Source organism: Quercus lobata, chromosome 9 (genome assembly GCF_001633185.2).
Source record: "Quercus lobata isolate SW786 chromosome 9, ValleyOak3.0 Primary Assembly, whole genome shotgun sequence".
Lineage (NCBI taxonomy): Eukaryota > Viridiplantae > Streptophyta > Magnoliopsida > Fagales > Fagaceae > Quercus > Quercus lobata.
The window spans coordinates 5,531,867-5,586,182 of NC_044912.1; the positions used below are offsets into that span (position 1 = coordinate 5,531,867).

The following is a 54,316-nucleotide window of genomic DNA, read 5'->3' on the forward strand; positions in this document are numbered from 1 at the left end:
GATCAAAAAACAGATTCGATCGGTCGAAAATGTTTCGATTGATCCAACACCAATCGAGCACCGATCGAAACAGACAGAGACTCACAAACATCTTTAATCGTAATTTCGATCGGTCAAAATTTTGGAAAAAACAGTTTTTTTTTTTTTTTGAAAAACAAAGCAAAAGAATGCAGAAACACCTCAAAGCATTAAATTTTAAGAATCACATGCATGAGTATAAGATGAAATGCTTTTCAAAAACACATGGTTTGAACCCAGTTTTCCCAAAATTAAGATTTTCAATCCATTCTCTTAAAATCTCAAACATCAAATATGTTTTGCATAAAACTCAAGGAATTTTCAAACTTGGTTGGTCAAAGAAAAACACACACAATAACATGTACAAAGTTTAGCAAAAAGTAACTTGTATAGTGTGTGCAACTAAAAAAAGCTTAAAATACATGTGAGGTGATATGTGAATAGAAATCAAACACAAAGTCTACAAAATTCATCACATAGAGTTTGAAAGAGACTATCACCTAAAGAGTTACATCATATAACTCTTACATCTCCTAGATCATAAGCTTGCAATCATGTAAATTTCTTAATTTGCCTTATATTATACACACAAATTTTAATTTAGCTTAAACTTATTAAAATAGCCGGGATAATGTACACACCAATTTTAAGCAATTTAACTGAGGCGACACCTTATGTTCTTTTTGTGCATGTGCTACTCTCGAGCACAAAATCAAATTGGGGCATCACAATCTCCCCCACTTAAATCCCTAACGTCCTCGTTAGGGCCCACTTTGTAAGGTAGTGTCTCTGAGCCCACATGGGGTTACTGGGCCGACTCTAATACCATATGTAACAACCCAAGGTAAAACGCTAGCCATATCTGCGCTATACCTCAAAAGGACTAGTCACAATTGAGGCTCTTTGTAGTTGTTAACAAAGCCTAGTTCAACCCAATAAATACCAAATGTAGGACTCATCACACACCAACACATATCACACAATCAATCAAATTGGGCCATCACAGTTCAAGTCCGATAGTTAAAGACATGTGACTTTAAGATTAAGACAAAGTGATCAAAAACTATAAACATCTTTCCCATACAACATGCACTACAAAGCTCCAACTAGTAAAGTGCATTAAAAAAACTCATCCAAGCTAAACAAGGTACAAAGACATGTTATGTGAAAATAATTGACCAACCTTGTTTTCAATGCCAAGAAAAATAAATGCAAAACATGATTTACTTCCTTTTTATTTATTTATTTTTATTTGAAAAGAATTATAAAATAAAAAAAATAATAAAATAAAAACCTTGAATGAAATGCATGAATATAATGCAATGCAAATCCTAGAAACAAAGAAAACAAAAACCAAAGAACAATGGTCACAAAGAGTAGAGCAAAGAAGCACAAGGACCATGAAAGCCAAGGATGATCAGGGGCACAGAATTACACCAATTACTTGACGAAGTGTCTCAAACTTACTTCTATCAAGAGGTTTGGTAAAGATGTCAGCATTCTAACGTTCAGTAGGGATATACTCAAGACACATAATTTTTCTTTCAACAAGATCTCTAATGAAGTGATATATAATCTCTATGTGCTTAGTTTTAGAATGTTGAACAGGGTTCTTATAGATATCAATAGTACTAGAATTATCACAATAAACAACCATAGTATCTTGTGATATCCCATAATCATTCAAAAGTTTTTCATCTATAGAAGCTGTGAGCAACAACTTCCAACAACAATGTATTCGGCCTCTACAGTAGACAAAGATACTGAATTTTTCTTTTTATTCATCCAAGCAACAAGATTGGCTCCTACATAAAAACACCCACCAATGGTGCTTTTTCTATCATCAACATTACCAACCCAATCAGTATCAGAAAAACCCGCAAGAGATAGATTAGACTCTTTGCTATAAAATAATCCATAATCACAAGTTCCACCAACATATTTTAGGATTCTTTTTACAGCATTCAAATGTGAAACTTTAGGATTAGATTGAAATCTAGAATAGACACCAATATTAAAGGCAATATCAGGTCGACTAGCACTTAAATACAAAAGACATCCAATCATGCTTCTATATAATGTAACATCAACAAACTCACGTGATAGATCATTTGTTAATTTTGCATTTAAAGCCATTGGTGTTCTAACATGAGCAGCCTTGTCCAGTCCAAATCTCTTGACTAGATTTCTTGCATACTTTGCTTGGTTGATGTAGATTCTCGAGTCTATTTGCTTCACCTGCGATCCCAAGAAATAAATTAGTTCACCAACCACACTCATTTCAAACATTGTCTCCATTTCATCTGTAAAAGAATGAGCAAGAGAATCATTAGTAGCACCAAAAATAATATCATCAACATAAATTTGAGCTACAACAAAACTATTCTTATCCTTTCTTATGAAGAGAGTAGTATCTGCAGATCCCTTTTTTGAATCCATGCTCAGTGAGATATGCAGTCAGTCTATCATACCAAACCTAGGAGTTTGTTTCAAACCATAAAGGGCTCTCTTCATCTTGTAGACATCATCCGGTCTATGAGGATTAACAAAACCCTTTGGTTGTTCAACATATACCTCTTCTTGCAACATCCCATTCAAGAAAGCACTCTTGACATCCATTTGATATAACTTGAAATTCAGATGACTTGCTATGGCCAAAAGTATCCTAATGGATTCTAATCTTGCTACCGGTGCAAAGGTCTCATCAAAATCAATCCCTTCCACTTGTGTGTACCCTTGAGCAACAAGTCTTTACTTATTTCTAATAATTGTACCATGTTCATCTGACTTGTTCTTAAAAATCCACTTAGTTCCAATCAAATCCACTACCTTAGGTCTAGGAATTAATTCCCACACATCATTCCGAACAAATTGATGAAGTTCTTCATGCATGAAATTAACCCAATTAGCATCTTGAAGTGCTTCATCCACTTTTTTCGATTCAAATTGGGATAGATAGCATGAGTGAGTAATCAAATTCAAGGCTTTTGACCTCAATTGCATGTTATCATTTAGACTACCCAATATATTTGAAAGTTCAAATAGTGTATAAAACACCCTTAAACGTTTAGACCCCCAATTACAAAATAATCAATTCAAACTTTATGTCAAACAACTAGTGTGCGGAAAATGCATAAAAGCTATAAACAGAATTGGTAAACAATCTAAGTCAATTAAAATCACAACTCATAGCAGATAATAAAAGGCAAAGATAAAAAGGGAAGGAAGATGCAAACACAAGGACAACACACGATGTGTTATCGAAGAGGAAACTGAAACCCTCGGCGTAAAACCTCTCTGCCGCCCTCCAAGCGGTAAGTAATCCACTAGAAAATGTAGTTGGGATACATGAATAGCAATAGACCCCCCAAGCCTAATCTACCCAGTGTACTTGAGCCTTCCAAGCTTCTTGCTCCAACGAGGTTGCGCCAAACCTATTTCTTTTCTAGCTTCCCGGATTCTGCTACTTGACCATAGCATCAACCAATGTAAATTGGCTCCTTCCTAACTGCTTCCTAGAACACCAAACAGCCTTCTCACAGTAATGGATATGGTGAGAAAAGGTTTTGGTAAAAAAGCCTCTCAAGGGTTTAACAATGGAGAGGAAGAGAGTTGAGGAATCTGAGGAGACTCTTATGTAAAGATTGTAGATGAATCAATCTTGTTTTACTCTAGGGTTTCTCTCTCAAAATTATCTCTAGAAGCTCTCTTTCTTTTGTGGGTATAAGGGGTATTTATACTGGGGTGAAAATAGAATGTGAAGAGTCAGGTTTTTTAAAACAGGGGTGGCTCACGGCTTGGCCTCGCGGCTTGACTGAGTCACGAGTTCCAACCGCAAGGTAACTAAATGGCTAGTTGTACTATTTTGTCCTGTAATGCTACAGCTAGCATGACGCTTCAACTTCTGGCATGCTTGGCACGTGTGTTGCTTCTGAGGCTTGAAGCCGCGAGTCACTCGCGAGATCAAGTCGCGAGTCTCTGTTTTCTTGCACACTCTTGAGCATTTCAACACTCTATCTCACTCATTACCCTTACAACAGTCCCACCTAAATACAGGGTTACTAAATGCTGAAATACAAGCAAATTTAGCATGGAATAAAGCCAACAAGATGGTTGATTAAATTCAACCTTACAATATTTATGGCAGGGTGATTCAACTTAATTCTAGAAGATAGACCTTTAACCAGAGATGTGGAGATACCTTTTTGTTCTGATGAAGGACTAAACTCATGTTGTGCTTGTTGAGTCTCATGAGCCGGTTTGGATGGTTCTAGAATTGATGGCACAGAAACTGCATCATTTAGCACCATCAACTCTTCATCACTATACTTCCCCACATAATCAACAGGAAGTGAGTCAACAACCTCCATAGACTTATCTTGAACCGAAGCAGTGTTTTCTGAATGTGCTTCTGAACATACTGCATCATTGATCACAACATTTAAAGATTCCATGACTGTTTTGGTTCTCAGATTATACACTCTATATGCTCTACTAGTAGAGGAGTATCCTAAAAAATATCCCTTGTCACTCTTTGCATCAAACTTTTCTAGGTTCTCTCTATCACTTAGAATGTAACAATCACTACCAAATATCCTAAAATATTTGACAACGGGCTTCTTTGCTCTCCAGAGTTCATAGGGAGTTTTCTTGGAATCAGGTCTGAAATACACCTAGTTAAGTGTAAGGCAAGCAAGGTTAACTGCTTCTCCCTAAAAGGATTTGGGCAACTTTTTATTGTATAGCATGACACGTGCCATCTCCTGAACATACCAAGTCTGATTGATGCTGAGTAAGTTGGCCTTCAATCCATCAACATATCAAACATCTTCAAAGACTAGTAACCCTAGAATGTCCACAGTTCCAATGCCTCTGATCACAGATTTGCTTCCATCTCCAAAAGTGATTGTCCCAATCTTTCCTTCAAAGAGTGTCTTGAATAAACCTTTGTTTCCTGTCATATGCCTGGAACAACCACTATCCAAATACCAAAGACAAGAATCACGTGCCTTTAAGGCGGTTAAAGCAGTATAACACAAATAATTATCATCACATGTGATTAGACCAAGATGCTCAAGGAAAGATTTAGCAAAAGCAATAAGAGACAAAAACAACAAGTAGGCAAGTTGACATATAAGCAAAAAGATTTTCCAAAAATCCATGACAACAGGGGTCAAGGATCAGCTCAGAGATCAAAAGATCTACAACAAGAAAGCAACCTGCTCTAATACCACTTGTACGTTTTTAGACCCCTTAAAAAACACAATTAGATTAACCTAGTTAATCAACCAAGTGATTACTTAGTCCAAATTTCAGATCTAGGTTAACATAATCATATATCATATCAATATAAAGTGCGGAAAATAAAGAACACAAAGATATGATGACCTAGGAAACCAAACAGGTAAAAACCTGGGGAGGATTTAACCTAACTATCCTCAAGGTAAACTGAATCCACTATGAAAAGAATTAAAGTTTTACAATAGTGACTTAGACCACTAACATCTTATTGCTACCTCATGTAGAAAACTTACTGACATGACCACGTGCAAGCTTTGAGACCACGAACTCCTTCTTTCTTGGATTCTCCAACAAGTACAAGCACTCCCACTTGTGTATCTTTAAGCTCTTTAGTGCAGCAACTAAATGATGATCAAGCTCTCAATGAAATCTCCTTCTTGATAATCCTAAGCATGTGTGAAGGCAACCACCTTTCAGATCTCATAAGAGATTCACACACATAGCAAATTAGAGCAACCTCAAACACGTGGCTAGGGTTTCCCTTTTATACTTAGGGAAAAACATAAAACCCTACACGTCATATGGACTTATGGCTGAGTTAGAAATTCTGTAGAAAAAACATTTTGCCTGACTTTCAATTGGTTGAGTGTAATTCTCGATTGATCGAGCTAGACCGAATATCACAATGAATTCTGCAGCAACTCGATTCCAACTTTACATAAAACACATACTTTGAGCAAGTCTAAAACAAGACTAAAAACTTGTTTTGATCATGGTTTGCAAACGATACAAATTAGAATTCTAATACATTAGTTCCTAAGTACTTAGAACCTAACAGAAGCAAGTATACTGATAGAGGTTAATGTCCATGTATCCTCTTTCCCATATAGATACTGATAGCCTGAGTCTTTTTCTCTTTCTTCCCCTTAGATTCTTTCCAATTTCGGGAACTCTCAGTGGATTTACACTTGGGTTGCTCACCAAATCTAGGGGTTTCTTCTTGCTTTCAACCTTCCTAAATTTGACAAAATTTCTGAATTTTATAATAGCAATGTCATATCCTCAACATCCAAAGATTACTCATCAATTTGGTGGAAGGAGTACTATTTTTGTAATAACAATTTGTCAAGTTATATTTTAGTACTTCTACTTTATAGTAATTAAATAAACTTTTAGTAAGTATTATTACTTATAAACTTATCTTGAATTTTATTTATTTATATAATTACAATTATGAATGAAATTCTTCATGAGCTCAATCATTCGGACTTTGGCCACTGATCCAACCCTAATTGAAACAGAAAATCGGCCATTTTCCAATTCTTTTTTATGATGATTGATCGTCAGTTGATTATGATCGTCCAGATGGAAGTCGTTCCTTACCCAATCAATCCTCTGCAACCCGTGGACGAACGAAAGTGAGTGATTCGCCGGCGTTGTGCTTGCAAAAAGGTCTCCGATGCCAAAGTCAGGAAGATTGACAAAGGAGAGCAATGAGAGTATTATGCTAGAATGTTTTCTTACCCCACCCCTTTTGGGGTTCAGTCTTTATATATGTGTGCTTGCAGTTCCTTTCTTCTAGCCGTTGGTGGAGTATTGATGGAGGCTTTAATTTAGCCTGGTAACGTTCTCGTTGAGTGTTAATGATGAGCAGCCATCCCCAACGGTCCGAAGGTTGATTAATGTCCTGTAACCGTTCCGCGAAGGGTGGGAACGAGTGTTCGGATCTTTGAGAGACGACGTTTTCCTCACTGGACGATTTTGGTAAGATCGTCTTTATCTCGTATTGCATGGACGATTACCTTTTTTGTCGGGCTTATCACTTTTTATGACCTGAATTTTAAAAACAGGGATGAAGCCACAAAAATCTTATAATGTGCATTAAGTCAATACTTGTTGATTCTTAAAACAAATTATCCTGACTTAAAGGTGCCTTTATTTTACTTGAGTCAATATGCCATGTTTAAAATCCAAAAACTTCGAACATGACCTCCAAAATGACTCGGGAGTTGGAACCTATCACTTTTCAAGTTTTGTCAAAGCAGAAATGTGAGACTAATTATTTATAAATCAATTTCCAATCAATATGGCCTTAAAGTCAATTAGGGTTTATACTGAAAACCATAATAATTTGGTGACTGAATGTTTTTAAACATTAGCCATCGTGGCATTTAATCTCGTATAGACTTTGATATTTCCTTAGTTGTGATCAAGCATATACTCAATTGATGGACTAAACAAATACACAATAAAAAACTATCATAACTTTTGAGTAGAGTTTATGGTATAATGTTGTGTTAGAATCTCATTCATCTACCTTGTGTGTGCCTATTTCTTTAAAAAAAAAAAAAAAAAAAAAAGTTTGTGGGCTAAAGAATAAGGGCCTTGTAATTAACTCAATGACAGCCTAATTATTTTCAATTGATTTTGCCCTCCCTCACTTAAAAATGTGTATTAAAATAAAATAAAATAAAATAAAATAAAAAACTGGACCAAGAATCTATCTTTAATGGACTAAGTCAAAACTATTATTATTATTGTTTTACATGTGCACTATATATATATATATATATGATAAATAGTAGTATAAAAAATCATAAACATAGTTCAAGACATGAAAATATCTTTTTATGTGCTATATGGGAGCCTCAAATTGGAAAACAAATCCCAAACTTTGAATCTATACTTGAAAACTTAAGTGGGAAAGCAATTGATTTGAGTAAAGAAAGGTCATATGAAAAATAAAATCAAAATCTGTCAGAGATCGGTTGATGGAAAGTGGGTCACAGTCGGTCTATGGAAATTGAGAGGGCATGATTGAATGCAGAGAAATCACCCCCTTTTTTTTTTTTTGTGGGAGAATCTTTTGTAGTATGGAATTATTTGAGGCAGTCAAGATGAGTATGCAACATTTCAAAAAGTTCGGCCAGGAGGGCCATGCTCCCTTGGTGTAAATCCGTCCTTGTCTAGGGCATTGACATTAAAAGTTTTCTATAATTTTGTTGAGTGCATCAATACAACAATTATTATTGGCGTATAACAGGTGTTGTCGTACTTTCGTTACAGAGAAATTTATTGGGTCCAATTCTATCAACGAAAACATATAAATAAATAATTTGTTTACTAATTAATGTGTGATTACACCTAAAAAGCTGATTTATTACAATAAAAAAGATTCAACATTAACAACTGTATGGCTATTTATTTTGTTTGTTCATCAAAAAAAAAGTATGACTATTTATTTTTTCACATACTAAATTCAATGAGATGTGACACGTACATAGCTAATAGTTTTTTTTTGATAAACCGTGTGTGGCTAATAGATGAAACTATAAAGTCTAAACTTTGCTCTTTCTCAATAATACTTTCCTGATTTGCTGAAATTTGTTTTTTCTTTTGGAGGTAGACTCGTCAGGGAATTTCTATGCATGAAGCAGCTATGATAGCAAATTCTAAATGCATTGAATTCGAAATTCTAAATGCATGAAAGTCTTTTTTTTTTTTTTTTTTTTTTTGAGAAATAATTACAATATACTGTTAACTCCGCAACTCGAACCCTTTCTCCCCTAAACCTCTAAGCACTTTGTGCATGAGGATATGTCAATTCAGTTACAAGACCTTTGGCTAAATGCATGAAAGTCAATTAAACCATTCAAAGCTCCTAGTCTTGATGGCATACATGCGAGGTTTTTTTTCAAAGTTTTTGAATGATTGTGGGAGAATTTGTAAAAGTGGTGGTAAAAAATATCTATGCTAATAAATGCATCTCTAGTATCTAAATAAGTAATTCTTAAGTACTCCTGGAGCATGGTCAATAGTACTCCCTTTACTCAATCATGGTGGGGTTCGCTCATTAAATTTATAATAGGGTCCATCATGAATGTGAGAGGAGAGAGCACCATTTCACTATACTCCAGGACTTCCTAAGTATTTAATTTCCAAACCTTAAGGGCCGTTTGGTACATAATTTCAAACAACAATTTTCAGTTTTTAAACAACCTTATACGTATTTCCACATATTTTTTTACTTACACGTATTTTCACACATGTTTTCAAACAACAAAACACATGTTTTTAAGTGCGTGTACCAAACACCCCCTTAATATGTCTAATCCCAAAAGTAAATAGCCCGGAAGCCATTACCAATTCCGCCCCCATAAGCCTTTGTACACGATATATAAAATTGTGTCCAAGATTTTGGTTTTAAAATTAAGGGAAAAGTTAATGGAGCTCCTATAGGCATTAGTTTATGAAATATGTTTAGAAACTTTTTATTGAAAAAAAAGAATGATAAATTGCAAATTACACCTCTAAAGTTCGAGAGTGTTTGGATTTTGCACCCTAAAGTTTCAAAGTTTCAAATTTATCCCCTGCAGTTTGGGGGTGTTTGAATTTTACACCAGGGGGAAACAAATAGTAATCAAATTTTACCCTCTAAATTTTTGGAGTGTTTGGATTTTACACTCTGAAGTTTCAAAATTTTGAATTTACCCCCAAAAGTTTAGTGGTGTTTAAATTTTACACCCTGACATTTCAAAATTTGGTTTTTACCTCCTAAAGTTTGGGAGTGTTTGGATTTTATATCTGCAAATTCTGAAACTTTAAGATGTGAAATCCAAATACTTCCAAAATTTATTGAGAGGTAAAATTCAAATTTTGAAACATTAGGGTGTAAAATCCAAACACTCCCAAACTTTAATAGGTAAAATTCAAATTCTGAAACTTCAAGATGTAAAATCTAAATACTCTCAAACTTTAGAAGTGTAATTTGCAATTTACCTAAAAAAAAAAAAAACTAATTTTTTTTGACAACTTTTTATATTTCATGAAATAGTATCAAAACTTTCCAAATTCATAATAATATAATAATAATAATAATAAATAAATAATAATAATAATAAATTCTTAAGATGGTTTACTAAAAAATATTCTTAAAGAGAAGAAAAAAAAAAAAAAAACAAGAACTCTTTCCCGTTATTCATGTCTTAAGATGGTTTACTAAAAAATATTCTTAAAGAGAAGAAAAAAAAAAAAAAAAAACAAGAACTCTTTCCCGTTATTCATGCCCTAACAAAACATCATTGATAACTTTTAAGTTTGCCTCCGCAAACACTGGAAAAGAAAAGTCCAAGAAATGGAACTAATGGCTGACTAATACCAAAATTTTATTTTCCATTTATATTATAGTTCAACTCATAATTAACCCTATCCTTGTGGAGACTTACACCGCGGCCCCTTTGCCCACAAGTGTGTAGGGAATTTAACCAAAAATTCCTAACCTGTGAGAAACAAAACAAATAGAGAAAACACACATCAAAGAAAAATAATCACACGCACAAGACAATATTTACGTGGTTCGGCAATTTGCCTACGTCCACGGAGTTGCAGGGATTTCACTATTATCAGGGAAAAATACAATAGTGCACAAGAACACTCTCAAGAGACCCAAATCCCAATTACACCCTAGCACTCTCTCACAGAAAAATAAGAATAGAAACTGACTGCCTCTCTATTCTCTATTTTTCTCTCATGTGACTGCTAACTAGGTTAATTGGAATTACACATTTTTTTCTTTTCTCTGCAATGTAGCCGCCTATCTCATAAAGCAATATATATATGTTACTTTATGTAAGTCGGTCAAGTGGGATTCTTTTTCAACTTGTATTAGGTCACCTTTTTGGCCGGATTGGGCTTGGTTGGCCCTTATGGGCTTGTGGCATAATTCAAGCCACACTAACAAAGTGTTCTTGTGGGTCTAGTGTATAGCTACGGTTCTATGGGTTCCTCTTGCAGGACCGGTTTTAGTAACTGAGAGTATTATTATAATCACACCCAAATAGAGAAGTCACTCTCATCACCTCCTCCTTACTCCTTTTTTATTCATAATTAATTTCAAAAAAAAAAAAAAACTCTATCTTTATGGTGGACTGAAAAGTCTATTATTGTCAAGTAAGAGATATAAAATTCAAACATTGTCTATATTAAAAACAAATTGATGTCTTGACCTAGCAAAATATTTAATTACTATTTTTTTCCCCCTAGTTTTGTTGGTGGGAGGAAAATAAAGAGTAGCTGCCTAGAAATTTTCCTTTTCTTTTGTTTAGGATTTTGCTTTGTTTGACCAGAAACTTCTTTTCTTAGGGAATGCTTTGTTTGACCAGAAGCTTGGTTCTTTTTTAAGGCAGTCTTACAATGATACAAGTCAGGCTGTCCTTTCTTGCGTCCCTAACACTGTCAAGAAATCATTTTGGAGAAAGTGGTAAACTTTACCGTTAAAATTTATGTCACTCTCGTAAACTTCATAGCTGATGAAAAACGTAGGAACAAAATATGCTTTTGGTTTTGATAACTGACATCTCGAAATTACCTTGCGCAATGTCATATAAGGCAATCTCTCTAGTCTTTGGAAAAATAGTTTATGCGCCAAGCGCATGAGATACTACCTCTTAATCTTTACTATTTAGGCTTAAGCTTAGAATTTTTTTTAAATATATTTTTTAAAATTTTTAAAGGAGGCTTAAGCTTAGAATTGATGCAAGATGATGGTGCGCAATGTTAATGACCTTCTGGTATTATTTCAAGTTAATAAGACTCTACACTAAGCACTAGCATCAAATGTGCTAAATGCTAAATTTTTAGCATTTAGCATACCAAACACAAAAAATTACTTCATGAGATGTGTCAAATGCTAAATAAATTTGAAAATTTGACATTTGCCACAGTAATGTTCTAACAATAGAATTATACTGGCAAATGTGTTATTTGTTATTTTTGGTATTTTTTATTCAAACCTTCTCCTTCTTCCATAAGAAATATCTTCCTCTTCCCTTTCAGCCACTCATCTCTCTTGACCTTTCCTCTTTCCCTTCTCTCTGTCTCTCTTAACCGAATTTCTTTATTCAAACTTTCTCTCTCTTTACAAATAATAAAAGAAAAAAAAATAAAAGAGTAATTAAAAAGAATAAAGAAAGAGTATTTTAAATAAAGTGGTAAAAAAAAAAAAAAACAGAATAATTAGTCTCACATTTTTGCTCTAACAAAACTTGAAAAAAAAAAAAAAAAAAAAAAAAAAAAAAAAAAAAAAAAAAAACTTGAAAAGTGATAGCTTCCAAGTCCCGGGTCATTTTGGAGGTCATGTTTGAAGTTTTTGAACTTTCAAGTTTCAACAAGGCATATTGGCTCTAGTAAAAAAAATAGACACCTTTAAGTTAGGATAATTTGTTTTATGAATTGACAAGTATTGACTTAATGCACATTATAAGATTTTTGTGGCTTCATCCCTGTTTTTAAAAATTAGGTCGGAAAAAGAATTGGAAAAGGCCCGATTTTCAGTTCCAATTATGGTTGGATCAATGGCCGAACCACTGATTTCAAAAATGTTAGGTTCTAAGACTTTAGGAACTAAATGTATTAGAACTTTATTTTGTATATTTTGGCAAACCATGATCAAAACATTTAGTCTAGATTTAGACTTGCTCAAAGTTTGTTTTAATGTAAGTTTGGAATCGAGTAATTGCAAGAAATTATTGTTCAAATTTTGCAAGACTCGATCAATCGAGAATCGTAGATTAGAAATTTTTTGCAGTATTTTCAAACGCATCCTAAGCCCATATGACATGTAGGGTTAAGTGTTTCTCTCCTAATATAAAAGGAAAAACCCTAGCTACATTTTACAAGTCTTTGTTGAGTTGTGTGTTGAGTCTTTTGTGAGATTTGAGAGGTTTGTACCTTCAAACACACACATAGAGCTATCAAGATCAAGATTCACATCAAGAACTTGATGGTTGTTTCAGTTGCTGCATAAAGAATATTCAAGAAGATCCAAAACCTTTGAGAGGTGTCTTAAAGTCACAAATAGCAGAACTTGTGCTGATGCAGGTTCAAGGAAAGAGTAGTCTGTGAACTCTGAGCTGTCACGTAGTCATGGTAATAAGTTTTCTACACAAGGTAGTATTAGGATGTTAGTGGTCTAAGTCCTATTATACAAACTTCAATTCTTTCCTACTGGATCTGTTTTTACCTTGAGAATAGTTAGGTTAAATCCACCCCAGGTTTTTTACTGGTTTGGTTTTCCTGAGTCATCAGATCTTTGTGTTCTTTACTTTCCACATTATATCTGTTTTGCTCACAATAGTTTAACCTAGACTTGAATAACAAACTTGTTAATCAACTTGGCTTAATATTAGGTTAAACATATTGTGTTAAGGGTTCTAAAACCTAACAATAAATAATTTAATTCATAATTCTAATTATATAAATAAAAAATGAAATTTATGATAAAATGTAACTACAAGAAAATTAACATTAAATTTATAATGACCTTTTAATTACAAAATATATATTATTCTAAAAAAAATATTACAAAATATATATTATTTAATAAGTTGCAAATTTCAAGTTTCATATTGAATCATTGAAGTTCACAAGCAAATGAGAAGAGAAATATGAAGGATGAACGGGTGTCGTTTAGTGAGGTTTTAATTGAAAATGGCTGTAGCTTTAGGTGTTTTATTTCTGGCATGTGGTAACTGCCAGTTATTGAATAAAAGAAAATATTTATTGCATTATTGATTTTTTCAAAAACTTAATTTTTTTTTTTCCTTTTAGTAATAGTTAAAAAGAATAATTTAATCTAGGTTTCTCTATAATACTTGGCTAAAGTGGGATTTTGATGCATAAAATGAATTTATTCATCCAAAATATTCCCCCACAATACATGAAAATTAATATGACATGCTTAAAGGACGCATGGTCTGCGTTCAATATAAGCATCTTACACACATCTGTATTAGTCTTACAAACTTACATACCCAGAAAAAACATACACAAAATGCCCACACATAGGGTAAGAGAAGATTACTTCAATTATTAGAAGCCAATATCTCCAGCTGCTGACACACACTTCGCATGGTTGGGCGAGATTGTGGATTGGTACGTAAACATGAAACTACTAATTTCACTATTAGATTTAACTCATAAGCAGTCTTTTGACCCGGGGAGGTGAAAGACGATCATCTAACACATCTTTGAGGTGGGCATTTGTACCAACTAAAGAATGTAGATCTATAATGAGTTCGCCTAGATGCTTTCCCATAAGAACTTCTAGTGCCAAAACACTAAAGCTATAAACGTCACATTTTTTAGTCACTACCATTGTGTAAGCAAGCTCTGCAAAAATTCAATGCAATAACATGGTTTGAGTTAAAAACATGTACTATAATATCACAAGAAATTATTAGTTATATATATAATAAATTGAGATAAATAATTTTATAACAATATTACTATTATACATTTTCTTTTATTGAAAAAGTAAGCAATATCGTTATTTGCTATATTATTATTATTATAAAAACTAAAAAGTAAAAAGACAAGAAAAAAAATAGATCTTGATGATGACTTAAATGTATAGCCTATTTGGTGCAAGATAACAAGATTCAATTTCAAAAATAAAAATGTAAAATAAGACTAAAAATACTCTTGGCCTTTAAATTTAAGTTTGTTTTAATTTTGACCCTTTACATTTTAAAATTTTCATTTTGACCATTCATGTTTGATTTTGTTTTCAATTTAGTTGTGTTTCATTTCCATTAGTAGTTAAGTGACATTTGGCATTATATGAGTGAGGTGCCTTAATGGACACCACTTATCTAGCATTTAGTAGTCAAATTATATAAATATCCAAAATGAAAATAATCCCAAACTTTATGGACCAAACTTATACTTTAGACTAGAAAAAAATAATGAGCTATCATCAGGTAATAGTGAGGCAAATATTAGGAAATGAGTAATATATATATAGGAATTTTGATCAAATTTTCATTAAATGTCACTGTGGGGCCAGAGAATTTGTGATCCCGGCCCACTTTCCATTAGGGCCCAAGGCCCGCGCCGAGGAGAGTCGTTGCCGAGGATATGCAACGAAAGTCCAAATGGCCTAGAGATGTAGCCGAGGACGACCCTGTCCTCGGCATCCCAAGGCCTAGAAGGGAAGAACAACACGTCATCAAAGGTCATCCCCAAAGCGCTCCCAGAAGAAAAGGCGAATAGAATAGGACTCGCACGGGGGTACAGTGTAGGGGCGGTTCAAGGAAAAGACGTCACCCCGGCATTGAATGCGTCAACAAACGTCCTAGCCACATTGATGGGAAGGCGGCTGATGGGACAGGCACTCGAGTAGTTACCTGCCCAATCAACAAATGGAAGGTTAGGAACAATTGAGAGGGGCTATATAATGTAAGAATTCATGCGCCAAAAAAAGGAGGACCGACTCTAGAACCATTGTAACCAGAGCACAAAGGGATAATAAGAACATGAAGATCCTCGGACGAGGTCCAACGACCAGAGCCGCTCAGGCTGTGCCAGAGAGAAAGTCTTCTTGGATTAACTCAGTTCACCTCTATGTGACCGCCATGAATATCATGACTAACCACTGTCCAGTGACCAAGGCCTAACCTTTTAGCCCACTCTCTACAAATTTTATTGTTTGAGCCTTTAACGTTCGAACCTAATATACCAATTTGGGATCGTTACAAATTGAGTCCTTACAATTGGCGCCGTCTGTGGGAAAGGCTTGTGTGTTGGCACAGGTGGCAGTTAGTCATGATGGGATCAAGCCCCTGTCAACAAGGGTCCCTCAAAAGAAATAGTTTTGGTGGTGGGGCAAGCTATGCAAAAGCCTCTTCATCATTTCCAGTAGTATGCAATTGTTGCCCTAACTCAACTCCCACTCAGGGCTACCCATCGAAGTGCCAGTGGCACAGGCAGTTCTAGGGGCTTCCAACATCAAGTCAATGCCACGTACCTTTGTCAAGGGGCTAACCCTTGAGTCATAAAGAAAATATAAGTTTTGGACAAAACCAAGGTCTTGCATAGTCCTTGGACTCAAACTTGTGGGGAAACTAACTACTTTAAGAAAATATAAGTTTTGGACAGAACCAAGGTCTTGCATGGTCCTCGGACTCAAACCTATGGGGAAACCAACTACTTTAAGAAAATATAAGTTTTGGACAGAACCAAGGTCTTGCATGGTCCTCAGACTCAAACCTATGGGGAAATAAACTACTTTAAGAAAATATAAGTTTTGGACAGAACCAAGGTCTTGCATGGTCCTCGGACTCAAACCTATGGGGAAACCAATTACTTTAAGAAAATCTAAGTTTTGGACAGAACCAAGGTCTTGCATGGTCCTCGGACTCAAACCTATGGGGAAACCAACTACTTTAAGAAAATCTAAGTTTTGGACAGAACCAAGGTCTTGCATGGTCCTCGGGCTCAAACCTATGGGGAAACCAACTACTTTAAGAAAATCTAAGCTTTGGACAGAACCAAGGTCTTGCATGGTCCTCGGACTCAAACCTATGGGGAAACCAACTACTTTAAGAAAATCTAAGTTTTGGACAAAACCAAGGTCTTACATGGTCCTCGGACTCAAACCTATGGGGAAACCAACTACTTTAAGAAAATATAAGTTTTGGACAAAACCAAGGTCTTACATAGTCCTCGGACTCAAACCTATGGGGAAACCAACTACTTTAAGAAAATCTAAATTTTGGACAGAACCAAGGTCTTGCATAGTCCTCGGACTCAAACCTATGGGGAAACCAACTACTACAAAAAGAAAGTGCTAGACAGAACCAAGGTCTTGCATAGTCCTCGGACTTAAACCTATGGGGAAACCAACTACTACAAAAAGAAAGTGCTAGACAGAACCAAGGTCTTGCGTGGTCCTCGAACTCAAACCTATGGGGAAACTAGATACTCCAAGAAAATCTAAGTACCAAACACGGCCTAACAACACGCTTAACACCTTAGATGATGCCTTTAGTTCCCAGAAGTATGTTTAGATACAAATTCAACGCCCCATGGGTGCGGGTAAGTTAGAATTCTGGGATGTGATCCCAAATATATCATATGCATAACCATTCATACAGGTTAAGATAACTAGTTCAAAAACCATGAGATTCGCAACAATAGTAAATATCGACAAGGGCAACGAACATGCAATTTAAAGGAAAAAGGAAGAAAATAATTTCATACATGTGGTCAAAGAGTTTAATTACAAGCAAACTCTAAGGTCCTCAAAACAAAAGGGAAACTAATTAACAGTTGAACTAGAAACAAATACAAAAGTTGGCCAGAGCTTCTACTTCTTCAATTTCATTTTGGCCACTTCTTGGGAAGGCTGAGCAGGATTAGCCTCGGGACCCTGAGAGACATCAGCAAGGGGAATGGCCTGAAGAGGCTGAACCAAGAGGGTCGACTCCTCGGCATCAAAGATCCGAGCACTGACTATGAACTTGGCAGCCTCCTGGGACACCTTAAGATTTGGACCTCCAGGTGTTTCTGGCGCTCCATGAAGCTCTTCTCCCTTAGTCGACTCGTCAGAAGTGAGAACAAGCTGAGCAACTTTCGGCTGAGCAGCTTCAGTCTCTTAAGGAGCGCTCACAGTCTCTGAGCTGGCGGAGGCAGTCTCACAGATGGCCGAAGGATAAAACACGCTCTCTGCCTTCCATAAGTCGGACGAAGCCTTCACCCCAACTCGTTTGAGGGCCTCATTCCAAACCTGGGAGTAGTATAGCCTGCATACACTAGGGATTTGAGCTTTAAGGATGGCCTGCGTTTCAGCCACCCCAGCATCATAAGCCTCCTCCTCGGCCTTGTCCTTGGAAGTTTCGGCCTCAGTCTTGTCAAACTCAGCCTCTGTCTTGGCCTTCACAGCTTCGTCCCTGGCCCATTCTGCCACGCCCTTAGCATTCTCTGCCTCGATCAGTTTCTTCTTTAAATCACTGATCTGCTCCTTGGCGATCTCCAATTGCTCCTCGGAAGTAAGTAGGCGCCTCATCTGTTCCTCGGCCTGTTTTTGGGCACCGGTCAAACCTGCCTCAGCACTGTCCCTGGCCCTAGTCGCCTCCTTTAAGTCCTCCCTGGCCTTCACAAGGTCAGCCTCGGAATTTTTGAGGGTCCGCACAGCCTCTATACGTTTGTTACGCTTAAGTTCTGCAGACTTACTCTGCCCCTTAGCCTCTTGCTCCAGCCTATAGGTGGCCTAAACAGCCTGCTAATTGAGACAAACACATTATGAATGAGAATTTAAGAGCAAGAGTCGACGGAGTCATAGATTTTAAGGGCCTTACCATACCCAGGTACCTCTTCATGCTGAGGAAAACCTCCTGCATCCTCATATTCTTCAACTCTCTCATATCAGTGGGAAGCAGCAAGGTCATCTCTAACGCATCGGCCACATAAGCGCCTTCGCCATCTCCAAGGTTCCTCATGGATGTATCGTCCATCAATGGCTCCCCGTGGAGCATCGAGGCAGGTAGCCAAGCACTCAGCGCAGATGGGGCATCGATCCCTTTCCCCTAGCCTTGATGCCCAATCTTTAACTGTTTTTGAGCTCGCGGGGCTTCGTTCTCCTCTCGAGAGGATTGGTATTTCCCCCCATCCATTGGTTCCTTACCCTTGGGACTCCTTTTTCTCTTTGGGTTGGAGGGCTCAGGCCGAGGAGGCAGAGTTGATTGGGGAGGAGCAGGAAGTTTGGGGCGGGGAGATTGTGGTCGCGACCGGGAAGGAGAAAACTTTATCTGAACAGGCTGAGGCTGTGGTATGGGAGTTGGAACCCCGGACTGCAATTTCCCCTATGCACCCTTCCCTGGCTGGCCCTCAATGAGGTCAAGCAAGCTGGTGGGAGGTTTTCTCTTAAGACCCATCTTCGTCCGAGAAGATGTACTACCTAACAAAAGTTCCGCCTCGGACAAGTCAGGGTCACCCAGATCACCGGAAGGGTCCTCGGATGGGTCAGCTTGGTCAAATGTACCGAACTCTTCCTCGTATAAACCCCAATTACCCTCTTCTTCCTCTATTTGGTGGGATGGAGAAGAATTCGCCAACGGGATGCCCTCCGGGACAGGAGATCCTTCAGAGATCAAAAACCTGTGCGCGACTACTGTGATTTTCCGAAACCAAGGATCGTTAGCCCTAATCACGTGCTTTGGGGCTGCAAATGACTTCTGGATGGGATCATACCCTAAGATTTTGTGAGCAGCTCTGACTTGATCATCCTCGTCGTTTATAAAAACCGCCGCCTGGAGAACGGTCTCCAAATCCACCCGGTTAACCAGATGAAAGTGTCGGTGAAAGACGTGCGGATCTGCAAAAAAAAAGGGGCTTGTTCATAGTTAATAACCGAACCACACAAAATTAAGACAGCGCAAAAGATTGGCCCCCTCCTACTCTCTACACCCCACCTGGTTCTCCCTCCACAATTGGGCAAGGAAAGCCATCGTACCACTCCCCGGATACTATAAGAAAGTTCTTTTCAATCCTTTGTTGGACTCGGGGAGGCACTGGATTAGCCGAACTCTATCGTCTCTCGTCTTCATGTAGTAAGATTTGCCCCTCAAATGTTGGAGGTTGTAGTACCAGTTTACGTCATGATGGGTTAGTCGTAGCCCCATTTTTTCTTTTAAGGCGTCCACACAACCCAGAATCCTAAACACATTAGCAGCGCATTGGGTGGGAGCTAACCGAAAATGCCTAAGGTAACTCCTCATTACCGGCCCCATGAGGATTCTCATACCCCCCTCTATGAAGGCGAGAAGGGGAATTACCACCTCGCCCGTCCTTTTCTTAAGATGCCACTCCCCCTCCTTGCAGTATCTCAAACTTACATTGGGGGGTATCCTATAGTCGGCGATGAACTTTTCCATCGCCTCTTCGGTCTCAACCAACTTTTTCAATTTAACCATCTCTAGGAACTACTAAACAGACTTAGGGGATGACAGGAGAAGGAGAGGAACAAGAGAAAAATAAACTCAGAAGAGAAAAAGCACGAGTTAATGAGAGCAGAAAACTTACAGAAAGGAGGAAAAGTTCCTCGGACAGGCTTTTTATGCTATAAAGAGACTTGAATTTGGATGGAAGTTTGACTGAACCCAGGATATGTGCGCTAGAACTCTCAAGTGTGAAAGTGAAGAGACAAATCAATTCTAAAAATTATTTATACCTCCCATCGAAAATAACTGCGAGAATTTTCCTACCCATAAAGGTAAGGAAATCTCCACCATTAGATTACCATCGCACCATTGAACGTGGGAAGCACAGAGCCGCCCGCATTTAATGAAGACATGTTTCACCTATCAATGCTCCAAGAACGTGTCTCGGGCAGACGAAGAGTCTCTGGAACTGATAGATGATACGGATTGACAAGCTATGACATAGGCTTGATGTCATCAAAACCCTCCTCTTCGTCCGAGGAGCCGGACAGCAGGATTTTGAGAGGCTATTGTGAGGCCAGAGAATTTGTGATCTCGGCCCACTTTCTATTAGGGCCCAAGGCCCGCACCGAGGAGAGTCGTTGCCGAGGACATGCAGCGAAAGTCCAAATGGCCTAGAGATGTAGCCGAGGACGACCCTGTCCTCGGCATCCCAAGGCCTAGAAGGGAAGAATGACACGTCATCAAATGTCGTCCCCAAAGCGCTCCCAAAAGAAAAGGCGAGTAGAATAGGACTCGCACGGGGGTACAGTGTGGGAGCGGTTTAAGAAAAAGACGTCACCCCCGCATTGAATGCACCAACAAACGTCCTAGCCACATTGATGGGAAAAGACCCCTGAACAGTGTGGCTTCGGTTATTGCAACTAACAGAAAATGGGGGAAGGCGGCTAATGGGACAGGCACTCGAGTAGTTACCTGCCTGATCAACAGATGGAAGGTCAGGATCAACTGAGAGGGGCTATATAATGTAAGAATTCATGTGCCAAAAAAAGTAGGACCGACTCTGGAACCATTGTAACCAGAGCACAAAGGGATAATAAGAACATGAAGATCCTCGGACGAGGTCCAATGACCGGAGCCGCTCAGGCTGTGCCAAAGAGAAAGTCTTCTTGGACTAACTCAGTTCACCTCTATGTGACCGCCATGAATATCATGACTAACCACTGTCCAGTGACCAAGGCCTAACCTTTTAGCCTACTCTCTACAAATTTTATTATTTGGGCCTTTAACGTTCGAACCCAATATACCAATTTGGGATCGTTACAAATTGAGTCCTTACAGTCACTAATCATTTCCCTCTCATGCCTTGTATTTTTTGGAGGATGAAAATTTGAATTTGTGAAGGAAAATGTACAAATGAATTTGCTCCTAACCATTTTGTTTCCTATTATTTAAACTACCAAACAAAGAGGAAATGAAATGAATATTTTCAGAAAAAAAAAAAAAAAAAAAAAAAAATCATTTCATTCCTTTCCATTATTTAATAATATATAACATCCCATGTACCTATATCCGAAGATAGAAAAACAATTATATTTATAAAAAAAACAAAACAAAAATACAAAGTTCTAAAACAAACATGTTTAAGTTTAGGAAAAAAAAAATCAAAAATCAAAAGAGAGAAGCTTTGAAGCTTACCTGGTGCAAGATAGCCATACGTGCCTGCGATTGTTGTCCAGTTAGATGAATCTGGCTTCAAGAACTTCGTAGTGCCAAAATCAGAGACACGGGCTTCAAGGTCAGAGGTCAACAAAATATTCATGCTTGAGATGTCTCGGTGAATTATAGATGGAACACAATCATGATGCATATAAGATAGAGCATAGGCCACACCTTTAACAATTCGTACCCTAGTTTCCCAATTTAGCTCCTTTGCTTCTTTGCTGCTTAACATATCTGCTAAGTTTCCTCTTTCCATGAATTCATATATAAAAAACATGTGCTCTTCATTGAAACAAAAGCCAAGGAGCTTTACAATATTCCTATGTCTTATTTCTGTCAGAGCTGCTAACTCGTTGGTAAAATTTTTTATTTTCTCAGCCCCTACGCCTTCAGCATGAGAACTCAGCTTCTTCACTGCTAATACTTGACTGCCTGGAATTCCCACTTTGTAAACTTTTGCAGATGATCCCACCCCAACACAATACATTTCATCAAAGTATTTTGAAGCTTCAAGTATGTCTTTATACACGACCTTCCCATTAAAGTACCATAGTGAGAATGGACTTCCAGTCCTTGATGTGTTTTCAGCTTTCAACATATTTCTTGAGGACTTCTTTTGGAGAAATATAAAAATCCCAACAAATGCAAATGAAACTAACAACGCACCAACTAAAGAAGCAACAATGACTATTACAATTTTTTTTTCTCTTTTCCACCACCCTTCTTTATTACTGAGGCATTACATGGACGCAAACCTTGGATTTCACCACATAGGTCTCTGTTGTTACTGAAAGCTTCCAATGTAGATGACTGAAAGATTTTGCTCTCAGGAAGAGGACCCTCTAAGTTGTTGTTTGACAGGTTGATGCTTGTCAAGCTCATCATGTTACTTAGTGAAGTGGGGATTGAGCCATTGAGGTTGTTGTGTGAGAGGTTGAAGTTTGCTAAATCTTTAAGGCTCCCAAGCTGGGGTGGTATCTCTCCAGACAATGAATTGAAACTCAAATCTAGTACATCTTGTAATGCCACAAGACTACCAATTTGATAGGGAATCGTGCCATTCAAGTAATTATTGCTCAAAGATAAACTTTGTAGCTTGCAGCAGTCCCCTATTTGAAATGGAATTGGCCCACTTAGCATGTTCATTGAAAGGTCTAAAGATACGAAGTTGGAAAGTCCTCCAATTCCCACTGGTACCTTACCTGAAAGCTTGTTGCCATTCATGAATAGGGAGTACAATTGGGATAACTTTCCAATTTCTGCTGGTATGTCACCTGACAATTGATTGGAAGAAAGGTCAATGTATCCCATTTTGCTCAATTGAACAATCTCATTAGGGATTTTACCACTAATAATATTCCCCGCAAGTCTCAAAACAGTCAAGTTTTGGCATTCGCCCCAGTTTGGTGAGAGTTTGCCTCTCAACCTGTTGTAACTCAAATCAATATAAGTAAGATTTGGGTGCACCCCAAAATCCTGGTCTATATATCCTGTTAGTTGGTTATGTTCAAGCCGAACCCTATACAAGGTTCGGCAGTTTTTAAGACTAACTGGGATAGGACCGGGTGAAATTGTTAAAGGCAGCAGTGAACCTAGTAAGCTTTCCACCTTTACACACTTGTTGGGGTAAGTGGCCAGTGAAGTTGTTCTCAAGCAGGTGTAGAGCAAGTAAGGAAGAAATGTTTCCTATTTCTTCTGGTACAGAACCAGATAATTTGTTAAACAAGAGGAACACTTCTGTTAGCTTTAAAGTCCCAATGTTAACGGGGATTTGCCCTGAAAGCTGATTATCAGCAAGAGGAAGAATGGTTAAGTCACTCAAATTACCCAAGGATGAAGGGATAGGACCAAAAAAATAATTCCCATCAAGAGCCAGTAGAGCCAGGTGTTTCAAATTTCCTATTTCTTCAGGAATTCTGCCAACAAGCTCATTAGTTTGGAGGAGAAAATTTTTTAGACTAATGAGTCCGGTTTTAGACTTACCAGTTCCATCAGGGAACAAACGGCTATCTAGTTTTCCTGTTATATTGTTTTGGGAAACATCAAGCTCATAAACTTGAGTGAGATTAGCAAGGGAAAGAGGGAGTGACCCATTGAAAGAATTAATGGAAAGATCAAGATATTGGACTTTAGAAAGCATGCCAATGTTCATTGGTATGGTGCCTTTGAGTTTGTTAGATCTAAGATCAAGGCGAAGAAGGTTTGGAAAAGAGAGAAAATCAAAGTTTTCGAGGGTACCTTTCAATCCCGAGTAAGCAAGGTTTATTTCAGAAACACTCCCTTCATCATTACAAGCTATTCCATGCCATATGCATGGACTTGAAGCAGTTAAATTGATTTGTTCTACCCATGAGTTCAGAATTGGTTGGTCAGCTGGGAGGCTTTTTTTCCATTTGAGTAGAGCCTCTGTTTCTGCCTTTAGATTAGCCTTGCAGGAGGATAGCAAAACAAACCAGCAAGCAACTAAGACTCTAAGAGTGCAAGTGTAACATGTTTTGATTGCTTTCCTTGGCAGGCCATAGCTCTGAAGTCAGAACCCTTTTACTGTTTGTTTCGATTGCTAAGGGTATATACATTATATGGCCTTCTGCAAATCAACTTTACTTATTTATCTCACATGCACTTGGATCAGGCATCTTTAGTGTGTACACATTTGTCTCCAGATTTTGAAATCCCAAATGAAAAAATTTGGTTTCAAATTGGTTTGAAGTTATCTTTTTCAACATATTATATACGTAGCGATTTATAGAACTATCAATGTGTATAATTTAAATAAGTCACTTGAACTCATTAAAAGAGTTATATAACTAAAATTATATATAAATAGTCTATTCAATCACCACATGATGAATTGGAGCAAGATAACTCAAAATCAGTTTGAAACCAAACTTTTTCCAATCCCAAGTTGTTCAAGAAAATCAAATAAATCATTGCGTCTCTTGACCTTAACTAAAGAAAAATCAATTACGTTTTCTGGATTCTAGAACTTAGCTCGTTTACTTATTCCCGGTACACCTTGATTGATTTTTGAGTTAAAAGGTTCATATTGCTACTTTGATTTATCACGAGGAACTTACTGATAGAAAGTGATAGCTCTGGCTACGGTTCCTTGAGGTTAGGAATTTCTTGTCTCTTGCAAGAAGTCGTATTCCTTATCCTTGTTTAGGTAAAGACTTGAGGGGATTCCAAATTATATGTCCCATATATATACTTGCCCACCAGGCCATGCTGATTGGGATGGATGTGCCACTTGACCAAACATAAGCCAATAGCGCAGATTCACTCTAGCCAAGGGAGAACCTAAAGTCATGTAAATTTATTTCATGAATCAATAAGTATTGAAAAAGCACACATATTTCAACAATCATTTAACTGCTAAATAATAGTTCATGTTAACGGTACACTTAGAATAATTGTTAATAAAAAATAATATGAAAGTATTTAATCTTAAATTTAGAATTCAAGAAGAGAAATACACTAAGATTTAATCTTATATATATATATAGAAGCTTGTGACATGGTGTATACTATATATATAACTGAAGAGCAGTTGCATGCCTCTCATCTTCTTATATCATTCAAGTCTTCTTTGAACGAGTTTAGTAGAATTTTTTAAAGTCTTTCTTGTTCAAGACAAAAATAATTGGACTCCACTCTCTCCAGTTAAATTCATCTCTCTTTGCCATGTCTAGATATTAAGGGTTATTTTAAAAATAACATACATAACAGGTTTGACGTGCATGCCTTCTGTTATACCAATAAAGTTTATTGCATAGTAGTACCAATTTTTTTTTTTTTTTTTTTTTGGCATACTTGATTATTTATTTGAGATATAGACCAAATTGACTGGAGGCAATTAGTTGGAGATTGTTTCTAAGTGATTTGGTACTTCAAATTAATACGCTTAGAATTATGTAGTTAAATGATTAAATTTACAATTTCTAAACCGTTAAAACTTTTGAAAGAATTAGTAATTTAATATGGTATCATCAGGAGATCCTAAATTATATGATACTAATTAAAAATAAAGTAACACACACACATACACACACATATATATATACACACACACACCAAATCAATAGATGAATAGCAAAAAGGATGCTCATTAGCATCCTCTGTTAGGTTCTAAATGTTTAGAACAATTGGCCAATCGTGAACACAAACTTGTCTAGATATAGATCTTAGAGTCTATAGGTATTATTAGACAATGCTCAAGGTGATTCAAGTCAAGATTCAAGAACATACAAGCTGTAGCAAGAAGATTTCATAATCTGTTTGGTTCGATCGATCGAAAGTCATATCTGCAGAATTTTAATTAAACCCAAACAGCAGTTCAAGCCCATTAAGGATTAGGGTTTCTAATCTACTTCTCCCAGTATATAAAGGAAACCCTAAGCATGTTTTTATGTGGCTTTTCAGAGAGAAAAGAGTGTGCCTCTTTTGTATTTAGGGTTTTGTTCCTAAAAAGCTCTCTTATGTCTTCTATTGATGCTATTCTTTGAAGAATCTCAAGATCCGGTATTGTAAAAGTTGCTGCCTTCTCTTGTCATCAAAGGTGTTGATGATGTAAACCTTCAAGGGTAGTCTTGGAGTCACAAACAGGAGAGTTTGTGTTGCTAAACCTTTAAGTGGGATCTCAAAGTCACAAACGGGGGTGTTTGTGTTTTGCAAAGGCCAAAGAAAAAGGAGTCCGTGGATTCAGAGCTTGCACGTGGTCGTGTCAGTAAGTTCTACTGGTAGGTAGCAATAAGAAGTCGAGCGTGGGGGCTTATAAGTCTTATTGTATAAACTTCGATTCTTTCTAGTGGATTTGCTTTTTACCTTGAGGATAGCTAGGTTAAATCCTCCCCAGATTTTTTACCGGTTTGATTTTCCTAGGTTATCATATCGTTGTGTTATTTATCTTTCCGCTGCTTTGCATGATATGATCTTTGTTATTGTGATAACCTAGATTTGTTAAATTGGACTAAGTATCAATTTGGCTAATTACCTAGGTTAAATCAATTGTTTTAAGGGGTCTAAAAACCAACACACTTGACACTCTAAAAGGGTGTGCTAAGTGTTTGGGCTATCAACCTTTCAAGGATATGAAAATGGAGAGGTAGAAGTTGAGGAAAAAACCACAATAGATTGTGTAAAGAAATGTGGGTATAACAATCTCTAACTCTCGAGAATAGTGGTTAGGGTTTTCTCTCAGAAGCACTCCTTAACATTTGTGGATAATGTGGGTATATATAGTGTGGGTACAAATAGTGTGTATTAGATATGACAATTCAGCAAAACAAAATGTTTTGCAGGTATCTCGCGAGAAGGCCTTACCTGCGAGACACTCGCAAAAACCAGCTGTCTCCATCCTGTCTTGACTCTTCACATTCCAGTCATGTGTTAGGCTCATGCTTCACTTCGCAGGTAAGCTTCTCGCAAGATACCCACGAAAACTTCTTTAGTCTTCAAAAGCCTTGAGTCTTCACACACTCTCTCTCACACACAACCCTTACAAGAAATCTCACATAAAATACAAGGTACAAATAATTGAACAAAATTACAATCAAATTTGGTACAAAATTAAAGCCAACATAAAATAGTTGTAAATTATAACTTTACATTAACTATATAGTTTACCACTTTCTCCGAAATGATTTCTTGACCGTGTTAGGGACGCAAGAAAGGATGGCCTAACTTGTATCATTGTAACTTGTAAGACCCGCCTTCAAAAATGAACCAAGTTTCTATTCAAACAAAGCATTCCCTAAGAAAAGAAGTTTCTAGTCAAACAAAGCAAAATCGTAAACAAAAGAAAAGGAAAACTTCTAGGCAGCCTCTCTTTATTTTCTTCCCATGAACAAAACTAGGAAAAAAAACAGTAATTAAATATTTTACTAGGTCAAGACATCAATTTGTTTTTAGTGTAGACAATATTTGAATTTTATATCTTTTACTCAACAAAAAAAGACCTTTTCTATCTGCCATAAAGATAGAGTGTTTTTTTTTTTTTTTTTGGGTAAATTAATAACAAAAATAGAAAAGGGGTAAGAATCGAGGAGATGATGAGAGTGACTACTCTATTTGAGCATGACCATAGTAATACTTTCACCAGCTAACATCGATCCTGAAAGAGAAACCCATAGAACCGTAGCTATACCCTAGACCCACAAGGACACATGTGGGTAAAGGGGCCGCAGTGTAGGGCTCCATAAGGATAGAGTTAATTATGAGTTAAACTCTAATATAAATGGAAAATAAAATTTTGTTATTAATCAGACATTAGTTCCATTTCTTGGACTTTATTCTCCGGTGTTTGCGGGGAAAGCTTAGAAGTTGTCAATGATATTTTGTTTGGGCATGAATAACAGGGAGTTAGTTGTTATTGGACTGTAAATTTGATCAAATGGAGTTGAAACTTTAGCACTTCCTATGATTATGGGATGAAACTAGGGTTATGCTTTTTAATGTACTTTATAGAAGTTCAATTAAGTCTCTAGTTGTGACTCTTTTATTTCTCAGTTGAGAATACAATACATACATACATACATACATATATATATATATATACACAATTTTGGTCCATGGTAAGTCAAAATTTATATTCATTCATGAACTATTGATCATTACAAATGTTTAACATAATTACATATATATATTATAAAAAAAATATTTTCTTTAATAATTCAATAATCACAAAATTGAGAGAAGAATTTTTTTGTTATTGTTGTTTAGATAAACAGATAATAGAAGAGGGAGATATGAAGTTCAAACCACAAACATAGGAATTAAGCACCACAATAATATTATTACCACTCAGATAAATTGTGGAATTAAAAGAAGGTTATTTTAAATTTTTAAGCATGTGGCAAAAAGCCAAGCCAAGCCAAGCCCAACCCAACCTAATATTGGCTTTTCGATAATAGATTGAGTGACATCCTACATAAGAAAAATGGAAAAAATTGCCAAATGTCCTTTTCGGGCAAAAATAGCAGCTCTTTGCCCCCTTTCTCAAACTAATTAGGGAAATACCCCTCTTTTGAAACTCGATTTGTGATAAATCAAGTTAGGCACTATGGCAGCGTTTTTAAGGAGCCTATAGTGACGTTTTCAGGACCTATAGTGACGTTTTGTAACTGGACCTCTATAAAATCGAGTTATAGGTAAAAAAAAAAATTTTTAAAATTGCCTATAACTCGATTTCATAGAGGTCGAGTTATAAAACACCACTATAGGTCCTTAAAACGTCACTATAGGTCCTGAAAATGCCGCTATAGGGCTCCAAATTTTTTTTTTTTTTTTTTTTTAACTCGATTTATCTCAAATCAAGTTACAAAAGAGTGGCATTTCTCTAATTAGTTTGTAAGATGGGGCAAAATGCTGCTTAGTTTGGGAGAAAAGGGCATTTGCCCATTTTCTCCTAAGAAAAATGATCCTTTTTGCTTAATCGTAGTTCATTTGTTCTTGAAAGTAATGTTTGATAAGTAGCTCTAAGCAAACAAGGTCATTGCATTGGAATTATGATTAAATCATTAAATTCAGAATTTTGTAATAGTTTAAGCTTTTAAGTTTTAAGTAATCAATTATTTATCATGTTATCGGAGCAAGTGATCTTAAGTTGAAATATTGTCTCCACTAATCTAACTTAGGAAACATTTTCCCCTTATTCAAACCACTGGATAGAGTTGAAAATGTCATATTTTAGCACATTTATTTTTACTTGAGTATGTGATACATATACAGTTGTTTGTGCTCTTATGATCCAATTTTTGTGGTTTAAACCCACCTGCCTCCTCCCCTACTATCTACCTAGGCAAAAAACTATATAAAAAACATTTTTTTACTAACTAAATCCCTTTCTGTGGGATTTAATTCTGAAATCAAATCCCTTTATTTACTTTTAACCCAAAAAAATAAAAGAATTATTATGTTTGAGTCAATTTGTCTACTAGTTAAGCTTAAATTTAGGTTTGAACTTGACTCATTTATTAAATAAGCCAACATAAACCATATTTTTTAGTCTAGCCCAACCTGTTCAAAAACATTTCTATTTATTTATAGCTCTAGTGGTAGTAGCTTTTTGATGGCGCAGAGGCAACATCAAACCTCTTTTGTATGTTATGTCCAGTACAAGTATTGAATAAACTGTTTTTATATAAAGATAATCTATATATATATATATAAAACCGAAACCTTTGCTGGCACCACAATTTTCCACGTCAGCACAATATTTAAAAAATAAAAAATAAATAAAAATTATAACTCCTTAAAACCCTAACAACCTTACCCCTCTCTCAAGTTAAGAAATATAAAACCACGGTTTCTGCAAACTCTCTCTCTCTCCAGACGTAGGAAGTCCTAAAGCATTCAAGATCTACAATGCACGGTATAGATTTTAGCTTATAAAGTTCAGCTTTTGTAAGGTTAGTTTTATTTATATATTAATTAATATATAGTACTTTGTTCACCATTGAATACTCATATAATCAATTTCCAATTCAGTGTTCAAGAATTAAACCAAAATTCTAACTGCGCTATCATAAAATATTATTATTAGTATGAATTTTATGGAGTTGCGGTGTTCAAGAATTAAACCAAAATTCTTTTAAATTATCTATAATATTTTGTCCTCTGAAAATTTTATCTCTTTGATTTTATTATATTGTGTTTCTTAAGTTATAGAGAGATTTTCTTTGGTTTCTGCAAACTCTCTCTCTCTCTCCAGATGTAGGAAGCCCTAAACGCACGGTATAGCATTCAAGATCTACAACTCACGATATAGATTTTAGCTTATAAAGTTTAGCTTTTGTAAGGTTAGTTTGTTTATATATTTAGTCCTTACGTTTAGGTTTAGGTTTAGGTTTAGGTTTTAAGAGATTTATATATTACTACTATGTGGCTAAATTTCTCGTGACATCAGTTTTATGTTTTTAACCAAATATATCAGGAAAGCAAGAGAAGGTGCATAAATATTTAGTCCTTACGTTTAGGTTTAGGTTTAGGTTTAGGTTTTAAGAGATTTATATATTACTACTATGTGGCTAAATTTCCTGTGACATCAGTTTTATGTTTTTTTTTTTTTTTTTTTTTTTTTTTTTTTTATGTAAGGTTAGTTTGTTTACATCAGTTCTTTATCTCAAAGATAAGACTTTTATTTCTACCGCAAGAACTATTTAGGTATGTATCCCTTGCAAGCACACATGAACTTAAATTGTCTTTTAATATATGCATGCTTTATTATTTTCTAATAGTTTTCCCGTGCATCGCACGGGTTAGCGACTAGTTTTATTGATAACGAAAGAAATTACAAAGTATTTAAATTCACAATTACTAACAGATATATAAAGGGAGGACACTTTTCCATCCAAATACAAGTCTCAGATTAAAAAAAAAAAAATCTGCATGCTTGTTGGCCCTTGTACCACATAAACATGCCATCCAATTCCAATTACTACTACATGAAGTAAGCTGGCCTTTTATATCCTCAAGTAGATTACGGCCCATAAGGAATTGGGCTTGAACTGTACATTAATAGACATGACAAAGAGAAGTGAATGGGCCGGACTGGAGAGTCGAGTCCAATTATGATTGTCTTGATTACATCTAATCGACTTTCATGTGCTCATGAACAAGAAACACATCGAAATTTTTACTTAACCCAATCAAAGAAGACTTTGAATGGGATAATTAAGAAAAATGAAAGGCAACTGCTCTTCGGTTATATATAACCAGTGTATCATGTTGCAGACATTTATGCTTGTATATGCGAAAACAATGGCCTTTAAGAAGTTCAATTCATTGGTTCTCTTCAGTTTCATGCTTCTATTTGCCTCAAAAGCAAAATTAAGGGGAGTAACCATGACTTCCAAGCTTGGTGTGACAAGTAATTAATCTGCCCTTATTCTTGTTTTTTATATTCTGTCTGTTTTAAAGTTTAAGAAAATGATAAAATAGAGAGAATAATGTTTTAGAAACGATAAAGATGTAAATTTTGCTAATGTTAAGATTCGTATCATAACATTATTGATGTGCCCTTAGGGCATCCATAAACATTTTCTTTTATTAAATGGCCTCTGATCAATATATTCTACTGATTAGAAAAGGTATTAAAACATTTATGGTTTAAGGATATTGACTTTTTTTTTTTTTTTTTTGATAACAAGGATATTGACATGTAAAGTTACTTGCCCTGTAAATCAGGCTTATAGTGAATAGTGATTACTTATTTTGCAAGTATAGGTTTACAAATGTGTGGAATTTACGAAATAACATGCATGTTTTGCCCAAATAGATCTAACATCCCTCTTGAACTCAAGGTAACAAACCTAAGATGAGATTGAGTTTGGACAGAAGCATGAGAAAATGATAAGAAAGTTGGAAAATATCATGAAAGAGATGATGACCAATAAAGTGACAATCAATCTCAAATCTCAATATGATTTTTCTGTTTATTGAAGACATCATTTTGAGCTTCACAATAATTCAAAGTGACAATTAAAAAAGGAACGCCCATGTCCTCAAGAAGAGAGTGCAACCAAACGAGCTCAATAGTGGTGTTGGCCAAAGCACGCATTTAGCCGCGGTAATAGATCAAGCAACAATCTTCTTATTCATTCACTAAGAAATTAACACATCCCCTTACAAGAAATAATATTCAGTGGTGGAACAACAATTAGTGAGGTCTCCTACCTTCTAATGAGAAACTTTAAAATGTCAACAAGTAATTAAGACATTCTTGATAGTTTGGAAGTAATTACAACTCAAAGCTTATAAGGCGATGTTGAAAAAAGAAACTTGATCACTTATTTGCTCTTATCTTTTCAACCGTGACGAATTTTTGAGTGATACTTACTACATTGAAAAGTAGACATCTATGACTTCAAAATGGATACAATTTTAACCAAATTTAGATTAAAATGAGTAAGTTATAACATTGTTTTAAAAACCAAACTAGATTGATCGATTGAACCAAGAACCAAACTCAAAATCAGTTTGGGAAAATTGGTGGTTAAATAAGTAAAAACTGAAAACCAAACATGTTTTCAATTTTTTGATCGTTTTGGTTTTTAAAACCATGAGTTATAATTATATGAATTTAGAGTGGTTATTTGTGTCCAAGATATTGGAGCACGTATGCATCAACTATTCATGCATATGCATGAACAAATAACAATACATATGTACACACAGCTACCAAAAACTCTGTTTCCATATTTAAGCTCAAAAAAATCAATATCTATGAGGGATGTTGCCTAATCATCTAAGAGGCTTTAGAATCCTCAAGGAACCCTCCAAAACCCTAGTTTGGACTTATAAATATTCACCTTCTACCTCTATTCCAAATCATTTTTAGAAAGAAAGGATTTTAGCTAGTACTGTTGCCAAAATACCATCTTTCTTCAATTTTTTTTTTTCTTTACATTAGCACATTAAGCACAACTTTTGTCTTTAAAATTTCTCCCTCGTCATCATTTTATATAAAACTCATTTTCACTATTGCTTCAAAACCTATTCACAAAAAAAATAAATAAATAAATAAATAAATCTTTCTTTGAATTGTGATTACTACATTCTAAAGACTGGCCAATGAAATCATGGGTTCATCCTGCATATAGAGTATTATAGACTAATGACTTCTTTGAAATTTTTGGCATTCAATTTTTTCTTTGTTGAATTTCACTTCTGAAGCGTGCATTTTGTCTATATTCATAACCGAAGGACTTTTTCCCGATTTACTGGTTCTCCCTTGGGCTAGAGTCAACTATGAGTTGTTGGAAGAGACCAGAAGTTCTTGATCTTATCTCTAAAAAACCTATAACATGAAATCTATGCCTATCATTGCTTAAGTTCATGCATGTATTGTCATCAACTTGACTATTTTGTAGTTCGAGTCCGTTTAGAAACAGTTTTTTTTTTTTTTTTTATCAACGTTTAGAAACAGTTTATTTAGCTGAAACTGAAAACTTTTTACTAAAAGTATGATAAAAAAAAAAGTTAAAAGCTAATAGAATAGTATAGTAAGACCTATTAATAATACAAAAAGTGTAAAGAGACTCATATATAGTAGCAAAAATAAGCTAAAGCTCTAATAAACTTTAACTTTTATCACTTCCCAAACACACTCTTCAAATCTTGTTACTTTGTTTCTAATGAGTGCCATTTGTTTTTTAAGAGAGAGAGTATCAATTTGAACAAATTTCTCATAAGCAGTCTCCAACTTATTGACCTTTAGTCAATACGGTCTATATCGCAATTATAAATAATCAAGTACAGTCCAAAATTCCAAGAAAAATTCCTCGTGGCTAAAGTTCAATGGACGCAATGCTAACAGGGCAATGGCATTATCGAAATTTTTTGGCATTTTTTTTGGGCACAGATTGAACTCACAAGAAGTGTCCTCTCCATTTGTCAGAGAGATAAATATTTGTAGCTTATTAGATGAAATCAGAAAATGGTCGAATATGCTATTTAAATTTATTACGTGACAATTCAAATAATTTTGTGTATTTTAATCACATGATCAAATACCAACTCATGTTGGGATCAAGTGAACCATGGCCTCACATAAAATTATTTATTTGTATAATAAATATTCTTATATAATTATTTAATTTTGACCCTCAAAATATTAAAATGTCAGTAAAACTTTTTTTTTTTTTTTTTGTTTTATGAAATTAAAATTCTTTAGTTAAAAATTATTTCAATAAAGAGGGGGGGGGGGGGGGGGGGCTAAAATTCTTCAAGAAAGATTACTCTTTTATTTCGATTCTAAGATAATTTCTTACTCTATTTGTGCAGGCTCATGCTTCCCTCTTTTCTTCTTCCTCAATTCATCAAGTTCCTCGTGATAAATCAATTAAAGAGGTATAAGGAGGTTTTAAGCACCAAAACGTTGGCTTACTAATTAAACTTAAGCCAATGAATTGGGATTCCCTTAGGCTAGTTATGTAGGTTGAGCTCAGTTTATAATAATGGGTTTCATCATTCAGTTAATAGGCCTACGGAGTGCTCACACTTGTTTTGAATCCCATCCTCTTGCTAGTTGATAAGTTTAGATAGTCTTTTGTCACCAAGATCAAGTCCAAATCGGAGAATGAAGAATGACTTTAATATGAAGGCCCAATTTTCAATCCACTATGACCCCGATGATTCTTTTCAACCCACAATTTAAAGCAAGAAAATTTTAACTTTGGCCCATCCATGCTTATGAAGTTAACCTTAAAATCATGCTTTTTATAATAAAATTGATTTTATTACTCACTTCTTGTTAATTTCATCATCATCAAATCATTACCATTATCGCATGTCTTGTCACACAACACAGTTTTAGACCATGATGCCATGAAAATAAAATTCACTACTTGAGATGTTGTAACAAATTTGAATAACGGATTTTGTGTTCATTGATTAATGAGTCGTATTAACGGGTACTCTTAAAGCAATTGTTAATAAATCATTTTTGGAAAGTTTTAACACTACTTTCATAAGAAATATAAAAAGTTATTAAATAAATTAATTACTTTATCACTTTTTTCATAAAATATTTTTAGAAATAGTTCCTAAATCAATTTCCTTGGGACATTTGTTAACTTTTCCTTTAATTAATTAATTAATTAATTAAACAACACAGTTTAACTTTAGAAGAGGTTGGTGAACACAAGGGGTGTACATTGGGTTTCACACCTTCCCACAATGTAACTTAATCATCAAACTTGTCTATAAACTAATTTTTTTATTTATTAAGTCAATTAAATAAAAATTATTTTTATTTTTTATTATAAATATATATATATATACACATTAATATTCAAAACTAAGAGAAAGTCCAATTAAATTTTAAATTAAAGTTCAATTTTGCATCATGTGTTCCATCTGATTTTTTAATTTTTGTGACAAGTAAATTATTAAGTACAAAAACTGAAGAGTTTAGATCCAATTAGATTCTAAATCTCATATATATATATGTGTGTGTGTGTGTGTGTGTGTGTGTGTGTGTGTGTGTGTGTGTAATTATGATTGTTTTTAAATATATCAATGTATATGCATGAGGTTACACACAAATATAAAATAAGTGATGTCTCCTTAAACTTCAGCATACGAAATATTATTTTCAAAAATAAACTTCCTTAGTATTCTTTAAAAAAAAAAGGGAAAAAAAGTACGAGATTGATAGATGAAACTACATGGTCTAGACATGCACTTTATCAATAATTGTCAGTTCACAAAATGAATTTTCTGACTTAGCTGAATTTTCTTTTTTCTTTATGAAGGTAGACTTAATTATTAATTAGGGACTTTCGATGCATTATTTATCCTTGCTCTACGGGGCAACGACCTTTTTTTTTTTTTTTCCACCGACTGAATCCATTGAGATGTGACTTGTGTTGTGTATGGCTTTATAGATTATAAAAAACGAATAAACCGGTTTATACGACTGTGAATTGGACAATAATCCTGTCCGACCAGTTTGGAAAGAAGCGGCTTTAAGAATAGAATAAACCGGTTCAACAATTCAATCTATCAAATTTTAATTTTAATTTGATCATTTTAGTTCTTTAAATTGTCATAGGTTAAAATAATTAATCACTATTAATTTAATATTAATTCGCTTGTTTATACATTTTTTCTTATTTCTACTTTGAACTTTGATTGAAGGATTAATATTTTTGTAATATAAATTTATCTATTTATATTTTGCTATATCCATTTTCTTAAGATGGTGACACATGAATTTTATTATTACATGTAATAAATGAATATAAATAAATTTTTTTTTTAAAAATCCTAAGTTGAGTCCAAATAGTTAACATACAATTTAGTTTATTTGTGGGTTCCAATTAACTCAACTAATAAAATTTCTAATGATTGTATAAGAAATTTAGGGTTCAATCCCTACCTATACCAAAAACTAATTGGTGTCTTGACCTGTTGATAATGAACTATCATCAAAAGCGGATGCCATAAGTTGAAACTCTCTAAAAAAAAAGTTTATTTATAACCTTATTGGTTTTTCTTTAAAAAAAAAATTAATAATAATTGTAAGGACCCGACTTGAGTTCCCAGCCCAGTACGTGCATGGACTTAGGCCCAAAACAATGAATTTGTAGAAGAATGGGTTGGAAAACTGGGCTATAGTTGATCAAACAACGATATAGATAGGCTTGATGACAAAAAGATATAAATGGACTATTATGAAATAAAGAAAGAACATCCTCGGTGAAATCCGAGGACAATAATTCTAATATAATGTTCTTAGATAGCGTTATAAATTTAATTGTGGATTTCTACAGTATTTCTTCTCTCTAATTTCTGATCTCCTTCTTTGTTCTTTCTCCTCTTCTTTTATAGTCCTTTCCCCTTTCACCTCCACCGTCCACCTGTATGCTAGATGGTTAGGGCTGATACTTGTCCCATCAGTCCTTCTCATAAGTCTTCAAGTAGTAGTTGTAATGCTAAAATACATTATTCAGGTATCACTTCTACATTAATGCGGCTAAGGGATTAGCTGCAGTGCAATTAATGCGGAGGCAGCAGCTTTCTCTCCAGATATTTTGGGGTTCATCTTTATCTCATATCTCTGCAGTGCCTATCCACCCTAAATGAATTTCAGGAATTGCCATCTTTGCTGTCAATCCATTTTCTAGGACCTTGGCTAAGTTTGGCCGAGGAAGTTTTCATCCTCGGCACACTTTTCGGAGCCTTTTGGACTAAAACCCACCATTTATTCATCAGTGCAATTTCTTCTGACGAAAACATCTCATCCTCGGGGGGATCTTTGTTCTTGGCTTGAGCCACAGGCCCAACATATGAATAAATAATGCACTTCTGGACCCAAGGACCCTACAATAGCCCCTCGAGATTCCCCTTTCTATCTCCTCGAGAAGAAAGGAGGATTTCAATGTCTCTAAATTAGCTCTGTGCCTATTTCGTTCTTCCTCTGCTTATGAAGACGCCTTTTTTGTCTGCCCACAATGCGCTCCTGACGCTGCAGCATTCGAGGCACGTTTTTATTTAATTTTGGCGGCTCTTTGTCCCCCATGTTCTACGGTCTGATGCGAATCGTAAGGTTGAGGGCTTCGTTGGGAATTGAGCTGGAATTTTCCCGCTCTCTGCTCTTTCCTTGGTATAAAAACCTATTAAATCAACTTTTTCCCTCACTTTAGCATTGATTTCGTTCTAGCACTCATACCTTGAACCTGCACACTTTTTCAACCTTCTTGAGCCCTTACAAATACTAAGGACCCGTCTGAGGACACCTTTACTCTCCCCGTAAGTCTTCTTAAAATTTTGCCCTTTTCTAGACAAGAGTAGATTTAAGAATTTAGTAGATTCCGAGGAGGGGATAGAAAGCTTTAGGGCTCGTTATAATATCCCTCCATGAGTAGGAATTAGATATTGTGATGAGAGTCAATGGCATGAGGATAGGTAGGTCGAGGAGGTAGTGATCCCGATGATTGCATTCATAGAAGGAGGGATGAAAATCCTCATGGGTGGAGTCACTAGAGACTACCTTAAAGCTCATAGGTTGGCTCCCACTCAGTGTGCCCCTAATATGTTTAGGATCCTAGGCTCCGTGGATGCCCTCAACGAAAAGATGGGTTTAGGTCTAACCCACCATGATGTCAATTGGGTCTATAACCTTCACTGCCTAAAGGGATAGGGATACTACTTGAAATCAAGGTATCCCAAGGTTAAGCTCATTCAGTGCCTCCCCGAATCCAACAAGGGGCTGAATAAAGACTTCCTAATCTTGTCAGGGGAATGGAGTGATGGTCTCCCTTGCCCGATGAAAGAAAGAGAACCAGGTGGGGTACTTAGACTAGGGTATTCATTTACAAGTCATTTCTTTGATTTACAAAATTTTTATATTTGACAAAATTTTGTTTCACTGATGGATTTACAGACAGATGTGCTGCTGAACCGAATTTCAACCTGGTCAACAAGGATAGCCTAGACAAAATCCTTAAAGCCAAGGTATTTGTAAATTCGAATGGCCAATTACGAGCGACTCACTTGATCCTTGGATACACCCTGATCTCATCCAGCTTCCAAGCTCCGAAGTGTGACATAAGGGCCAGAGACCCCCATTTACATCGGATAAGTGTAGCTGCTCCCGGTTTCCTTCTTCCTGGTCTAAAAGTAGAAATCGAAGAAGTTACAACCCCCATTCCTGAAGGTATACCAACAATAAAGGCCTCATCGCTACAACAGACAACCAGTGCGGCCACTCCATCTTACCCCCCCAATATACAAGAAGAAGAAGTGGTAGAAGTAGCTGATTCCGAGGACGAGTTTGAAGTCTTCAACCAAGCATAGTTCCCGGAAGTTTCAAATCCTGATCTTGGCCTTCCATTCTCACCATTAATCTACGAGATGGAGATACAACGCAAACCAAAGTCCAGCTTGCTTGACTTAATAAAGTCACAACCTAGGAGGGATGCACCTGTGAAGGCTGCCCAGGCCAAGCTTCCCACTCCATCCTAGACTAGGGTTCCAACTCCTCTGCCTGCCTTACCCTCCCAAGCAACAAAACTGAAGAGAAAAAGAGATTCAAAAGGGAAGGGGGTGATGGGAGCTGAACAAACCCTTTCCTCTCGAGAGGACGAGGTTCAAAGGGTGTCTAAATAAGCTAAAACGGGGCAGAGGGGCAACGAAAAGGTTGCCGAGAAGAGGAGCAACCCCCAAATTGGGCCTCCAATCTGGCTTCCTGCCCCAATACTGAATGGGGAGCCTTTCCTTGCCAACGCCTCAATTCGCGATCCTCAAGGAGGAGTAGCCGGTTACATGGCTGACACAGTGGAGCAAGCTTTGCTACTCCCTGAGGACATGGCCGAGCTACGAGACATGAGGTTTTTCTCAGTCTCAAAAGATATCTAGCTATGGTACGTTCCTCTCCTTTCTTTCTAACTTATTCTCTTTACTTTCCTCTTCTGATTTTTTTTTTTTCCTTGGTAGGCTGTTCAAGCATCTTTCTGGGCTGAAGAAATAGCCAACTCCTACCATAGACAAATGAAGGAGGAAGAAGGGAGGCGTAACGCTGCCATGGACGCCTTTCACGTGGCCGAGAAGAGTATCCAGGAGCTTAAGAAGAAGCTGCAGGAGGAGGAGAGGGAGAGGAAGTACGCGGCAACATCCTTGGAGAATGTTGAAAAACAAGCTAAAAGTCAGAGGTTGCTGCTACGTACTGCTAAGGATAACCTGGCCTCTTCCAAAACTCAGATTGCTACATAAAAAATAAATTGGAAGAGGTCGAGAAGGCCAGAGGTATTGCCGAGAAGGCTCGAGAGGAGGCAGAGAAAGCCAAAGATGAAGCAGAGCAGCATGGCTATGACGTAGGCATGACTGAGACTGAGGACGCCTTTAAGGCCGAGATCCTTACCGTTTGTAGAACTTACTGCACCCAGACATGGAAAGAAGCCCTCAATCAGGTTGGGGTTGAGGTCTCTTCCATGCTCAGGAAGGCAGAAAGTGTCTACTACCCGCCAGTCATACGCCTTGTGAGCTCTTTGGATTCTAAGGCCAACCCGTCATCCTCAGAAGCAGCTGAAGCCCAAGGAAGTCCAACCAAATCCCCTCTTACAGCTAACACTTCTTCTGAGGGTGGGGAGCAGGCCAAGGACACTACAAAAGCTGGGGATGCCAACCAAGGTGCAGTCCAAGGCGCTAGCTTAGCTCCAGCTATTCCAAGGGATCTCCCTAAAGAGAAAGAAACTTCCCAGAGCATGGAGCTGGTATTGGCAACCCTTGCCATACCTTCAAAAGTGGACCCTAAGGATAAAGCTCAAGTACCCCCCACAACAGCAGATACCCAGCCTCCCAAAGATGGGAAGGAAAAACTTGTAATAAAGATGAAAAAATAATTGTATCTTTTCCTTGTTATTTAATTGCCTTTGTTAAGGACTAAACTTTAATGGAAGTTATAGATTTTCTTTTTATGATTTTGCTTGTTATGATGGAATATATCTTGAGTGACCAATCCATCTAAGCAACAATATGTACCTTACGCAAAAATATGATCAATATTAAAACAATTTGAATCTGCTAAGTTAAACACCTTAGCCCTGCCTAATATATATTTATATTTTTTTAAAAAAAACTTACTTAACATTGTGACGTGAACATAGGTTTTAAAGGTGCAACTTGCCTTAAAAAATAACTTTACAGGAGCTCAGTAGCAGACCACCTTCATACAGACATTGGTATACCTGCAAATGCTTTAAGCGATGCTCATGAACATCTAATTGCGACCATTGTAACTGTACCCAGAGTATGTCATGCTTAGTCACTTAGATGATGGTCAAGTCGTGTTTACTTTCTTAAGGCAGAGGTCCAAGTAACCAAGCTTAGAATAATGAACAAAGTAATCAATTTTCCCAAGGCATGCGGTCCGAGGAGCCAGGCATGGTCAAGGTTCAGTTTGATACTTAAATAGATGTCAATGAGTATTAATTTTCCCAAAGCAGATGGTTCGAGGAACCAGGAATAGCTAAGGTTCTGTTTAATACTTAGAATAATGAATAAAGTCATCAATTTTCCCAAGGCATGTGGTCCGAGGAGCCGGGCATGACTAAGGTTCAGTTTGATACTTAGATAGATGCCAATGAGTATTAATTTTCCCAAAGCAGATGGTCCGAGAAACCAGGCATAGCTAAGGTTATGTTTAATACTTAGAATAATGAATAAAGTCATCAATTTTCCCAAGGCATGTGGTCCGAGGAGTCAGGCATGACCAAGGTTCAGTTTGATACTTAGATAGATGCCAATAAGTATTAATTTTCCCAAAGCAGATGGTCCGAGGAACCAGGCATAGCTAAGGTTCAATTTAATACTTAGAATAATGAATAAAGTCATCAATTTTCCCAAGGCATGTGATCCGAGGAGCTGGGCATGACTAAGGTTCAATTTGATACTTAGATAGATGCCAAAGAGTATTAATTTTCCCAAAACAGATGGTCCGAGGAACCAGGCATAGCTAAGGTTCTGTTTAATACTTAGAATAATGAATAAAGTTATCAATTTTCCCAAGGCATGTGGTCCGAGGAGCCAAGCATGGCCAAGGTTCAATTTGATACTTAGATTGATGTCCAGAACACATGACAAGTAATATAACAAACCCAAACTAAAGTGAAAAGGATATCCATTAATAATAATATCTCCTTAGATTATATACATTTCAGGGGCGTGGTACGGCCCTTTCTTCTAGATCTTCCAGATAATAAGCACCAATCCCGGCCACTGATGTAATATGATAAGGCCCTTCCTAGTTAGGTCCCAATTTCCCCCATGTTGGGTTCTTGGCAGTCCCCATAACTTTTCGTAGAACTAAATCTCCAAGTGCCAGTGGCCTTAGCTTCACATTAGCATCATATTTTTGTTTGAGCTTGTGCTTATAATAAGCTAATTGAACCCTAGCATTTTCTCTCCGTTCTTCAATTAAATCTAGGCTTTTTTCCAACAGTCTATCGTTGCCTACTGGTGCGAAAGAACTTGTTCTAAGTTTGGGGAAACCAGTCTCCAAAGGGATGACAACTTCGGCACCATAGGTCATTGAGAAAGGTGTCTCTCTAGTAGATCTATGAAGTGTAGTCCGGTAAGTCCAAAGGACGTGTGGCAATTCTTCTACCCATTTTCCTTTTGCATCGTCTAGTCTTTTTTTGAGTCCACTCACTATAACTTTGTTGACAGCCTCAGCCTGTCCATTTCCTTGTGGATAGGCCAGAGTGGAATACCTATTCTTTATTCCAAGATTGCAACAATACCTCCTAAAGGTTTTACTATCAAATTGAAACCCGTTATCTGAAATGAGAGTGTGAGGAATCCCAAATCGTGTGACAATATTCTTCCAAACAAATATTTTGGCGTCCACATCCCTGATGTTTGATAAGGGTTCAACTTCGACCCATTTAGTGAAATAATCTGTGCCGACCAACAAATATCTCTTATTCCCTACTGCCTTAGGGAAAGGCCCCACAATATCTAAGCCCCACTAAGCTAAAGGCCAAGGGCTGGTCAAAGGATTAAGGACCCCTCTAGGTTGGTGGATGTTTGGTGCAAATCTTTGGCATTGAACACACTTCTTTACATAGTCTTGAGCTTCCCTTTGCATGTTTGGCCACCAGTAGCCTTGTGTGAGGGCCATGTGAGACAGAGATCTACCTCCCGTGTGACTTCCACAAATTCCTTTCCACCCATTTTCTGAACCATGGTCATCCCTACTAGGAGAGCTTCGTACTCGACCTCATTGTTTGTAGCCGAGAATCCCAATCTCAAGAACTTCTCAATTGTGATCCTTTCTAGGGATATTAGGACTAGCCCCACTCTAGATCCTCTATAGTTAGCTGCACCATCAATATAAACCTTCCATAACAAAGGTTCTTGCAAGGTGATTATGCCAACCGATTTTTCATCCATGTTTTGCTCCTCTAATTTATCTTCTAATGGGGTCTCGGTGAACTCAGCTACCAAATCAGCAAGGACTTGACCTTTGACTGAAGTGCAAGGCATATACTTGATATTAAAAGCCTCTAGGATCGTGCCCCACTTCGCGATTCTCCCTATGTAATCGGCACTCCAAAGTAGGGATCTGAACGGGAGTTGAGTCAAAACAACAACTGTGTGTGATTGGAAATAGTGGGGGAGCTTACGTGTGCCATGCACTACCGCCAAAATAGCCTTTTCAAGTGGTAAGTATCGGAATTTAACTTCATGTAATGACTTGCTTATGTAATAGATTGGTTTCTGCATGCCACAGTCGACATGAATCAAAACTAGACTTACAGCATGAGTGGCCACAGTAAGGTAAGTGAATAAAACCTCATCGATCTCAGGCCTCGACATAATTGGTGGTCGAGAAAGGTAATCTTTTAACTGCTAGAAAGCCCGGGCACATTCATTGGTCCATTCAAACCCTTTCCACTTATTTAACAATTTAAAGAAAGGTCTACACTTGTCAATTGACCGAGAAATAAATCGGTTCAGGGCAACGGTCATTCTCGTAAGCTTCTGGACCTCTTTCGAATTTTGAGGTGATTGCAGGTTGTTGATCGCTTTAATCTGGTTGGGATTGACTTCAATTCCGTAGTGTGTGACCATGTAGCCCAAAACTTGCCAGACCCGACACCAAAAGAACACTTGGAAGCGTTAAGTTGTAGTTTGTGCTTCCTCAAGATATCAAAAATATTCCCGAGATCAGTAACATGCTCGGACTCTGCCTTGCTTTTCATTACCATATCATCGATATAAATCTCAATGGTTTTTCCCAACTGTGATTCAAACATCCTGGTCATCATCCTTTGGTAGGTATCCCCTACATTCTTCAAACCAAAGAGCATCACTTTGTAATGATAGTGGCATCCAAAAAGCTCATTCGAGGGTGGCCCATAGTGGCATCCACTAACTGATCAATCTGAGGCATAGGGAAAGGGTCCTTCGGGTAGGCTTTGTTCAAGTCAGTAAAATCTACGCATACACGCCACTTTCCCGTCTTTTTCTTAACCACTACAGTGTTAGCCAGCCATTCGGAGTAAAAAACCTCTTTAATAACCCCAGCTCGCTTAAGTTTCATCACCTCGTCCTTTACAACATCCGAATGCTCCTTAGATGAACGCCGAGGTGGTTGTTTCCTGGGGATGATAGATGGATTGACGTTTAGATGATGGCAAATGAAGCTCGGATCCACTCCCGAAGCCTCATAAGCATCCCAAGCAAATACATCAATGTTATTCTTAAGAAAAACTACCAACTCTTCATTTTCCCGAGATGGGAGCTGAGCCCCAACTTGAAAAAACTTGTCTGGATCATCACCAATGGGGAATTTCTCCAAATCCTCACATTTGGCATCCTCGGCAAGCCCCCTCTTTGGTAATTCCGGAGACATTAACTGATATAAACCTTCTTTGACTATGGTTGAGGACTTAGTTGCTAGCTGATGCAAAATTGCAGACACAAGGTATTGCCTAGCCATAGCTTGGTTCCTTACTAGTTCCTCAACTCGGTCTCCGGACAGATACTTAACCTTCTGATGTAAAGTTGAAGAAACAGCACCCAAGGTGTGAAGCCAGGGTCTGGCAACAATGGCCATGTAGGGGGAATACACATCCACCACTATGAAATCCACTTCCACCATTTTTGAACCGGCTTGCACTAGTAACCTAATTTGACCTTTCAGGGCAACAAGTTTTCCATCAAAACTCGCCAGAGGTGAATCGTAAGCTATTAGGTCTTCAAGTTTCAAGTTCAATCCTTTGTATAGGTCAGGATAAATGACTTCTACACAACTGCCTTGATCCACCATAACCCTCTTCACATCATACCCCCCTATCCGAAGGGTGACTACTAAAGCATTACCATGTGGTTGGATAGTTCCGATCTTGTCTTCATCCGAGAAACTCAATGAAGGTCGGATCTCCAATCTAGCTCTCTTCGGCCCGAAGTTTGGGTCCTCAGCTGGCAGCTTGGCTACAGACATCACCCTGACAGGTTGAGAGTCAGTCCTTCTAGGTGCAGCAAATATAACATTAATCATGCCCAATTGGGGTCTTGAAGAAGCACTCCCTTGGCCCTATGACCTTGATTGGTCTCCCTGTCCATTAGGTCAGTACTGAAATTGCTGCAGCTTCCCTTCCTTAACCAATTGTTCCAGACGGTTCCACAATGTTCGACAATCTTCAGTGGTATGTCCTCGGTCTTGATGATACTGGCAATGGAGGCTTTGATTATGCCTTGAAGGATCTCCATTCATCTTGTTCGGCCATTTAAAATATGGCCTGTTCTTGATCTTCTCCAAAACTTGATGCACCGGTTCTCGAAATATGGTGTTTACTACTTGTGGGATTGTAGATCCAAATAGTCCGGAAAAATCTCGCTGGGGTTTATTATTGTTATAACATTCCGACCTGAAATCCCTCCTCTCCTGAGGGATAACCTTGCCTTTCCCCTTATCTTGTAGCTGGTCTTCCTCAACCCTCTTATAATTGTCAATTCGATCCATTAATTAACAAATATTGGTGACAGGTTTCTCCTTCAAAAACTTCCTTAGACCGTGCCCTACAAGTAAGCCGAGCTTGAAAGTACTGATGGCCTCGTCCTTAAAATCACCTTCTATCTCGTTGAACATCTCCCAATATTGATCCAAGTATGTTTTCAAAGTTTCACCCTCTTTGATGGACAAAGATAGCAAAGAAGCCAAAGGACGAGGCGTCCTACTGCACATAATAAAACGGGACCCAAACTTCTGGGTAAGCTCCTTAAAAGAACTGATGGATTCTGCCCTCAAACCATCAATCTACCTCATCGCCATAGGCCCCAAACTGGATGGAAAAACCTTGCACATCAAGGCTTCGTTCTTAGAAATACCACCATCTTTTGATTGAAGTGACTGACGTGTTTAATAGCGTCCGTTCTGCCATTATATAAGGTGAAAGTGGGTTGAGTGAACCACCGAGGAAATCTTCCTTCCTCAATCTAGCAGGTGAAGGGTGATTTAGAAACTTGGTTGAGTGCTTTATTCATAGCAGCATTCACCAGGCCTCTCGAAGATGAATTGTTGTTTCTGCAACTACGGCAATAATCTTCGTCATACAAGAAAGATTCATTGGGGGGAGTTCTTGACCTTTGCCTATAGTCTTGATCCCCCTCATCATCGGAAAAGTAGTTAGAGTTAGAGGGAGCTCACCTTCTGCACTCATGGCGTAAGCTTCTCTTTAGGTGATCAATCTCCTTCTGCATGTTTCTAGCATTTTCCTCATGAGAGATATGGTTTTTACCTCGAGACTGACTCTTGTTGATGTGTGTAGTGTGCACACTTCCCTCCCAATCTCTCTTTCGCTCAAGTTCACGGAAATGATCTTGATGCTGAGAGCCCATAGATTCTGCCAAATTTGGACCTGATCCTACCATCGTTGAGCGCCTAACTCACTATTGCCTCAGTAATTTTCCATAGACGGCACTAATTGTAAGGACCCGACTTGAGTTCCCAGTCCAGTACGTGCACGAACTTAGGTCCAAGAAGTCCAAAACAATAAATTTGTAGAGGAATAGGTTGAAAAACTGGGCTATAGTTGATCAAACAACGATATAGATAGGCTTGATGACAAAAAGATATAAATGGACTATTATGAAATGAAGAAAGAACATCCTCAGCGAGATCCAAGGACAATAATTCCAATATAATGTTCTTAGATAGCGTTACAAATTTGATTGTGGATTGCTACAGTATTTCTTCTCTCTAATTTCCGATCTCCTTCTTCATTCTTTCTCCCCTTTTTTTATACTCCTTTCCCCTTTCACCTCCACTATCCACCTGTATGCTAAATGGTTAGGGTTGATACTTGTCCCATCAGTCATTCTCATAAGTCTTCAAGTAGTAACTGTAAGGTTGAAATACACTGTTCAGGTATCATTTCTACATTAATGCGACCAGGGGATTAGCTGTAGTGCATTTAATGCAGAGGCAGCAGCTTTCTCCCCAAATATTTTGGGGCTCATCTTTATCTCATATCTCTACAATGCCTGTCCACTCCAAACGAATTTCAGGGATTGCCATCTTTGCTGTCAATCCATTTTCCAGGACCTCGGCCAAGTTCGGCCGAGGAAGTTTTCATCCTCGGCACACTTTCTGGAGCCTTTTGGACCAAAACCCACCCTTTATTCATCAATGCAATTTCTTCTGACGAAGACATCTTATCCTCGGGTGGATCTTTGTTCTTGGCTTGGGCCATAGGCCCAACATATGAATAAATAATGCACTTCTGGACCCAAAGATCCTACAATAATAATAATAACCCTTATTTTCATATGCTATTAAGCAAGTAAGACTTTTAAAAATTTTACTTAACCCATAATCAAAGAAGACTCTGAATGTTCTATAAAAAAAAAAAAAAAAAAAAAAAAAAAAAAAAAAAAAAAAAAAAAAAATAAGAAGACTCTGAATACGATAAGAAGATGAGAGGTACTGCTCTCATGATTTTGAAACTTGGACTGTTCATTGAACCGTAAAATAAAAAGGTTCAAGGTTTTTAAAGTCGAACCGAGATCAAACTGAAGTCGAACCGTGATGACGTCATAATTAATTTTATAATTATTTAAAATATAAATAAATATATTAAATTAGTAAAAAAATGAAAAAAAAAAAAAGACTAAAATAGTTAAAGTAAATATAGAGTTTTATCTTTCAAATGTATTTTTTTATATCATAACTTTCATAAGATAAATAAAAAAATAAGAAATCCTAAACAAATATAATAAACAAAACATACTAACAATATCATAGTTGATTTACTAATTATTAAAAAAAATATTAATTTACATTGTAATATTTATGTTAAATTTACATTATAAACTAAACAAATGTGTAATCAAATAATTACAATATCAACCAATAATTATTCTATAAAAGAAACATGGTTGATTTATCAAAATTACTATTAAAGTAAACAAATAATAATCCACCGGTATCAAATTTAAATCTAACCTAAAATATTAGTAAGATATTAAAAAGGTAAGTTGAAGTCAAAAGCTGTCGTGGTACACAAATATCAATAAAACTAATAATTAAAGATAACAAATATTAGTGAAACTCTGAATTTTTGAAGTCTTTGATAAAGTGTGGTATATAAAGTGGCAGGCGTCATTTCTTAAGCTAGAAAGTGGAAACTACTTTTACCAAATAGATAGAAAAATTTCTAAGTCCTCAACAAACAAATGACTGAATAAGATGAGAGTTCTCAGCAAAGAAACAAGAACAGTGAGAGAAAGAGAGATCCCAGCACCATTGCTCACTGGTCGTCGTCGAGAGGCTGCAAAAGACAAAGACTGAAGCTGTGACTGGCGTCGAACGACTTGTGGAGGCAAACATTTGAGTTATTACAGTGTGGACACTACGGCTGTGTAAGAGAAAATTTTTGTTTTTTGTTTTTTTTGGAGGGATCTGTAAAAGGAGAACTTTTTTTTTAAGAAAGATTAAGTAATTCTTATACTTACTGCTATTTCTTTTTGGTTCTGTCTTCTGTGTATCAATTGATTCTTCTTTTGCCTTTTTGGATTTTCTTAACAATGGCGAGGTGTTGTAATTAAAAAGGTTTTTTTTTTTTTTTTTTAAGCTCTGAGCTAAACCGTGAAAACTGTTTGTGGTTTTTAAAATCGGGCGGTTCGACCGCGGTTCACACGATTTACTGACTTATTTACATAGGCCGGTTTTGAAAAGTAAAAGAACCGTTTTAATGCATGGTTCACAGTTAACCGGATCAAACCGTACGGTCTGCTCTTCGGTTATATATATGCTACTATGTCCTAGACAAGCTTCTATGTGCAAAAAACAATGGCCTCTAAGAAGTTCATCACTTTGGTGGTTCTCTTCATTTTGATGCTTCTCTTTGCCTCATCAAAAGTGGAATCCAGACTTGGTGGGTAAATCTACCCTTTTTCTTGGTTTTTATGTTCTGTTAATTTGTTTAATGTTTCAGAAAACGATAAAGTTTTATTATTTTCTGTTGATTATGTGGATCAAATAGAGAAGAAAATTTTGGTGTCCTTTTTCTTTCTTATGTTAGAACTATTTCCGACAATACATGTAGAAAGAAATTTTTAGGTTCGTTAGAGTGGAAAAACTTTTGAGTTTCTTTTTGTTTTCCTTTATTATTATCATTATTGGTTAATTAATCTTTCTCCTCATTTATTATTATTCTGAATTTGAAGCACCTAAAATCGATATACTTAATTTTGAAAGTCCTTGATCATATGGCATTAATCCCATTTACTTTCTCTTGTACATGTGTGTATTTGTTTCTCAAATATTTCTTGCTCTTTCAGTTTCCAGATCACAAATACGCCGTCCAGGTAGCGATGATGGCTGTCAGGGCCATAATTACTGTTCATCTCCCTAACCTGATCCGTGATAGTGATCCTCCGCTCTATAAGCGCCATAATGTTCGAGGTGTATAGCTCATGAATAAAAGGAGCGAGGGATTTCGGCTTCTACTGCTTGCTTTTTTTTTTTTTTTTTAATTTGGCATTGTACTAGTTATCAGTGAAGCACGTCCAATCCCGCATATGCTTCTTCGATAAAAACTAGAATACAAAATAAAGGGCTAGTCAATTATCATTTTGGTAAATTGGTAATATTTTGTGTATCCACTCCAGGACCTTTGAAATTATATTATGCATGTGATGTCCTCTCAGCATATATTACTGATTAGAAAAGGTACAAGTACACAAATGATATTATTGACCATTATTGTAAAGGTGATTCTCGATTCCAAGCCCTATAGTGACCATCTCATCTTTGATAGCCTCATCCATCCAGCAGGTTCTAAACGATATATACGTTTGAATCTAAACATGAGAGGGGAAAGGAAAATTACTGTGGGAGCGTGGGGTTGCATTCCAAAATTCAAATCATCTCACATTTTCTAGCCATCTCAATAATAAATTACTTAAATTTCAAGTTTTCAAATTTTTAAACTTTTGGTACAGAGAAAATCAAAGAAAATCATCTCACATTTTAGAAACGTTTTATGAAAAAATGATAATGCAATTAATTTTGTTGATAGTTTTTTATATTTTTCATAAAAGTGATGTCAAAACTTTCTTATTATAATTTATTAACAATTGCTCTAGGGTACCTGTTAACAGAACCCTTATTAATAGAAAAGATTTTAGAATTTAAGAAGGCATGACGGATCAATAAAACATCATAATAAACGACCCTTACCCAACGAATAGAAAGCTCCATAATGGTACCATCAGTCACCGCTTAATTACTATTTGTTGAGAGCCATTTGTGAGAAAGAAAGCCCAATAACAAGGGCAACAAAGAATTTGACAAAATAGGCAGCAAAACCATTAGGCCCAAGCGGCAGGAATAATGGATCACAGGCTCAAGAAATAAACAAGTGGGTCTTGAAGAGGCAAATGGGCTCAAAGAAGCCCGGAAAGAAAGAAATAGCATCTCATGGGCAGTGTATGAGGTAGAAAAGCGAGAAAGGGTAACCGCAAGCCCAGTGTAATGTAAACTAAGAAAGTAAGGGGTTTATGGCAAGCCCATAAACCCCCAAGGATGAGAATAAGATTATTGGGTCAGGGAAGCCCAATGAAGTTAGTAAAAAGCCTATGGGAGTGTGGAATTAGCAAATGGGCCGAGAAAACCCAAAGAAAGCAAACGGGCCGTGGATGCCCAAAGGGACATAGAAGCCCATAAGTAAAAGCAAAATAGTGGCTACGTCAAGCCACTAAGAGAAGGAATAAACAACTGGCCCAAAAGAGGCCCAGCAGGATTAAGTTATTACGGCAAGAATAACAGTACAACATTGCAAGAAACGAAGAAAACCAAGGAGTGGGCCAAAGAAATGTAAGGCCCATCATCAGACAAAGTACAGCTCTTGAATGAAGCGGGAAAACAAAGAAAAGCCCACATAAGAGGTCAAAAAACACGGACGGCAAGCCTCCAGATCACGGCAAACGTATGAGCAGCAGGCAGATTTTTGGACATATCTGAAAGGAAAGCACGCACAAGGTCCAGGCACCACCAACCTATACCCAGCCAATATGGGACATGGTGGGGTCATGGGCCAGAGGTAAGAGGTAAAGGGGGTATGGTTTAGTGGTGGAAAGAGGGGAAAAGACCTATTTTGTGGCTCCTACCCAAGCCCTTTTGGGAGGTACGTCTTGCTGGGATGACAGACCACCCAAAAGAGGCAAGGTTGAGGGGGAACCGTTAGGTGCATGACTTGAGGGAAAGAGAGAGAAAGCATTTATGCTGTGGCAGGTAAGAGTGCTACGGTGGACTGATGAATGAAACAAACCTGCCTTTGTCTGGCAAGGGTGAGTGGCACACAGACGAACCCTTTGGTGGTCGGCAAGTACGCCCAGACCAGACAAAGGCGGTTAAGGGGCAAAGTGGTAAAAAACTGGTCACGACAGGCACTATAAAAGGACCCTTGCCGTGCCCTGAAAAAGCATCGAAAAAACAGAGGGTGTTGCGGAGTAAAAAGAAAACAGAATAAAAGAAAACAAGAGAAAGTAAAGAAAAAGATAAGAGAGAAAACAGTTTTTTACCACAGGAACATTCGGGCCCATTACCGCAGGAGGTAGCCCAGCCTAACGCAATACACAAAAAAGGGCCCTTACACTATTATATATCATTCAGCAAAAAAAAAAATTACTATTATATATCACGTCTTCCTTTTATGGGATCCCATTGGAATTTTCGATTGCTAAGCTGAAGCTAGTCCTTGGATAGTATAACATACAAATGAAGTGAACTAGGTTTCATTTTCTACTTATTCAAAGTCTTTCTTGCTCAACCACATATGAAATCTTAAATTTAACTAATTAATTTTAAAAAAGCACAGACACGCACAAAATCTAATTATCAAAGTTGATAGGCTAGGAATGTATTGACCTCTTGTGATGAATAAACCAATTAATTAGCCAAGTTAATTAATTAATTCGATTAACATGCAATACACGTGGTAGCACAAACAAATCATCAACTAAGTTAATATGCAGCGGAAAATAAAGTTAATACGGTGATTTATTTACGAATGGGGAAAACTTCCAAGGCAAAAACCTTATCGGGTAATTTTAAGGTAACCATTCCTGAGAATCCATTATTATCACAACAAGCGGTTACAAGTAAAGGAATCCTAGTATCTTATACCAACCTACAATTGAACCCTTACCTTAATACCCAATTGGACTTGTTTTGTAGTGACAATCTCTCATTTCAATGCATGGCTCCTAATATGTGACTAACCAATTGATGCATAGATCCAAGTATGTGACTAACCGCCAACTTGAGAAGGATGTTGGCTATAAAGTTCTTCAGTTCATCAACACGATGAAGATCACAAAGCTCCTTGGTTATAAAATCCTACGGCGTACAAATGTAGCAACTTCTTGAAGAGAAAAATAAACTAGGGCAAATTGTCTCCGGTTATAATATGCTTGTGAAAAGCCTTTGCATCAAGTTGCACTCACTTGCATCAGTTGTGATGGCCCTTAAAATAATCGTTATATATGTTTAGGGTTGTGAGAAAAGAAAACCTAAACATGTATATATGGATTGGAGTGAAACCAGAACTGAAAATCTGATTTTCTTAAATCTCGATAGATAGGTTATTTATCGAGTAGCTGTCGAGCTTTAAAATCCAGCACTTCTTCACTCGATTCTTGGACAGATTTGCATGGATTCAATACTTGGATTTGAACTCTTGTTCCTTGAAGTATTAAACACATCCTAGATCTACCCAATTACAAGTAAAATGCATTTTGTCAAAGGATTAGCCAATTCTAGATGACGTGTATCTTGCGGAGCACATAGTCTGCTTTTTTAGAGTTGGCCCATCTTAGATATGGGAGTGAGTATCCTCGTCTATATAGCATGTCGTCAATAATGATGAAGCGAGTTGCTCTGATCTGTATCTTCCTTGCTTTCGCCTTATCTTCAGAGAGCCATTCTTTTTTCATGTAACGGATGAGGGGAGTCATCCATTCGTCTTGTTCTTTTATTTTCAGAACTTGCTTACCTTCTGTGCTTAGCTACCCTGTTATCTCTATACATAGTTCGGAAGTTGCACTGTAGTCGTCTAATGAGGCCAATCTTGCTAGGAAGTCAACTTCTGTGTTTTAGGTTCTTGGGATTTGCACAAAATATAGGTTGTCAAAGTGTTGTGAGAGTCATTGGATGATCTTTAAGTACTTCTGCATCCTTTCTTCTTTGGCTTCATAATCTCCCTTCACTTGTCTGATTATTAGCTGAGAATCAGCTTGGACGATAAGGTTCTTTGCTCCTAGAGCCTTTGCTAAACTTAGTCCTGTTAGCAATGCTTTGTATTTTGTCTCATTATTTGTTGCTAAGAACTGCAATCTAATTGCATACTTCAACGTTTCTTTTGCTGGAGGTATAAGCACAACTCCTGCTCCTCCTACATTCTTCGTGGCAGACCCATCTATTTGAATCGTCCATGTTTCCATAGGAGGTTCTTCTTCCTTATAAGGGTAAGTGAATTCTGCAATAAAATCTAGTAGCATTTGGGCTTTGATTGCTGCTCGGGACTGATATTCAATGTCAAATTAGCTTAATTCAATCGTCCATTGAATGAGTCATCCCGCTGCATCTATCTTTTTTATAGTCTATCATGACGACGATGGGGTGTCCTTGGAAATAAGGACGGAGCTTTCTGGAAACGACCAACAATGCAAAAGCTATCTTTTCCATCCTTGGATAACTTGCCTTTACTCCTTGGAATGCTTGGCTGGTATAATAAAATGGCTTCTGGACGTTCCCTTCTTCTCTAATCAGTGTTGAACATACTGCAGTATTGGATATCGCTAAGTAGAGGAACAGCTTCTCTCTCATCACCGAGGCGCTTAATAGAGGTGGCTTCGTCAAGTACTCCTTTAACTTGGCAAGGGCTTCCTCGCATTCGTCATTCCACTGAAAGGCTTTTTTCAATACCTTGAAGAATGGCATGCACTTGTTTGTTGCCTTAGAGACGAATTTGTTTAGGGTTGCAACTTTTCCTGTCAAGCTCTGCACTTCCTTCATTGTTTTTAGTGGTTTGACCTCGATGATTGCTTTTACTTTTTTTGGATTTGCCTCTATTCCTCGTTGGGACACCATGAATCCCAAGAAT

General features: G+C 36.9%; 1 protein-coding gene and 1 pseudogene across 1 annotated transcript in view; both read right to left on the minus strand.

Moving 5' to 3' along the window:
- Positions 1 to 4,472, minus strand: part of LOC115961108 (structural maintenance of chromosomes protein 2-1-like) — a 14,275-nt gene extending 9,803 nt beyond the window's left edge. Inside the window, exons 1-2 of the mRNA XM_031080148.1 lie at positions 4,220 to 4,472; positions 1,842 to 2,321 (exon numbers count right to left, since the gene is read on the minus strand). Coding sequence (XP_030936008.1) covers positions 1,842 to 2,321; positions 4,220 to 4,472 — 733 coding nt within the window. The remainder of the gene's footprint in view (positions 1 to 1,841; positions 2,322 to 4,219) is intronic.
- A 9,629-nt stretch (positions 4,473 to 14,101) lies between these two features.
- On the minus strand, positions 14,102 to 38,851 carry LOC115961109 (annotated as a pseudogene).
- Between the last annotated feature and the right edge of the window lie 15,465 nt (positions 38,852 to 54,316).